The sequence below is a fragment of the Micromys minutus genome (genome assembly GCF_963924665.1).
Source record: "Micromys minutus genome assembly, chromosome: 24".
NCBI lineage: Eukaryota > Metazoa > Chordata > Mammalia > Rodentia > Muridae > Micromys > Micromys minutus.
The window spans coordinates 21,238,007-21,310,095 of NC_137959.1; the positions used below are offsets into that span (position 1 = coordinate 21,238,007).

Genomic DNA, 72,089 nt, shown 5'->3' on the forward strand with positions numbered 1-72,089 from the left:
ATACCCTTTCTTGTCTGGTTCACAGAGCACAAGAGCAGCTTTCTTCATGGACAGGGTTGAAAGTCTTGGTGAAGCATCACACAGAGATGGCACAGTTGAACACCAGAAATCACAGGCTTGTCAAAACAAGATAAAAATACAGGGAATCAAGAACAAGAGGTAAACAGAGGCCTGGGAGTGGCCTAACTATGGGAAGGAAACAGAACATATATAACATTCTTACCATCTAGGAATCTTGATCTGTTATGATTTATTACAAGAGGAGGAAGAGGAGGAGGAGGAAGAGATGACAGCCATCTTGGAAATTCACAATCTTTATTACTTAGTCATGGGCTTTCTCCATATCTGTCTTTCTAGCAAGGGGGCTGTCTAATTTCTAGTTGCATGACATGGCAGTGACAAGATCCTGAAGCATTTGAATTTAATAATCATACATCATTGTTTGACAAATAGATGGCACTGAGGCTGAACATAGCCTTCAGCCTACAGGCAAAGCAAGCTAGCCTATTCTGAGGTAAATATGAGTAGGCTCCACCTAGACACCCAAATTCAGTTAGTACCAAATGACAGGTTACAACTATGAAAGGTTAACAACTCAGTTTAAGAGCTACCATAGTCCCAGAACAAAAGACATCAATCGCTGGGTTAGCAAAATATGTTGTGATAATATTAGCTTGGTTATAGTGAAGCACATGGGTGTGGGTCTGTAGAAGGATTACTCTGTTAGACATTGTAGATATTAATTACACTCTTTTTATTTGGGGGTGGAGAGTCAGTACTTTGATAAATTGACACATGTAACCTGGTAATGAAAAGAATGTTAACTCAGAAATAGAAATTGACAACCAGTGACTGCTATGAGGACTAAAGAGAGCCAAAGATTTGGACCTGGACCTGTGTCATTCCAACTCTTTGCAAGCATGAAGTGTTAATCAGCTGACCAGTAGGGGTTTGTTAGTTTGAGTGCACAATAGGTGTTTCTTTTCCTTGTCTTCATGTTTACATTAAGATTAAACAGATTCTATCTTAATATTCAGAACCGTTCATTTTTATCCTTTACAGAATAATGCAAGCAACCTGCTCCATTTCAAATCTGGGTTATTCTGAGGGATTTTTTTTTAATATAAAATTATTTTTCATTTCTACCATCTAGCTTTTGATGTTAAAATATGTATGCTTGTGGAGCCTCAAGTAAGAATTAACTTTAAAGGCATGATAAGCAATTAATTCATTTGAGTTACCAGCCTTCAGTAACACTTCTAACTGTAAGATTTTATTCCTAAAAGGGGCACATTTACAGTAAATGCTACTTCCTTTGGCAAAAACAAATGTGAGGCTTCAGATAACTTGTTTTATCTAGTTACATTTAAAAAGCTAAGCATGTTAAGATCTTCTTTACACATTTTACTCACGTAGCAGTTTGTGGTTTTAATTCTTAGGTCCATAGAACAATAATATAATCTACTGCCCTAGTATAAGCTTGTAAAACAGCCCCAATTCCATGTTCAGTGTAGTAATCTGCATAGTAAACATGGCATAGCATAAAATATCTGTAAAACCTGAGGGTGATAATTAATCATCAGAAATGACAGCCTAATCCATGGTATCATAAGAGAAGTTGGCTTTGTGCATATTAGAATGATTTTAATAGAGTTTGTATCCTTGTTGTATGGAGACCTTTAAAAAGAATATGTTAAAAAAAAAAACAAAACAAGAATCACGAGCTTTTTTGGTACATTCATATTCTTCCTTTAGAAAGGTGAACTATAGATCTTTGACAACAATAAAAAAATGTTTATGGGGCTGAATATAGTAAATATGGTGGTATAAATGAGACTGGCCATCATGTGTCCCTTCTACACCTACCCTCCACCACCAAAATTGGTGGAACTGTTTGAAAAATATAAGGAGATGTGGCCTTGTGGCAAGTGTGTCACTGGCAGTAGGCTTTGAGGCTTCAAACATCCATGGGATTCTTAGTCAAATCTCCCTGCCTTTTGCTTGTAAACCAAGCTCTCAGTTACTGTTTCAGCACCATGCCTGCCTGCCTGTTGCCATGAATTCCATCCATCATGAACTCTAACCTTCTGGAGAATGAGTCCCAAATGAAACACTTTTTTGATGTCTTGATCATGGTATCTTATTGCTTTGATAGAAAAAAAAAAAAAAAAAAAAAAACACCTCAGATGGTGTGCATGCCTAAAATCCCTGGCATTCTCTGGGATTTAGTGACCTGGAAACAAGAGACAGGAGAATTGTGAATTTGAAGTCAGTCTACAATAGATAGCAAGATTCTATTTCACGCAGTAACAATGAAAGTTGTCCATAATCATTTTCTTTATCAGGATTTTTGTTATTGTTTTCTTGTTATAATGGATAATCTCTACTGGAGAGGGAAAAAAATATCAAATCCCTCTCTTTACAGCTGTCAGTGTAGAAAAAAATCTATTTTGGCTTGCTGACTTATCATTTTGAGTAGAATTAAATTAGTTTTTACCATCGAAATTACTGTGCTAAGGATGAGGGCAGAAGTCTGCAGTTAGTAATGACTTTATACCAACTTTGAAGGTATTCTTTTTTAGAGGTTATTATAACTTGTCCCTCTGATATTAGAAATTTGGGTTTGTTTTGTTTTGTTTGTTTGGCAGTTGTACGCCAGAGAGCCACCTGCTGGCTTCTGCTAAGAAACACATCTCCAACATTGGAGATTATGAGGCAAAAGAACATGAAAAGAAACAATAACACCATTGAAATGAACCATTTGAAAAATAAGTTGATTGTTTGAGGCAGATAACATGGCTCAGCTGATAAAGTTTGAGACCTGAGTTCAATTTCACAGAAGTCACATAAAGATGTGAAAAGAACCAACTCTTACTAAGTTTTCTTCTAGCCACAAATATGGCATGGCACACACATACATGAACATATACCACACATGAACACACACACACACACACACACACACACACAAACACATACACACACAATCATATTCTTAATTAAAAGTGACTGCTGTAATAAATAATTGCTCTCAGTTCACTGCTGATGTTTAAAATGGGTTCTATTAAAAAGTGATCTTGGTACATTAAGCATAAGAAAAGACATGACTACGGTATTGAAAAGTCATTTTATATTCTCTATACCTTAAAATTATTATTTCTATCTTGTAGTTGGTGAACTAGCTGGAAACAGGCTGGCTAAGTTTCAGGTGAACAGGAACATAATCCTGACACATACAACAACACATACATCAAGCTTATAGCACTGAACCAAAAAGGAGCTACTCTTCTCTTTTCAGCTGGGTGTAGTACATTTGATTTTTTTAAAACAATACTTCAAACTGCATCTTACCATGCATTTGCAGAGCACACATACTTTCAATGTTTGTGACTTATTTTGTTGGTCACTTTAGGTTTGCTTGCTGAGTCCAGAAACATGAAATAAAGCTTCTGATATGTGATTCAGTGTTATCTGAAGAGTGCCTCCACAGTCCACACCCACTTCTTCCTAGCCTGTTGAAGAACATTAAATTTCCAATCGAGATTGAATTACTAGTTTTAGAACACACTTAGTTTAATTTTAGGTTCTCAAAGCGAGGACCCCTACGCTCTGTTCTAGGAAAGGCAACACCACAAATCACTCATGGGAAGTGGTCTTGATGCAAACTGCAAGAGGATTTTTATTCCAAGCGTGCTGGGGCCCACAGACGTGCACTACACAGGGTTAGAGGACTGTGGACCCTGAGTGCAGCTTTTATAGGGTTCACAAGGCCCTCGAATCACAAACCAATCATGGCAAAGCCCACAAATCACAAACCAATCATTTAAAATTATCTAAGCCCATGCACTTCATGGACCAATCACTTCCCTAGTCTCAGAGGTCTGTATTTGTGCAGTCTCCTGGGTTGAGGTGACAATGGCACTCAGAAGTCACTAGTGTGGGGGGTTTCTATGGTGCAAGCAGTTACCAAAAGCCAGATAAGTGGTTAAGTCAGCTTATCTCCTGTTAACTTACTAGGCCTGGCTCCAGTATCCAAGGACCTGTTCTACATCCTTTTACCCAGTTTCATACAAAAAGCAGGCTCCGAAACAGCAAGGTGTGGCCTTATATCTACTTACTGGCAGAGAGCAGGTTCTGGAATTTTAGTTATTTAGGAGTTCTTAGGTTTGGGGATTAAGGCTCCTTTAGCTTAGGGTTCCTTGGAGGGGTTAGGCTATATTTTTTTTTTTATCCTTTCAAGTTTTACTTTTGATTGTTGAACATATGATTGGGCTTAACTCACCTTAGTCCCCTGAAAGTTTTGTCTTCTGTTTTTAGGCCCAACAAAATATTAAATATTTCACTTTTGTGGTTTCCTTATCTTCCATAATAACCAGTATCTTCTTGCTTAATTATGTAATTAGGCATGTTCTTTCTACATTGCTTTCTACTTACAATATCACAAAAAGGATGTTTGCAAACTAGTCTGAGATTTTTGAAGCAGAGATCTGACTCTTTGATTGACAAACCAGAAGTCCCTAGAGAACTTCAATATCCCACTGAGCCTTATTGTCTTTCTCGATAGGCATCAGGTTAGTGACAATCAACACATTTACAGACTGGACATATGCTTGGCCCCTAGGGAAGGGCGCTAGTAGTAGATGTGGCCTTGTTGGTGGAGGTATGACCTTGTTGGAGGAAGTGTGTTACTGTTTGGGCAGACTGTGAGGTCTCATATGCTCAAACCAGTTTACTTCCTATTGCTTGTATATCAAGATGTAGGATTCTCAGCTCCTTCTTCTCCATGCATGTTTCCATAATTTCTGCCACAATGATAATGGACCAAATCTCTGGAACTGCAATCCAGCCCCAATTAAATGTCCTTGATAAGAGTTGCATCAGTGGGAGGAGAGGCCTTTGGTCCATAGAAGACAGGCTTGTTTTCCCAGTGTAGAAGAACAGGAATGCCAAGGTGCTGAGGTGGGAGAAGGAACACCTTCATAGAGGCAATGGGAGAGGGAGGGGGATGGGATTAAAGAGGAAAGGATAACATATGAAATGTAAATACAGAGAATATCCAATAAAAAAGTTAAAAATAACATAGATACCTGATACAGTATAGAAAAGTAATAATAAAAGTTGTCATTGTCTTGGTGTCCAGTTTCAGCAGTAAAAGCCCAACTAAGACAGAGGGTGTTTAGAAACATTCTACCTCACATAATTTTTTTTAAAGAGTGCACATGTAAAAAACATTTGTCTTTTAATAATATTTATTATCTCCAACTCTCTATTAAGCACTTTCTCTGGGGAATTATGGCATTTAATCTTTTTTTTTTTTTCAATTTTTGTAATAGATATTGCCAATTCATACATCTACAATATTTGGAGTTCTATTCAAATTGTGCCAATTCAAGTAATATGTCAGTTAACAATAAACTGCCATACTTGACATAGCCAATACAATTCTGCTGTACTGTATTGTTCAAGGACTAAGAACTTAGGTAGTTGATGACTTCCTGTATTGTCTAGCTAGCTTGCATTTTGATGTTAATTTCACTTCTCTAAGTAGCTCTGCCTAGTCAAATACCTTCCCATTTTAATTAGCAAAATAAAGGCAAGAGCCAGTGATTGGGCAGGGTAGGTGAGGTGGAGAGAGAGTCAGAGGTCAGAGGACCTGGGAGAACCAAGAGAGAAGCTTTAAGATGGAGATTAAGAAGGATGAATTGGATCGAGTTGGGCTTTATTGGCGTTAAGTAGCTATGAACGTTTAAGAATTTTATAGGTCTAATATCTCATATAGAAGGGTAGTTTGTATCTTTGTTTATTTGATGAAATTTTGTTGTGTAGAGGGTTTGCAGCTTGAGAATTAAATATACAAACCTGCATGAAAAGCTATCAGGCTTTAAAGTTGTGTTTATGTTGGGATTTGGGGTAAAGAAACACCCCAGGAGGGAGGTAGTAGGGTAGGCGAAGTAAAATGCCAGGGAAGAGTCCTGTGGATGGAGTGAGATTGTGGGGTCGGCTTGGACTGAACAACAGAGTCTTCTGTACTACCCGAGGTGTGAGACCTCGGGGCCAATATAAAGATAAACCAATTATTTTTTAATATTTACTGTAACAACTTCCAAGTAAGACATCTGAAGAGCTAGTGTTATGGAAACTGCTTTGAGAACTGTTACCTCCTAGTCTCATCATTAGTACAAACCTTTCCTTGATGACAATTTGCCATTATATTTACAATAAAAACAAGTTCTGTCTCTGGCATCTTAGGTCCTTAATGATTTGCCTTGGTTCTCTCATAATTTTCTGTCTCGTATGTTTTCTTCAGCTTTTTCTTTCTTAGAATGGGCTCCTTGAAGCTCCTCCCCAGGGAGATCATGCCATTCTAATTGAGTATTCCCTACACACCCTTTTACTGGTTGGTATAATCTTCCTTGAAAACCTCTTCATTTACTTTGTTGAGTTATGCAGTTTGAAATTTGCTTCTCAATGCCTACATCTGAAATGTTTATTTTCTTTCAAGTTCCAATGAACAAGTACTCTTCCTCCCCAGCCCACCTCCTCCTTCCCTTTCTCATTTCCTCCCTCTTTCTCTCTCTCCCTCCCATTCCCCCACGTGTATGTGTGTGTGTACATGTATTTGTAGGCCAACCTCTTAGCACCTGTTCCCTCTTTGCTTCTTAGTAGGTATTTATCCATGGAATGAATTAGCTTTATAATGAAACACATTTCTTCATTTTACAGAAAAAGAACTGGTACAAATTAAGGGGCACATATTAAAGACCTAGACACTAGCCTAACCCTACATGAACTTAAGCCCTTCAGAGAACAGGCCTATTGCTCTTTCACATGTACCTTTCACATATGTGCTTCCATATACATCTACAGATTTTCTTGAAGAAACTTTCATGGAGAAAAGCTAAAACTTAGAGTTGGATGAAGGGGTGCAAGCTCATAATCTCAGGAACTCAGGAGATCAAAGCAGAAGGATTGGAAACCGAAGGCCAGAATGGGCTACACATTGAGCTGAAGATTGGCTAAGTCAAGCAACACAAGCAATCCCTGCCGCACCATTTAAAAAGGTAACAGCAACAGCTACAAAAATGGGAGTTAGATTTTCTGGTGACTGGTAGCTCAGTGGTAGAGAGCTGGCCTAGCATTAACTAAAACTAAGCCTCAGGGGCAATGCACAGCCCAAGGAGACTATAAACAAAGACATGTGTAACTAAACAAATAAGCCAATAAGAATTGAAACACTGAATTCTGGACTGGATACAACAGAAAGTAAATAGAAGGCAGAAGGTGAGTTTGAAAAGGAAAAGTTTACTGCTTGGTGGAAAACCTTCTGGCCCACTAGTTCTCGGAAAGTCAGCCTGGAGGCAGGAGTCCCTAAATAGGATGGACTATTCTGCCTCTCTCCTTTGGGGAATGGGGAGGGTGGTAATTAGCACTTGAAAGCTGAGGTTGGTGCCTAAACTTGATAGCTCCACAGCAGGGAGCCTTTAATATAAAGTGCTGCCTTCATTAGCGATTCAGAGACTTAGCTTCCCTGATCTTTCTGGAGATTGAAAAGGGAAAGTATGCTTTGGAAATCTACCTTTTTCTTTGTGACAGGGAGAAAGAAATCCCTGGACATCTGTCAGTTTAATCGTACTTCATGGACCTGGCCTGCATACAGAAAGCATTTACTTATAAAATGATCTTTATTAAAAAAAAAAAAAAAAAAAGAAAGAAAGAAAAGCACAGATCCCCGGTTTATATGGCAGATCTATTAAAGCTGACTGGCTGAGGTAGGCCTGGCTGCCTGCATTTCAGTACCTAGAATCACTTGTTAGTCTCTTAAGCCCTAACCCCCTCCATTGTATAGGCAGAGTGCATTCAGGAGCCAGTTTCAACATCAACAAATAATGCCTACATCAACACATAATACCTACTAACCTGTTTGTTTCTCAGATAACTAAAATGAGTCTGAATCACCACACTCAGTAAAAGATGGAGAAACAATCCCCTCTGTCTGGCTCTCTTCCCATGGAAGATTCCATTTCCAGACTTTTAAAGCTTTCCCCAGCACCCAAGTAAGCTTTATCAAGTGTCAGTCAGGCAAGGGTTCATGTGCATAATTTGAAGCCCCCACACAATATTCCATCTTCATTGTGATAGGCTACTTCACATCACCATGACAAAATACTGCAGGAAGACAACTTTAAGGAGCAAAGATTGACTCTGGATTTTGATTTCAGACCTGTTGATTTTTATTTCATTGCAGTGGGCCTGTGGCAAAGGGCAGACTGCTCTGAAAGGGAAGGCATGGCAGAGCTGGCTACATCACAGTAACAGGGAGATAAAGAGAATGAAACAGGAAGCGACAGGCATCCCAATATACCCTTTAAGGTCACCAAGTCTAATAACTTACTTTTTTCAACTAAATGTCCCCTCCTAAAGGTCCTGTCATTCTCAATAGGACCATCAGCTGTCTCCAAGCCTCGAACTTCGCCTTTCCAGTATCCCAGATTCTAACTGATGCATTTTATAAAGCCTAGGCTATGTTTTATAGGGCTTGGGATGGTGTGGTGGAATGTGATACCTCAGTGGACCCCTGCTGAGGCATCCTTCGCCCAGTCCACCACATACACACCAGGAGCTAGCCATACAATGGGTCAAGTGTAGAACAGAGTTTATTTGGGGACTCAGAGAAATGAGGGTTCCGAAGGGAGTAAAGGTAGAGAAAAAGGAGAGAGAGCAAGGAAGGGAAGAGAAGGGAGAGCAAAGGGGGCTAGAAAGTCAGAGAGATTTAGAAAGACAGGGAGAAGCCAAACAGTCCCATTTATAGCAACCCAGGTCTATCTGGCTGTTGCTAGGTAACTGTTGGGCAGAGTGTGGAAGAAATGGCTACCCTAACCATAGATACCCTAACAATTGCCATAGATGACTAAGTGAGATCTTTATCTTCTTTAACCTTCCACAAATATGTTGCCCAATCTAAATGTTTGATGAATGGCCATGTACTTAAGGTATATGAATATATCTCAATATTTGAGTGCATTTCTTCCATGTTGCCAAATTCTCTGGAATTAGTATTGAACAAGTGAGCAATGTTCATGTAAATGATATAAGAAACTATAAAACATAGATTAGAGTTATAACAAATGAAATATGCAAGAAAGTGAAAGTGACAGGCAAGAAAAAAAAGCCAGACAACATTAACTTATTTTTCCATAAAGCTGTAAATGATTTCCCTCATAAATAGCCTGATCAAAAAGACAGGGAGACTTAAGGAGTACAGGCTAAGATCAGTCAGAAAGAATCAGGTTAAAGTCTTTTTCTTGACTATTGGTTTCAAATTTTTCAGAACAAGCATTTGTTGTGAATGTTGCCTGCATAGAGTCAAAAATTTTAGCATGGAAAGATTTCAAATAAGAATCTTTCAACAGTGATGGACCATATTTAAGGTCTAAACACATACAGCATCTCTCCTCTGCCTGCTAGAAAATGATTTTAGGAATCACACACACACACACACACACACACACACACACACACACACATACACACACACACACACACATACACACACACACACAAATAGAATCAACAAAAACAAAAATTTCTTTTTAAACTGTAAAACTCATGATTTTATTACCTAGTGCAGGCCTTATAACCTCTGATGTTTCTTTCTGATCAGATTGTAATCTTGCCCAAGGTACATCCAGAGTCCCTCTGTTATGTTGTTTATCAGAAAAGAGAAAAAAAATAGTTTCTTAACTATCATTTGAGGTGTAACTTAGGACCAACAAAATCATATATATGGCACTTAAGTATTACTCCATTCAGAAGTCCACACTCACACAAGTATGTCTCATTCCTTCCATTAATATCTTCTTTTAATTCCTATGATTAAACCTGTTCAAATCTGTTCGTAGTGATCTCCTCTTTAAGCTGGTTTCTGCAGTGAATAATTCAGTCTCACTTTACTCGAGGTCTCTGAGACCCCAGCTTAGATCGTTGCAGGCATCAGCACTATGCTGTATCTCTGGTTCCTGTTCTGCTGCCCATGAGAGTGAAACCCACCCTCTTGTGTATTTGTGAACACCTGGTGAAGAGGAAGTTCTTTTAAAAAATCAGTATAAGAATTAATGAATAAGTGGAGAAAGCCATGAAGGAGAATTGATTAATATTTCAGTCAGTGACTAAAGGTAAAAAAATCAACCCGAGAGGATATACCCAGTTAAACACCAATATCTACAGAGGTTTCCTATACAGGATTCTGAATGAAGTCTTGTGTTTGGAAGGCAGGGAGTATGGTTCTTTAGACATACATGTTTTGCTTGTTCAATCATTCTTATAGCTATGATGCTACCCTGTCATCACTGTTCTAAAACTTCATCTGTGAATAAGATCCTGTTCCACACGAAGATCCTCCTTCATGCTTTACAACTGAAGCAATCATCTTTCCCAGATAGAAGTGGCCAGTTACATCTATAACCATTACTCACTAAGACACATCAAGTGGTTTAAGATTGCACATCCATAAATGTGAGATGGATCTGACAAGTGTAAATTGCACTGTCTCTGGTTTGGGTCTGCATGTGCAGTTTACATGCTGTGTTGTCTTAAAAAAGACACTCAAACATTATTAGTCTCAGTTGCTTAATTTGCAAAGAAAAGTAGAAGATTATTATTGATGAAGTGATTGCATTCAGATTGTTTCCTTCTCTTGTCAGTGTGGATGGTTAGCTAATACTGATATGTCATCTTCAGTTCCTTTGAATATCCTGTCAGAATTTTACTCTCTTAGTCCCTGGATGCCACTAATCACCACATTGACTTCAAGTGCTTCAAGTTTTCCTACAGATAAACTCCTCTGCCCTCATCCAAATCCCTTTACTTTATTGTTGGTTTGGGGAAACAAATGAACCCAGAGCCTCTCATAGTAAGTATTGGCTCTAATCTCAATTCCATTCCCAGTCTGTCATAAGTCTTGAGTTTTAACAGCTAAGGGCTGGAAAACTGTATGCTAGTCTATATTTTTTATGAATTCTACATGACATTATAGAAGTCTCCAAAGGAGTTGGTGGTGGTAATGGGAAATCAAATATGATAGAGATGCATTACATGCCTGTATAAAATTCTACAAGAATAGATAAAGTATTATAGATTATTTATTGTTTTTTTATGTTGTATACTTGTTATTGAGCAGGGACTTGCAGCTAAGTTCTCATAATAGGAAGGCTCTGAGTCTTTTCTTTTACAGACACCAAACAGCATGTGACTGGACCAAGAAGTCCTCATCTGCCTCCCAGTTGGAGAAAGTTGGATGGGTAACGGAAAAAGTCACTCAGGAGTAAAGATAAAGTATGTTGTTATCAGAACATGATTGATTAGAAATGCTGGCTTTTTCTTCTCAAGTATATTCTCTTTATATTTTAGACACACATTATTTTGTATCTTAAATATATTTTTAAATTAAAATATAATCATATGACTTCCTTTTCCCTAACCGTCTGACCTCTCCTCCCATGACTCCTTCTTCCAACACATCCTTTGTACCCTCCCCTTTATTCTTTTCAATTTGGTTGCCTTGTTCATATGATGTGTGTGTGTGTGTGTGTGTGTGTGTGTGTGTGTGTGTGTACATACATATATGCAACATACTGAATCTGAGAACTGTTTGAAAATCATAACAGAACCACTTTAGATAAGCAATTTCTGTCTGGACATATCCAGGCCTTAGTCAATTACAAAAATCAATAATTGTATTTCCGATTAAAAAATAGGAAGTTTGGCTCAGGAATAGGATACATTCTCAGCAGTGATGTTTTGTTCATTTGTTTGATTTATTGAGATTAACTGGAAATAACAACACATCCCTCATTCTTTCTTAGAAAGAGAGAGAATGATTAGCATGTGTGTTTTCAGTAGGAATCCTCCTCCTGTCAATTTTTATTGGCCCCAGTGACATTCAGATTTATTATACTACAATAAGTTGATCTGAGCTGAGACAGAGACCACTTTATTTTACAAGTAATTCGCTATTGCATGTTTGTATATACTACTTCTCCTTATAATCCATTACCCACATTTCTGTCCAAATGCATGGAAAGTATCAAAGTCACCATAAAGAAAAAAGGAAATCCAAAGGAAGAGGCAGGGTTCCTACAAACTGCCCACATTGATGAAACTATCAGGAAGAAAAAATAAATCAAAGATAGGTTTCATTTCAAACCACAAATCATGCATTAAAGCCCTTTATAGCAGCCACAACCAGGTTGCCAATATTTGACTTGGCCCCAAAATTCCCAAGAACCAATGAAAAGGAACAAGTCTAGTTAAAAAATTTAAATCCTTCACCACATGAAGATAAACGAGTCACTGAGCAAATCTACCAATGGAATCATTAGGAGACTCTAATTCCAGTACATCCAGCCTCTTTCAGGAAAGAATAAGTAAAGCTTTCTATTTTTCAGCTTCGCACTGATAAATAAAGTTCATCTCAAACAGAAGGGACGATCTTGGTCTTCTGGGTTTTTTTTTTTTTTTGGTCATAAGATTGAATAAACCAGATTTTCCCACACTTTCTAAGTGTGATACAGTCTAGAAATATTGATTGTGTTTGTTCTCTCTATGTTATAGAATTAAAAGGTAAAAGAGGTAGCAGTAGGGAAATCTCCAGCATCTCAGACCACAGCAGACAATCAGCAGTTGAAGAATGGCATGTATTGGAGTTGAAGAAGCACCCACAAGCAGTGGACACCTACAAGAAAGAAGGAACCCCTGTAGAAGCAGAGGGGGACTCCAGAGGCCAAGAATTCCAGGCTTATCTCAAGGCTTGCGTTTTGTAAAGTTTGAAGAGTTTCCTTTCAGAAATGTATGCCCAACAATTGTTATATACCTTATTATTGATCAAGGCTTGTACTTGGTGAGTTTGTGGTCCATCAGTCTGGCAGGAGCAAAAAGTACAAAGTCTTTATTTTAAACTGCCATATGTAGAGCTAAAGATATGACTCATGGTTAAGAGCAAAGGACCAGAGTTTATTTCCCACCATTCACATAGCAGCTCACAACTGTCTGCAATTCCAGTTCTAGGTGACCAAATAGTGTTACAGACACACTTGCAGGAAAAGCTATAAAAATAAGTGAGCTGGTGAGGTGGATCAGCCATTGGGAGCCAAGATGGCTGGTCCAGAGGACCAGGGTCTTATAACATCTACATGATAGCTGAAAATGTTCAAGGGATTCAACACCCTCACATAGATGTATATGCAAGCAAAACACCAATGTACATAAAATAAAAATGATAATTCATTTATAAAGCATGAGTTAGTTTTAAAACAAAGTTTTTCTTTTAAACAAAGCTAATTTTTAAAACTGAGTTTTTGCTTTTTTAATTTTTAAATTTATTTTCAGAACAAAGCTGCCAGGCTTTGTCTCAGGTCAGGAAGGTGAGGAAGGCTCTATCTTGGATTTCACCACTTGCTTTAACCAGTCGTGGTCCCTCTCTCTACAAATATACTTACCACAGAATATATCTAACACATAGTCTCTCAGGCCTATCATGGATTATGCCTTAACAATAGTCAAAGTTAATTTACAGAGAGAACATTTGGACATATTTCCTTAAGCTCATTACAGAAAGGACTAACTTTTGCTAAGACAGACTTTTCTGACATTTAATGAAAGCTCAGGAATTAGCAAAGCCCCATACAGTCAAGGTGATTCTATCAGAGAGTTTTGTGATTGTCTACCCAGATTGAGAGAGAAAATTTACCATATCTGGAGAAATGGATGGCTTGCTTATCCTTTAGGCAAGTTAAATCTCTTCTAGTTGATAAAGCCTTGAGTAATCAGGAAATGAAAGAGACTAATAGATTCACCCTTGATGAAAATTGACACCCACATGCATGTCTGGAAGTGAATTTCCAACACAAAACCTGCTTGGGTAATGTAAATCAGGCCTAGAAGGCGCCATTTGTATGCAAACAGACTTAAGGACTTAGTGTGATTGCTTTCTGTCATCTGGATCACAAACAAGATGAACAGATTTAAAGTGGAAAAGGCTTATCTATAAACCTGGTAGAAAATAGACCCAGATAGCAGCACATAAAGGGGAGAAGGACTTAAAGGGTGACACGGGCAGCCCCTTTCATATAGCACAGCTCTGGGAGAAGCAATCCTTGGTTTTTCCTCAGTGGGTTTGCTCACCTACTTCCTATCATGTTGAGTGAATAATAATCTGATATTAACCCCATGTCTACAAACAAGTAATAAATACACAAACACACACACACACACACACACACACACACACACACATTCACATTCACAATATATTCACGCTTTGTAGGACATTGTAGGGTTTTTTTGTTGTTCTCTTTGTTCTGTTTTTTGTTTTGTGTGTGTGTGTGTGTGTGTGTGTATGTGTGTGTTAGAGAGTTGTTAACTTAGATTTAAGTAACAATATGCATAATGGTACATTTAATGGATAAACATTTTTCTTCACTAGTGCAGTTTACCTGTAAGGTTCCCTCACATATATTACCATACCCAGAACTAAGAGAAAGAAGATAACCTACCACTAGATTTTTCCCACAGGATATCTTTAATTTCATACATGTATGCAATTTGTCTTGATTACATCCATCACATTTCCTGTCCACTGCTTTCCACCTTTTTTTTTTAAATTGGATTTTATATATTTACATTTTAAATGTTATTCCATTTCCAAGTTCCCCCCTGATTCTATGAGGATGTTCCCTTCCCATCCACCCACCCACCCACTCTCACCTCATCACCATGGCATTCCCCTATACTCAGGAAACCTTCTACTTCTATCGATGCCAGATAATGCCATCCTCTGCTACATATGAGGCTAGAGTCATCCAAGCAAGTGAAAGATCTGACAAGAACTTCAAGTCTCTGAAGAAAGGAACAGAGGATCTCAGAAGATGGAAAGATCTCCCATGGTCATGAATTGGCAGGATTAATATAGTAAAAATGGCCATCTTGTGGAAAGCAATCTACAGATTCAATGCAATCCCCATCAAAATTCTAACTCAATTCTTCATATAGTTGGAAAGAGTAATTTGCAAATTCATGTGGAATAACAAAAAAACATATGATAGAGAAAACTATCCTCAACAATAAAAGAACTTCTTGGGGAATCACCATCTCTACGCTCAACCTGAATTACAGAGCAGTAGTGATGAAAACTGCATGATATTGATACAGAGAGAGTTACAGAACAATGGAATAGAATTGAAGACCCAGAAATGAACCCACATACCAATGGTCACTTGATCAGTGACAAAACAGCTAAAAAACCATCCAGTGAAACAAAAGACATAAATTTTCCACCACTTTTTAATGCAACATTAGCCACCAATTGAAATCTATGTTGTTGAATAATGGCACACTGGAAATGTTAGCAGAAATTTTGGAATGTTCTGTTGGAATTACTGTATATTACAGGGGAAATGGGGATCCTTTCTTGGGAATTTCAGTCTTATCAATAGAAAAACTTAAGAATAGATTCAAAAGAAAGCTCTAGGGCAGCTATATTAGCATTTGAAAGAAAAACTCAAGGTAGGCAAACTGGAAATATCTGCCTCTCCCTAGAGGAGAAAGTCAAAGAAAATGCCATACCCTTTAACCCAGTTAAACCCCACAGATGGCAGCCACATGGTGGGTAAACAGATATAGTGTTGGTGGGAAACCTTTAGAAAAGAGTAAAAAAAGCTTAAAGTCCCACAGGGAACATACTTAATGCTCTGGCTAGCATCTATACTCTGGGTCCTAGAAGAAAGAGCTAGAAGAGAAGAAAAGAGATAATGTATGACTTTCTGAGTCAGAACTCATGGAAATGTGCCCACCTAAGTTGATCCTCTGGGTATGGTGATTCTAGAAAGGATGGGGACAATCTCACTGAAGGGATGATTACCCTTCCTGTCTATAAGTGAGGGAGTTGAGCTTATTCTACAGGATAAACTCTTAAGGGAAGAGACAATTACACGGCTCTACTTAGAGGGATATTTTACACTTTACTATAACAACAATTAGTTCATTGAGCTGGAATATTTTGATGAGAATTCTAAAAACAAACAAACCAAGCCTGTAGTTTCTGTGATCAAAAAAAGACAATGAAGAAAAGGACCAATACTAGGAAATGTATTTTTTTTCTCATATGTAAATGAGGAGATTTTGTTTCTCCATCTATCTGCTTGGTTTTTGGCAAGTGAGATAAAATTCAGTTCAACACTGATTAAACTACACAGAGATCTGATGGCTGTATAACTGATATGGCCAAGAATTAGTGCGATTCCAGCACGCCGGGTCTGGGAAGGTAATGGACAGCAAACACTGTTAATATGCTTCCTCCCCACCTATTTTCTTCAATAAAATTTTGCCTTTGCTCATTTAAAATCCAGATATCACATTAGACAAACATAATAAACATACCTATAGCCCTCTCACTTTCTGAGCTTTGTGTCCAGAGGGAAAGACAAGAATCTCAAGCAAAATTCCAAGTATATCTTTGAGGTATTTTTTTGTTTTGTTTTGTTTTGTGATCTGTATTTATGTTCAAACCAATAATTACAGCAAAAGTACTTAATGAACTTGATGGGAATTCTTCACTCATAAAATGTCTTTCTAGATGACAAACAAAACAACAAAAACAACAACAATGAAACATTCTGAACCACCAGGATAGGGGGTAAGAGGAACATCATGAGCTGAGAATGGGAGAAACATGAACCAACGAGTTGGAATGCATCCAAGATCCAATCTACAGTGAGCTAGGATAACAACTAGGATTGGCCAAAATGTACTACATGATATGACTATAATCAGTGCCTTATAGGTATAAAGCCCATTTAGACTTGTTAGGATGGAGTGGCAGAAGTACCTTGGTGGGTCAGAGCCTGAGAGACCACATCACACAACAGATCTTCCACAAGAGGTTTATTGGAGCAGGTTAGGGGAGGAAACAAAAGGCTGTCTCAGAGTAGAGACATGGAGGACAGACAGATAGATAGACAGATATACAGACAGATGAGATGGGGTCATTGAGATCTTTCGGTACCCAAGAAATCTGGGAAGTTGGACAAGTCTTGGAAGAACATGCTGATTCACTTGATGTCTAGACGCTGTAAGATCTCGGGAATTAGAAAAGTACAGGCCTAGTTGAAGCAGCCTTTAGGGCTAGACCTACTGGGGCTAGCTGCTTTGGAGCTGCCTGCAATGCAGATTTTGGGGGAACATCACATGGACCAGTCAGGTAGCTGTGAGAGATGGGGACAGAAGATAAATTCAAAAAGTTCAGGGGGAAATCTTTCCCAACGTATACATTTGAAACATTTAGGCCCATCATCCTGGTCCTGATAGTTGGTACAGGGGAGTCCCCAAACCTTTGCATTAGATAAGAGAAATTTATTTGGGAGGAGGGAGTTGGTTCATCCTTTGTTCTTGGAGTTCTAGCTTGTGTGTATATGTAAGTGTATGGAATGGTTGCTATTGGAAACTTATGTTTTAGTGTTCTGTAATATGAAAATGAATTTTGTTTAACTACTCACAGTAAGTTACAGTATAAGACCAAAAGATTTTCATATATCAAGACACCCTTCTGAAGTAGCTGGTATATAGAGAAAGTAACTTGTCTCATAGCACTTACTGGTGTGCCTAATGAAGCATGCTGGGGATGCATGCTGGGATTGTGTTAACTGTTATTCACAAGAGAACACTGTATTTTTTTATAATATTTATTTCAAAGACATGATTTGTGCACTGTAGTAGGGACAAAATAAATCACTTTCATGGTGTAGTGGTTATCAATAGTATATAACAATGCCATAACAAATGGTTATCAATGCCATAACACATGGTATGGTTTGTGTTTTAAAATTTAGCATGTGTGTGTATTTGGGGTATATGCACATGTGTGCATATATGTGTGGGCATACCATCACATATTTGTAGATGTCAGAATTCAATTCAAGTGTCCTTTAGAGCTGTTCACCTTATTTTTGAGACAGTCTCTATATAAACCTAGAACTTACTATTTGTGCTAGACAATTTATCTGTCTAGACCCTGAAGAGTTTACCTGTGCCACTTTCCCTGCCCCATAAATGATTTCTTTTAAGGTTATTATTTCCTCTATAATTGTGCATCTTACTTATTATTGAATCAGTTGTTTCCCCTCTTCAATTCTTTTACAAATTTCTTATCGGGTCTGGAAGCACACACCTGCAGTCCTATTGGTTTTTCAGGAAAAGGCTATCCTGACTTTGAGAGGCCCAAAGAATGCTGCTAAAATCATTCCACACAGCATTCTTTATGTGAGACATTTATTGGAGAGGAGGGGAGCTCAAAATGCCACAAAAAAGAGTTGGGGAGGGAACAAGGTTGTGATGATTGGATTGTAGGGGTTATGAAGCGTGAACATAGTGGAACTCTACAATCATGATAAGAATGAAAATATGTAGAATTAACTTCTAGTAATGAGTCACTGAAGTTGGGGAGGAGTGTGGGGGAGTACTTGGTTCTGGACTGTAGATGGTTCTTTGTTGATCAACATTAGTACTAGGGTAGTTATGGCCTGAAGATGGAGACTCCAAGGCCAGCTTACACTGAATAGCATGCTCAGTAATAACCTAGCAGACATAGTGAGTCTATCTTAAAAGAAAAACAAAGCAAAATCTTAGTGACTTCTGTAAAAATCTTTATACACAGCTGGATCTGTGTAAGTATAAGTATGCCTTGAAATACTTAAACAGAAAGCTTTTATAAGTAAATAAAAATAAATGTGGGGGTCGTGTTAATGGTTTATGTACATTTAGCAGGTAAGATTCAATTTCACATAATAAACTTAATTGAGAATATCTATAATTCTGTTTTGTTTATGCCTCTTTACATAACACTGTAACAAGTATACCAAAGATGGAGTGGTTAAAGCAGCAAACCTCTATTTCTCATAGTCTTGGAGGGTCTGAAGAAGTTCCTATTTCTGAATTGGCTTTTTTCTCTGTCTCTCTGTCTCTGTCTCTCTGTTTCCTGTCTCCCTATCTCTCTTTCTTTGTCTCTCTTATATATTGCCCATTAGCAAGCAGAGAGACAGAGGGAATAAGCTTTATAATATTCTTATAGAGACAGTAATTTACCATGAAGAGTTAACCATTATCTCCTAATTGCTTCCTAAAGGTTTCATTTCCAATGCAATTACATTGGAAAATTTAAGGGGTCATAAACTTTTGGTAGGCAGGAATATATTCTAAATGTGGCTTTTATAGAACTGCTCAATTGAAATAACATCCAGTATTTGCTCAGGTGTGGTTACTTCTAAGATATGCACACACTCTCATTTAGTACTTTTGCTAACATTCGTTTGCTCAATTTTGACATTTAATTTGTGAGTGATACTTCTTGCTTGATTTGATATTATACATGTTTGTGGATGAAACAGTCACAACTTGTTATAAACCAATTTTTTTCTGTATGCTATGTATTGTACTGGATTTATGTGGTTGCAGCCTATTCTATTGGCTAATTTCCATTCCATAAGAACCAAACAGCTTCATTCTTGACCTTATTCACTTTTCCAGACAGATCTGTAATTGTGATTGAGGTTGGTTTTGTCAGTACATTAATCAAATTAATTTTATTAGGAGACCTCAGGGTTCACAAGTTTCTGGCTTACATGTAGACAATTCTATAATGACTGTTATGTATGTTATTGTATGATGTATATTGATCTTATTCCTTTTGTCCCAATGGAACTAATGTGCTAAAGGGACCTGTGTACTTGCTTTTTTTGAAAGTTATTCCTGAACCTGTATGTGTTTTTACAGTAGTGACACACTCTAGAGAATGAAATTGTAATGAAAACCAGGATTACTTCTTTAGCTCTAATTCACACTGTCATTCCCAACCAATTGTTTCCAAGTCAAGTGTAAGTTAACCCAAATTGTATTTATATAAAGCTATTATTACCAAATAGCCTTCTCATAATTCTCCACCCAATGAATATCTTCCAGCTTGACAGTCAGATCTCACTTACTAGATGAATGAATTTTATCTACAATCTTCTAATATGGGAGAAGACTGAACTCTTGGCAGACATATAAAATTGTTTTCAAAGTTACTTTGAATTTAATATTAAAAGTTTTTAGAAAAGAAGAAAAGCTGTCAGCAAATTGCTGACTCAATTTATAGAGAAGATGTACGTTTCCTTCATTATCCCACATTTCCTTAATTGACGATGTATTCCCTAAACAGTTATTAAATTTGTACCTTAAAGAAGCAATTTTTGACTCTTAGTCTCTTAGACAAAAATGCTTGCTATTTTCTCTCAAGCAATGTGTATTTTATTAATTCACATAAATTTTCACTCTTGAAATTGGTTTGTGAAATTAAAGCATAGAAATACCTTCATATTTAGTTGAATTTAGAAGAGAGAGTGTATTAAATGGAATTACTTGAATTATTTAATAACACTCTGCTGAATGGATTCAGTCACAAAATAGTAACCTCATCTAAAAATATATTCCCTGGTTTTCAACCTGCACCCCTCTATTTGACACTCACAATGACAAATGAATATTGCCATTGCTTGAGTCACTCCCTACCCCTGTGCTCTAGTTTACCTATTATACATCAGGAAATGAAGAGTCCAGTTCAATTACTATTCTTGTTTTGCAAACTCTCATCCTGAACTTCAGGGTACAAAGAACACATCTCCAGGTGCCACCACATCAAGCAAACGTCAGTTGTCACTTGTTGGGGCCATTAACTAGACAGGTCCAAAATAAAACTCCAAACAGAGAGGACATGTCATGCATTCTATAAATTGTGTGTTCTGAGAACCTATTAAAGTTGACAGAGAAGGGGGGCCATGGTTGGAGAGTCCCTGATTGCACCGTGTACTTTATTCCCTGTTGACTTTGGTTATGCCACACCTTTCCATTTCCCGGAGAAATAAATTAAAAGTCAGAAGTAATTTGCCTGACGGAGGGTGCAGGAGGAATTTCGCTCAGAAGAGAGTTTGCACACTGTGAAATCCAATTTAACCCCTTGATGGGGGGATAGCGTATTTTCTTTGGCTGACAGCTTTGTGGCAGCTAAAATAGGAACCTGATTAAATAGAGACACTGAGAGATTGAGGTCTTGTTCTAACAGCAGTGGGATCAAGGCCTCTAATCTTATCTCCCACATACTGAGATGAACTGAGAACTGAGGCTGCAGAGAGTCTGGCTGCTCTGTGCAACAGGAGGAGAAAGGCCAACAACACACAAAGTATGCACAACCCACAACCATTACAGAAAGATACAAATGAAACATGTGGAAATAGGAAAGCTGGAATTGTATGCTAAAAGAGAGAAGGCAAAAAAAGAGCTCCCCTAAATTAAATGAAAAAATAGAATTTGGGAAAAAGTTTCTACTGAAAATGTTTTTGTTTTAAAGATTAAATATTTTGTGATATGAAAACAGTGAATTTGACATGAAGTGAGGGTATTATAATTTGATCATTATAATTTTATGATTGAATATATCCAGTAAAATTAGTTCTTCACAAATTTAGTACAATTAACGAAAGCTAGCCAAACCATATCTGTCTTATTAAATAAAAAAATACTATTTTGTATGATCACTATGTCTCAGAGACTGTACCAGGATAGTATTGAAATTAATTTTTCATCTCTTTATTCTTCAATCATAGAAAGAATGGAGAAGCTAAAATTTGGACCTCCTAATAGCATGTGTTTTACAGTGCCACTGGTTTGGAGTGTAAGTGCCTGAAATGAGGTGTTGAGTATAAAGCAGATAACCAGAATATTGCTGTTCTCTTACAAAACACTGAGTATTTTTTTTAATCAGATAACCCAATGCCTGATTTCTGGATTTTTCCAACGCTGAGATGTTTGCGTCTACATATACTGTACGGTCCTTTCCCTATAAGACCCTTCTACCTATACAGTCATTTATGAATTTAGGTGTGGAATTTGGAACTAAAAGTTTACACTTTTATTCAGAGGGTCTCCCCAATGGGTGTCGAAGATGAGAAAATAATTATGTAGTCAAAGTATAGATTCAGATTAATGATATGTACTTCTATGTATGTCTACAAAATTTGTTAAATATATACGAGCATTTCTATTTTATTACATTTTTTATTTAACTATTTATTTATTTACTTACTTAGTGAGTTAGTCAGTTGAAATGTTACTTGGTTTAGTACTGGTACAGAATCAGGATTCTGAAAAACACTGGGCAACTTCTCTCCCACTGAGCCACTTTCCAGACCCGCATTCTACATGTTCATTTTCAAGGGCTTATGAAGTCCAACAGGGACACAATGGGCAGTTCTCTAAGAAACAAGGTGGATTAAAGTTGTATTTCCTCAGTTTCTTTTACAACAGAGTCTTCTTTCAGCACTCTTTGGAATTATTATAGTAGCACATTAACATTCTTCAACATATACAACATCATTTTCCCTCTTGATGATGTTTGATCTAAAGTGGCCTTGTCTAAGCAGACCTTAGGATTGTCTAACCACCCTGAAAAATCAACTACGTGTGTGTGACTGTTGCTTGGGTAATAGGTATTTCCTAACACATTTTACATCTTAGGCTTTGATATTCTTTCTACTTCCCAAATCCCTTGGGCAAATCTCTTTTTCTCACAGGAGCTTTCAAGTTACTGCACTTCAGCTTTCCTCAATCCCAGCTTTGCTTTTCGACTGTTCATATTTCTGGAACAAGCAAAATGATTTCATGGGAAATTTACCTTTCTGAATATTCTTATGGGAGCTCAAGTGTACATTTCTTTATTCCTTTATTTTGTTTAGTGATTTTTTTTCAAAAGAGCACAATATTTCAACATTTATACCACATGCTATAGAACTATGCAGCCTAGTAAAATAAACCCCAGAGTGAAACACAGGGTTTCCAGCTACACTAAATCTCATAGAAGAGAAAGTGGGACGTAGCCTTAAATACACTGGTACAGAAAACAATTTCCTGAACAAGACACTAATGGTTCAGGCTCTAAGATTATGAACTGACTAATGGGATCTCATAAAACTGAAAACCTTCTTTAAGACAAAGGATACTGTCAATAGGTAAAAACAGCAACCTACTGATTCGGAAAGGATCTTCACCAACCCTATATCTCACAGATGTGTTATATCCAAAATTTATAAAGAACTCAAGAAAGTAGACACTAACAACTCGAATAACCCAATTCAAAATGGGGCACAGAGTTAGACAGAGAATTCTCAACAGAGGAATCTCAGCTGGCTAGGAAGCACTTAAACTGCTGTTCAAAGTCCTTACTCAGTGGCGAAATGCAAATCACACCAATTCTGAAGTTTCATCTTACATCAGTCAGATTGACTAAGATAAACTCAAGAGATAGCACATCCTGGTGAGGATGTGAAGAGAGGGGTATGAGTGAGTTAGCTACACCACTTACCAATTTGTGCTCCCAGGCGGTCGCACACTTCTAGCCACGAGCCCAGGTGCTCTTTGGATCCAAGAGTGAAAGACAAACACACATGAGCTTATTTTTTAAAAAACTGGATTAGCAAAAGGGTTGAGCAGTTCTAATCCGCCACCTGCTACCCCAGGATCAATCAGGGAAGTGTCCAGTGATCACTTACCCGAATTCATACATGGCTCATTGGCTTTTCTCTCTCCTGGAGCATAATGGCGATCCTCCTTCTCCTCCTCCCCTCTATCCTAGTCAGAGCAAATCTACAGGTACAGTCCCGTCTCCCTTTGTCCAGCTATTGGTCTTTGGCTCTTTACTGGTTGATCAACAACCAATCTGGGACAAGGAGTTCAGCATCTAGACACACAGATTTCCAATCAAATCAAAGCATTAAAATCAATCCCCAACAGGGAGAGGAGCACTCCTCCATTGATGGTAGAGTGCTTGTACAACAGCTTTGGAATTAGGTATAGCAGAAACCTGAGAATAGTTCTACCTGAAGACACAGCTATACTACTACTGAACCATATTATTTCAATACCCAAGAAAAACCAAAGACATCACACTTGTTCAACTATATTCGACTTCATTCTTAGCAGCCAGAACCTGGAAACAACTTAGATGTTCCCCAGTTAAAGAATATATAAAGAAAAATTGTACATCTACACAATGAAATACTATTCAGATATTAAAAACAAAGGCATTGTGAATTTTCCAGACAAATGGACTGAACTTGAGAGTATCACCCTGAGTGAGGTAACCGAGTTCCAAAATAACATGCATGGTATATACTTATAAGTGGATATTAGACATAAAGTACCCAGGCTATACTCCACAGACCCAAAGATGCTAAACAAGAAGAAAGGCCTAAGAGAGGACACTTTGATTTCATTTAGAAGGGGAAATAAAAGTCATAAGAGGCAGACACAGAGGAAATTTGGTGGAAGAGGGGATCTGGGGGGAAAATAAAGTTGTTCAGGGTCAGATGTGGGGAGGGAAAGGAGAGATGGCCAGATGGTCATGTGAATGGGTAGAAATATGAAACTGAGTAAGGAGTAAGGGTCACCTCCAGGACAGACAGAGACTTAGAATAAGGGAGGTACCCAAGAACCAAAGGGAGATAATTTAGCTGTCACTCACAGCACTGAGGATCTGTAACCTGAAAAGCTACCTCCTGTAGTCAGGCAGAAACCCCAGTAGAGTGATAGGGACACCAACTCACCTCCAAAACTTCCCACCCAAAATGTATCTTGTCTACAGGAAATTTAGGGATGAGGAATGTGAAGCAGTGACTGAGAGAACGACCAAACAATAACGTGCTCAACTTGAGACACATCACATTGGCAAACGCCAATCTCTGACACTTTTAGTGATACTCTATATGCTTGCAGGCTGGAGTCCAACATGGATGTCCTCCGAGAGACTCCACTCAACAGCTGACTTAGACAGATGCAGATACTCATAGCCAAACAGAGGGTAGAACTTGGGGATTAATGCCAGAACAGGAAGAGGTATTCCTGGCGCTGAAGGGGATAGAAACGCCACAGAAAGACCAACAGACTGAACTAACCAGGATGCATGGGGCTCTGACAGTGAAATACCAAAGAACATATATTTGCTGGATCTAGGTCTCCCTGAACATATGTAGCAGATATGTAGCTTGGTTTTCATGTTAGTCCCAAAAAACTGGAGATTTTGGGCTATGGCAAAGCTGTTGCCTGTTTGTGGGATATGTACATCTAGCTGGCTATGTTTTCTGGCCTCAGTGGGGGAGGATGCATCTAGCCTTGCATAGTTCATGTGCCAGGGTGGTGGGGGTGGATAACAAGGGTGGCCTGCCTCCACTCAGACAAGAAGGCAGTGCATGGGAGGGGGAAGGATGGGAGGAACTAGTGACCGGGTTGTAAAATGCATAAGAAAAAAGAAAATAATTAAAAACAAAACACAACAAAACAAAATTACCCATTTAAAAAAAATACTTTCTTTAACACGGGTGAGAGAAGGTCCTAGAACATAAGGCCCTAGAAAAGAATAAGCAGTAATTTGAAAAGTCGGCATCATTTTGAATTGTTGACATGACATTTTTCTAAACCTCAGTTGCTCCACACACCCATGAGGATAATGATACCATTTCACATGCTGGTTCCAAGAATTAAGTGAGATGATGCATGGGTAGCTGCATTTTACAGTGAAAGGAGAGGAAGGAGCAAGGTCCTTGAGTGTGACAGGGGCTTTCTAGCCTCAGGTAAGCTAGCTCAGGGGCTGTGTTGCCAGAGAGCCCTAGCTACACAGAAATCCCACCTAGTCAGTGGCTCTGGGTTCTTGTGTTAGCAATAAGAAAAATTAGTTTCATGTCCTGTAATGTGTGAGTTTTTAGAAGTGTTTATCATAAGTTTGTGATTGGAAGCTTAATAGAAAGCAAGCCAAACCGCTGGAAAGCAGGGTCCCATAGCTGGTGGTCTATGAAGCTGATAGTCTAAGGTTTTTTTTTTTTTTCTTTTAGAACTTGTGGCTGAATATAGATTGAGGTACAAGGATGAGCTTTTCTTACCAGTAGCTAATGAACTGGTTGTATGTATAGGGGCTGTAGACACTTGGAACAAAAAAATAAAAATAAAAAATTTCATAATCTGGTTGAAATGATGGAAGACAGCTAGAGAGTTCACCATAATCTCAAAATAGTAAGAAGTTTAAACTTAAGAATTATTCATTAAAATTTACATTTAATATTTTCATATGGTTTTTGACCAAATTAAATCAGAGATGTGAAACCATGAACAGAAGGTATCTTAAGTACTAAGTATTCAGCCAACTTCTGCTTCCAGCAGCATGTAGGTTTCTAAAATACAAGCTCTGGGTCTTGAACCTTTACCCAACTAGCATAAGAATGCAGTGAAATGTGGGCTCCTGTTTAAGAAAAAGCAATGGTGGAGGGTGCCCAGAAAAATGCTTTTAGTGAACGCAACTAATTGGAATTAGTGCAAGAGAAGCAGCATCAAACTGTTTGTAAATAAAACAAATAGCATAGAGGCTGAATTATGAAGCTTGATTGGGATCACATCAGCAATAGCAGACTACCTTCTTATACCTTGTGACTTACTCATTGAGATAAAATAGAATAAGAATTAGTTTCCCCACCTATACATGGCTTGCTGTATGCTTCAGTAAAATGTGTACCCTCTCTATGTTCCGCTTATAAAAGTTGAAGCCAGGTTGTAGCTCAGAGATGATAATCCACCCAAATATAAGGAGGTCTAGAAGTTTAATCTAGACAGTGAGGAGAGAGAAGTGAGTATATTCTTACATAATTTTTACTGTCGGATCTTTGCTCTCTTGGGTGAGGGGAATAGCATAGAAGTGTATGTTAACCGTCTTTAATGATCCTGTGCCACCAACCCTTTTTATGGAAACTTGTTTCTGTCTAAGCTGGAATTTTTTACCTCTTACATTTAGAGCAATCTAGTGCTCAGACTGGTCAGTCAACAAGTAGTTAATAGATTCATCTTTAGAATGAGAGATTCTTTAGAAAAGTGCCTGAAAAAACAAACCAAAAACAAGGCAATTTTTCTTTGACTATCCAGCACCCTGAAGACACACATGTGCTGAAACTCTGCACAGCACTTGTGTTGGGTGAGTGGATGATATTTCAAAACACAGAACAGGAGTCCTATCTTTCCAAAATGCTATTTCCTGATCTTGTCATTGTTCCTCTTTTCCTTTCATTTTCTTTCTTAATGTAGAAGAGTGAGGATGGTCTGATGGACAAGACTGTGGAGAGCGGGTGTGGCCGCAGTCCAAAGATGGTGCTTGGGACTCCGGCCCTGTCTTGTGACTAGCACCTGACTTCCTCTGACATCCCCTCCCCCCAGATTAGCCATTTTCACCGTGCAAGCTGTGCAGGTGTACCCATGATGATGTGAGATCAGGCCAAATGACGTGGACCTATGAACTGCAGCCACGCAACATGGACTGAGGAGATAAAGTTGAGAGAGGATAAAAGGTACTGCACTTGGGGGCGGAGAGGGAGAGAAAAGAGAGAGAAGGGGAGAAAAAGATTTTCACTTGTGTGCTATAAGGTTCCTGAATAAACTGCTTTGAGAAGAATGCTGTGTCATAGCTCCTTTTCTGCTGGTTGGAGACAGTAGCGACAAGTGGTGGCCTGTACGGGAAACTCCCCTTTGGTGTTCAGTACTCATCTTGGTCAGGGTGACTAGTTGGTAAGCTCCCAGGTAAGTGGGACAATCAAGGTTCTCAGTTTGAGACTATAAAGCTCCCTGGTAAAGGTGACAAGGAAGGCTCTCGGTTTGAGACAACAAAGTTCCCGGTACAGGAACAAGTTGCATCCAGCACTATGGGAAACACAACATCAGTTCAGACAGATCACCAAGCTCTGAAGGATTTGCTCAAAGCGAAAAGAATCAGGCAAAGAAAGGAGACTGTAGAGAATTTTTCAAAAGCAGTGGACCAGGTAGCTCCCTGGTTCCAGGTATCTGGACATCTCACAATGTCTAGTTGGAAAAAATTAGGAAGGGATTTGTGGTTTGCTGAAGAGCCAAGGGTACTAGCTAAAGGAGTGCTGCCAGTATGGAAATTGGTGAAAAACTGTATAGGAGATGAGGAACAGTGTAGTGCAGAGCTGGAGAAGGGAAATGAGGCTCTGAATCAGGTTAGGGAAGAGCGCTCCCAGAATTCAGAGGTGGGAGAAGTGTCTAGTGAGGGAGAAATGTCGGAAGACGAACTAGAGAGCATAGCTGACAGTTTGGAGAAAATGAAAGTACGGGTTGAGCGGTCAGCTCTGGGGCCACCAACTTTGCCTCGTTATGCCCCAGGCGGAGCAGAAGGGTGTAGTCTGCATCATGAAACTTAGAGAGAGCTACGAGCTCAGTGCTTTCCTGTATTTCAGGATGTTCAGGGTAATCACTATCATGAGCGACTAGACTGGAAAATAGTTCAGAGGCTAGCCGAGGCAGTGTACACCTATGCAGTTAGTGCAGTGTATGTTGTGGTGCAATTAGAATACCTACACCGGTATTGCATGACCCCTAGTGACTGGCAAAATTTGGATCCTGCTTGCCTGACCTCTGATCAATATTTAGATTGGAAGGCATACTATATTGAATTTTCTGTGGAGCAGGCCATTTTTAAAGCTCGCAATGATCAGCCTGCCTGGGATCAGGACATGCTGACGGGACAAGGAAGGTTTGCCACAGCTCAGACTAATTATCCACCTCAGGTATACGATCAGATCAATATCCTAGGCAGTAGAGCTTGGAAATCCCTCCGAAATAGAGGAGAAGTAAGTGGAAATCTGACTAAGATTCTCCAAGGAACCACAGAGCCATTTGTAGACTTTGTGGCAAGGATGATAGAAGTGGGGAGGGGCGCGATTTTGGAGATCCCAGTACTGCCATGCCTCTACTGAAACAGCTCATATTTAAACACTAAGGAGTGTAGGCACGCAATCACCTTGTATAAGAGCAAAGGGTTGGAAGCCTGGATTCAATGCGTTTGACCCTATTTATCTCTGACCAACAGACAGCTGCTATCACTCTATGATATTCTGCCAGGTGATTCTGCTCCTGATTCTCCCAGACAACTCACGGATGCTGCCCGAGCTGCATTAAAAGTGGTAGAGCAGGGCATGCAGACTGCGGCCTTAAAATGCCGGTATGAATCACAACCCATTTTGCTGTGTATTCTGCCCACAGAGGCACAGCCTACAGGAGTTCTATGGCAAGGAGCTCCTTTGCTTTGGATACATCCCAAGATTTCCCAGGCCAAGACACTTGTGCATTATCCCACTTCAGTGGCACAATTGGCTTTGCTAGGCATTCAACAATGGATACAGTATTTTGGCATCCCACCTAAGGATTTAATAGTTCCCTATAATGTAAAATAGTTGGAAATTTTATCAGCTCAATAGATGATTGGGCAATTTTGAGGTATAGTTTTCAGGGTAACTTTGATAATCAATTCCCTAAGGATCCTATCCTATAGTTGATTACCACTCATCATGTAGTTTTCCCTCACATCCCTTCAAAGGATGTTTTGCCAGATGCCCCACTTATCTTTACAGATGGTTCCAAGACAGGACAAGGAGCATATGTGGTGGCAGGGTCCTCTCTGGTTACCATACAATTTCTCCCTGCATCACCCCAAGTTACTGAGTTACAGATCATTCTTAAAGTATTTGAATTGTTTCCAGACCCTTTTAACTTGATTTCTGAGAGCCAGTATGTTGTTAACATGTTGCTCTGCTTGGAAGTAGTGGGTAAAATCAATTCAAAATCTACTATTGGACATCTTGTTGTCACCTTTTGTGACTTGATTTTGAAAAGAACGTCACCCTTTTTTGTACAGCATATCGGTGCCCATACTAACTTACCTGGTCGCCCAGTGGAGGGAAATGATACTGCAGATAAAGCCACTAGAGCTTGCTTGATTTTTTTCCATACATCACCTATTTCATTGGCTCAAGAATTTCATTCACAGTTCCATGTTAATTCCAAGACCCTGCCCTCATGAGGCACGGGATAATGTAAAAGGGTATGAGAAGTGTGCCCCTATGCTACCCCAGATTGGGTTTGGGGTTAACCTATTGGGTTGCGCCCTCTACACCTCTGACAAATGGATATCACTCATTTTTCTGAATTTGGAAAATTAAAGTATCTCCATGTTTCTATTGATACAGACTCTGGAATTGTTTTTGCATCTCTACATACAGGGGAAAAGTCATGTCATGTAATTACACATTGCTTTGAAGCTTGGGGTGGCTGGGGACAGCCTAAAAAATTGAAAACAAATAATGGGCCTGCCTATACTTCTGCTTCTTTTGTGTCCTTCTGCAAAATGATGGGCAATCGAGTAATTCACGGATTGCCCTATAATCCTCAAGGATAAGGAATCTTTGAGCATGCTCAATGCACCCTCAAAGAGTGTCTAGTTAAACAAAAGGGGAGAATTGCCTCTGCAGTTTCTTCCCTTAGGGAGAGACTGGCTATTGCTCTTTTTACCTTAAAATTTTTAAATGAAGACAAGCATGGGCAGGTTGCTGCTGAGCATCACGCCAATCCTGATGTTTCTCCCAAAGGCCTGGTTATGTGGAAAGATGTCCTGACTGGCAAATGGCAGAGTCCCAATCTGGTGTTGGTTTGGGCGAGAGGGTCTGTTTGTGTGTTCCCCCAGGGACATTGACAACCACTGTGGGTCCTGGAGAGGTTGACCAGAATAGTCCAGAATAAGCAGTCTGAAGATACTGTGGGAGGCACTGATGCTCCCAGTGGTAAAGACTGAAGATCTGTGATGGGGCTCCTATCAGTGTTTCCTAAGCCTTTACCTCTCACGCACTCAGCACAAGTTTTCCCTCAATTCTTTGCATCTTATATCTTCTTGCAATTGCCTTTCTTACCCTGGGATGAGAATATTACACCCCTTGGGGATGCAATATTCTCCCTTAAAGGATTGTTATGTTTTCAGATGATTACCAATATTTCTCAGAATAGTGATTGCATTCAATTGTATAATCAGTCTGCAGCCTGGTTTGATTTACCCACTAATGATTCTACCAAAGCCAATGCCACCTGGATTCAAGGGGTGTGGCCTGCCTTAATTCCTAAAGACAATGACAGTATACTTTCTCAGCCTAGATGGGCTCTCTTTTGCAAGGGCTCCTATGATTCCCTTCTACCTTGGACAGGGTGCCAGGCCAGGAAGGCAGCCTGGGCTGTGAAGAAGTATTTTACATTTTCTTCCTATATTAGTACCAGTCATAATAGATCATTTTCAGGATATAATTGGACATATCAAAATTCTGCTCAGGCCGCTGCCAGCAATCCTTTTAATGTATGGTTGCTGTGCAGAGTGAATGGTAGCTGTACAGATCTTTCTGCTTTGAGTATGTTGATGGGTGGGGGTTGAAGTAATGCAAGCTTTCATTGGAATGGGTCTGTGGGATTTGAGACCTTTGTTTCTCAGTGTGCTGGAGGACAGGATTGTTACCTTTAAGACTATGCCTGTTTGTATGTGGTCTCCTTTAGTGTTTATCATTTATAATGATAGTTATGAGGATAGGATTTTGAATTGTAGTAATGATAATTGTTTTTATAGCATGTGCTGTAATGTATCCATGCATCATTTGGCTGTGGAGACTAGAATGCTGTGCTTTGTTCACTGGCCTGTACAAGCCCCCTCAGCTATGACTTTATTCGGGCCTAAAAGGGATTTTGGATCACCACCGCCACCTCAAGGCTGAAAGAATGGGCTGAACTAGCAGGATTAGCCCTTCGTTTGGTCCTCATAAGCTTCCGCGTTCTGGTGAATGTGCCCTATAGTGCACATTCTATAGTGCAGAACTCAAGCCTTAATGATACAGGCTTTTGCAAGAGGAGAAACTGAGCAGTCTCCTCAAGTGTGGCTTGGCATGCTAGGGAAGTAGTCAGTGACAGGTAAGACTCCCTGGGCAGGTCACCAACCTAAGACAGGAATTGAACCAATGCTGTTCATCTCCTAATGACTGACGAGTAAGGGGCACTGCCACAGGGGGCAACCTATGACAGACATTCTCTTGGCCAAAATTATTAAGAAGGGAGAGATGTAGAAAGCAGGTGTGGCAGCAGTCCAAAGATGGCGCTTTGGACTCTGGCCTAGTCTTGTGACTAGCACCTGACTTCCTCCTGCCCCTGAGATTAGCCTCTCTTACCATGCAAGCTGTGTAGGCACACCCATGATGTGAGATCAGGCCAGATGACTCAGACCTATGAACTGCAGTGATGCAACATGGACTGAGGAGGTAGAGTTGAGAGAGGATAAAAGGGACTATGCTTGGGGACGGAGAGGACAGAAAGAGAAACAGAAAAAGAGACAGAAAGAAGAGAGAATGGTTTTCACTTGCATGCTGTATGGTTCCTGAATAAACGGCTTTGAGAAGAATGCTGTGTAGTCGCTCCTTTTCTGCTGGTTGGAGACAGTAGTGACACAAGACAGCCTTCTTCCACGTGTCATTGTGATTTCCTGTGGAAGTAGCAGGTGCGGTCATCAAAATGACAAATAATGACAACTTTAATGTTTCTACTGTGAAGACATTGTGGCCACAAAAAGCAAATAGTTCTGAAAAGAATAAACACGAGGGTATTGGCTCATTTTGTGTGTCAACCTGAGACAGCTGGAATTATCTCAGAGAAAGAAGCCTTAGTTGAGGAAATGCCTCAATGAAATCCAGATGTAAGGCATTTCTCAATTAGTGATCAAGGGTGAGGGCTCAGCCCATTATGGGTGGTACCATCCCTGGGCTGGTGGTCCTGGGGTCTATAAGAAAGCAAGCTGTTCAAGCCAGGGAAAGCGAGCCAGTAAATAGCATACTTGCTTGGGCTCTGCATCAGTTCCTGCCCTGTGTGAATTCCTGTCCTGACTTCCTTTGTTGATGAGCAGCAATGTGGAAGTATAAGCTGAATAAACCCTCTCCTCCCCAACTTTCTACTGGTTCATGATGTTTGGTACAAACTCTGGCTAAGACAATAAGTAAGTCTACTTTGATTTTGAAACTGTGGCAAAGTGGAAAGCTTACTACTCATAAAAGACTGCTTTGTTCTGAGTCAACTTTGCAATATGAAATCTAAGTTTTTCTTTGAGTTCATCACTATTATATTTTTTTATAATTAGCAACTACTATAAAGGTTTGATATTCCATTATAAAAGTGTGCTGCTAGCTGGGTATTTGGTACCTGTCTTGAATCCCAGAGATGAAGAGACTTTGACTAGAGGATGATTCATTTTGAAATTAGTGTAGGATGCTCAATGAAAGAGACAGGGTTGGGAGTTGGGGAAGAGCATGTTTGAGAGAATATATCTCAGACAACTTGAGTTAAAGCATTTTCGGTAGACTGTTTAACAGCATGGCATCATTGCATAAAAACAGTCTCAGGTTTGGGAATCAGAAAACTGTGTTTCAGTCTTTGCTGATGATCAGAAGTTAAAGCAATCCAGATCAATTCTGTTTCAACAAATCTTTATATTTTGTATAAACATATTATTAAGTGTAAAGTGGAAAGGGTTGTAAAGGATTTTCAAAGCATTGGGTACTTAGGTTAGATCCATATGCTTTTCTAGGATTTTCCAAAGCAATTCATAGGTGGGTTCTGAAGAAGTTTCTAAATAATAGTAAATTCAAATTTTACTCCCTTATTGAGAAATGGAAAAATAACTTATTTCCAATGATCCTACTTACTAGGATTTGTAAATGTCTTTGAATAAGATAGTCCTTAATATACGGTTAAACTGAGTCCCTTGAGATTAAAAACAAACAAACAAAAAAAAAAAGTCATTTTTACATTCAATTCAGGATTTTTATGTCAGAATTGTGCATGGCTCTTTTCAAAAGTGTTTTCACATTCTACCTTAGAAGAGTATTTGAATAACCATCACCAGGTGATTTATGGTATTCTTATTACTTCCTGTGTCATTGAAAGAACAGTAGAGAGAATATATTCTATTAAAGAGATTTATCACATGGTGGGGGGGGGCAGCTTTAAAATTGCTAAGCAGTGTGAAGATAAGAATTCCTAGATGAGTTTCCAGTAATGGCTCCCAAAGCCACAATGAGAACTATTCTGCAAAAGGAATTGTTGCCCCTGAAAAGCCAGGCAGCTGCAGAATCAGGAAGTGATTTGCTGAATTGCTGACACAATTACTGCCTTCCCAAACACACCATTGCCTGGATCATAATATGTAAAAGGGGAGAATGGATAGCTCATATCCTCCTTTGTATCTTGTGTTCCAAAGTCAAATTTAACTTGGGAATTCTGGATTAGCAGAACTTTTTTCAACAAATAGTTAACCTCCATCTGCTAGTATGACAAACTGCTGTCTAAGTAAGTTTTGTTTGTTTGTATTCCAGTGGTCACTTCAGTCTGAACAAAGACACACAAAATATGTTTGGTTAGCTAGCTTCCTTTTTAATCTCAACCAGGAGGGTGCTGTACAAATGCTAAGTACATTAGAGGTTGAATTTTCATCATAGACATCATTTAATATCAAGGGCAATAGCTTTAATCTACACTGGCATGTAACAAAATAGGATAAAAGGGTGAGTGAGCACTGAAACTCTGAGAAGAGTTGCTGGGAGATAGACAGTATCAGGCAGACAGGTATAAGGACTTCAAAAACGAAGAAGTTCTGACTCCTGTCTGTGGCCAAGAATGCTATCAGTGTTCTAGCCAGAGTCATTTCCTTTCTGGTTTCAGTTTTGCCCTGTAGTGGGACATATTTATAGGGAAAATTACATAGGTAGTTGGCAACAGGCACATGGCAATTCTATTGGTTTATTGAAATTGGCACACTCTGTTTATTTTGGACATGATTCAACTCTAGGCCACTCTATTTTGGGCACACTGACCTTCATACTTGTTTTTCACAGGACTGCAGAGCCAGACCTTATCAAGACCAGGTGGTCTGCTTTTTTTTTTTTTTGTTTTTTTTTTGTTTTTGTTTTTTGTTTGTTTGTTTGTTTTGTTTTGTTTTGCTTTGCTTTTGTTTTTGTTTTTGTTTTGTTTTGTTTTGTTTTGTTTGTTTGTTTGTTTTTTTTTTTTGTTCTCAGCCTTGAGGCGTACTTGTCCTCAAGGCAGGGTTAGTGGGGCCAACTTAAAATTTTAACTTTTTCATTCCCCACTTCTTCTAGTGGTTAGTTTTAATCTTAGAACTCACTGTCTTTAGTCTACTCAGAGTTCTTTGATGCATGATATTGCTGGAGAAGCATTAAAATCTGCATTGCACTAACTTTAACTAAAGCTGCTAACTTATTAAGGATACATGGTCTAAATGTAAGAAACAAAAGCAAATGTAAAAGATACCCCACTAATGAAGAGATTAAAATAGTCAGCCATGGGGATCTGTTAACTAATTTCTAAAACCATCTTTTTTGTTTTTTTTTTTTTTTTTGGTTTTGTTTTTGTTTTTTGTTTATTGTTTTTGTTTGTTTTTTTGTTTCTCTCTCTCTCTTTTTTCTTCTAGTCTTTCTTTAGCTTACCCATAGAGTCTTTAATCACCCCTAAGTGATCTACATAAAAGCAACATTCTTCTCTTAAGGCAGCACATAGCCCTCTATCTTAAGGAACAGTAAGTCTAGTCCCCTCCTGTTTTGCAAGACCACCTCCAAGAGGGGGATTCAGTGACTCTTCAAGCTTAGATATGGATTGTTCTAGGGCTTGTAAATCCTCATCTATTGTGGATCTCAATGTATGGAAATATTGAGGAGTCTGTACTAGTGCTGCTGTGTCCGTTCCTTCACCTGCAGCCAACCCCCAATGTAACTTCTAGGAGCTAGATATGGCCCCTTCCAGTGAGGTTTTAGTTTCCCACTCAATGGCATCAGACCAGGATGGTGTCTCCAACCTGTAACTGGTGGAGTACATCTGGACTCTCAGTCTCATGGGCCTCTTTCAGTTGTTCCCAGGCTTGACATCTTATTACCTCAAGGGCCTTTAGGCAGGCAAACAAAGGTTTAGAGAGAACAGCATCAGGATTATACACTCCATCCGACTCAGTGAGCAGTGGTGGTCCCCCACACAGGATCTCATTAGGTGTTAGACCAAAGGGGCCAGGGGTAAAAGGAACAGGGCAAGGAGGAAGGGGGAAGGAGTCCAGTCTCCCCCACTGGTCTCTGAGGCCAATTTTGGTCTTTTTTAGAGTTTTATTTTTCTTCTCTACCTGTTCTGGACTCTGGGATCTTTATACACAATGTAATTTCCAATTGGTGTGTGTGTGTGTGTGTGTGTGTGTGTGTGTGTGTATGTGTGTGTGTAGGTCAGAGCACAAGTCAATTCACTTGTCTCACCATGAGGTTCCCAGGGATGGAACTGTAGTGCAGACAGGAATGTTAGCAATCTCCAAAACACAGACAGAATCCAATCTGATGCAATTCAAAGCAGGGTCCTTATTACATTCAAGCTAGCTTCTCCCCTGCCCCCAATGCACCAATGTCAGGCAGGATGGTTTCTCTTAAGGGGTGGGGCGCAAATATCTATCTGGGCAAGGCTTTATATTAAAAAGCAGGCAGGGGGTAAGTGGGAAAGTATCTAATTGGAATGCTACTGTGACCCTTAACATAATTGTCTGGTACTGGGAGTCATATACATAACTTTCACACCCTATGAACTAGTGGTCATTAGGCAAAGGGTGGACTTGTAACCCAGGGGTGCAGGTTTGTTGTGGGAATAAACTGCAGATGCTGGTCTTGTCAGGGATTAGCCTAGAAACTGGAGGTAGTCTCCAGTTTTGTTGGGAGGCAACTTGGAAATTAATGCTAGGTACCAATCTAGTTGTTTACCTGAGTCCAAACATCAGTCCGGTTCTCTAAAATAGAGTCCGAACTTAGAAGATTAGGCCTCTCAGAACTCAAATCATCAAGCTTGGCAACAAGCAGCTGTACCTGCTGAGCTAACTCGCCAGCTCCTGATGTATGTTTTTCAGTCCACCTAGTATAGCCCCCTTTATTCTTTATTTAAGATTTTCTTACAGTGTAATATTTTCATGTTCTCCTTGAGTTCCTTAACTTGTACATGTGATTCAAGCACGTGTGTATGAAGGGCAGTGGTTGACATTTGATATCATTTTCTATCACCTTAGTGTTTTTAGACACTTTTCTCACTGAACTTGGTGCTCATCAGTCTGCTAGGCTGACCAATGAGGCCATGGGATCCATGTTTTGCCCCAGCATCTTCAATTCTAGAGTGACAGCTGTAGGCCAGTAGGCATTTCTTTTTCTTTCTTTCTTTCTTTCTTTCTTTCTTTCTTTCTTTCTTTCTTTCTTTCATTCTTTCTTTCTGTGAGTGTTGCTGGGAATCTGAATGAGGTCCTCATACTAGCAAGTAGTTTAACTAATGAGCCATATCCCAGCCTCTTGTGCTTATGGTCTTTTCTACATGTTTTCTAGTTAGGATTTTATGTCATTATTATGGGGATTATAATTGTCCTAATTTTATAATTATCTATTTTGAATTAAATGAGCTTAGCTTCTGTAGCATGTGAAATCTCTGCTCCTATATGACTGAATTCTCTTTTAATATCATTGTTGTTTTAGAATACATTTCTATATATGGTATCTTTATTTATATACTTATCATAAAGAGTTACAAGCTAAAATGGTACTTTTTATTTATTTTCCCATTTAATCAGTTATTTCTTTTTGCTTTACTTTGTATAATAATGTCTTTTTTGAAAGCTGTACACACACACACACACACACACACACACACACACACACACACACACGACATATGTATATATCATACTCACCATACCCTGATAGTTTTAGTAGCACAAATACTGCAAATCTCATCTTCCTCAGGTGACTTTCTCCCAAATTCCTTCCTACTAGGCTTTCCAGTATATCTGTTTGCCTATGTTCCACTCCTATTCTCTCTCCTTATTTCATACACATGTGAGTATGGTATCTGCAAATGTCTCAGTATACAACACCCTAGGAAAATGCCTCAGCCAAAGAGATGAAGGTATAGTCTAGTTTCTCTGTCTTAAAGTAGTCTTCAAATATATCAAAAATGCTTAGTATAACATCTTGATAACAAGGTCTATAATGCCTCTCTGGTACCAGCAAATTGCATCCCAAACTTTCCAGATAATGTCACTGCACCGCTTTCTATGATTTTGCAGCTTCTCTCTTCTTTAACACCTCACTTCTTATTAATTTGCACATAGATTCTAGAATTCTGAAGAATTTGATTTTACCTGTGTTACCTAAGTTCAATGGTGGTTCAAAGAAATAGCTGATCCTGAGGCATTACATTCTATTCCCTTTCTATGACTGAGTCCTCCTCACCTCCACCTTTACTTGCTACATTTTTTGTAATAGTCCTTGGAAGTGTCAGTAGTAAAATGTTATTAGATGTCTTGGGTTCTTATTTTATTTCTGAAAGAGCTGGTTATTTTGTGTTTGTTGACTAAAGAATAAAAAATATTGCCATTACCAGAGTCGTACTCTACAAAGATTCAGTGTAAATTAAGGTTATGCTTTAGTAGAAGAAATCAAACATCCTTAGATGGCACATAATTCACCCTGATTTGAATGGTACTGAAATACAAAATAAATGTGCATTTTAATGTGATAAAGCTCAGTAGACACATGTCTGTCAGTTAAGTTTGTTTATACTTTCCTTCCTGGTTTTCAACATTAAGACTCATTGTTTCAAAACTCAGAGGAAAGTTTATTTGCCTGTTTTTTTGTTTTCTTTTGTTTTTTCTTTTTATTTTTCTTGAAAAATCAGTACTCTCTAAGAAATTCTGACTTCTTCCATTTTGTTTTTGTACAGGAATTTAGTGCATTTTTCAAGTTCTATATGCAGCTAAGCATTTTGTGTTGGAAATCTAAACAATCACACTGAGCTGCTAGGTATGAAACATTTACACTTTGTATGGATATTGTATTGGGTTTTGTAAGTATAATGAACTTAGTCTTTGAAGAGATGCTTCTTACACTCAACTGCTGTTAAGTCTGAGATTGCTTTGGGTTCATTATGATGTGATGCTTACACCCAGAATTGCCAACAACAGAATTAACATTGATTAAAGTCAGAGGTCACCTGGCTTTAATCAATGAGTTCTTTATAACATGGCCAGTTCTGGCTGATATATGAAATTACTCAAAACTAAGATATCTCTTCTGTAAAAATTATTAAAACCATAGGTTCTGTATTTTTTTTTACCCCTGTAGAATATTGGTTTCTCTTCAAGGATATTGTGGATTTTGTCTAAATGTGTGGGCTTCATGAAGACAAGAACGATGTCTGGGCAATACAAGATAAATGGGGGTATCACCAGTAATGGACATTTAATAAATAAGGATTTTTGAATAATGAATAAATAGTACATTTCTGTTCCTTGGAGCCTGGAGTTCAGAATATAAACATAATCTGTGAGCTTATGTAGCGGTATGTGCTTTGCAATCAAGTCTTAGACCCCTCTCAGCCCCATTTCCCAAGTACCTCATTAGGTTTCCTGAAAAGAAAGGCGGAACGATACCCAGCTAGTGGAGATTTGGGAGTCTAGTACTCCGGTATTAAAAGCAGTGTATCTTCTCTAGCGGTGGCGGCACAGTTTATAATCCTAGTCCTTGGGAGACAAAGGCAGGATGATCTCTGTGAATTCAAGGCAGGCCTGTTGTACAGAGTGAGTTTCAGAACAGCAAGGGCTAGAAAGAGAAACCCAGTCTCAAAATAAAAAACACAACAATGTGAACAGCCCCCTCTGCTACATATGCCGCTAGAGCCATGGGTCTGTCCATTTTTACTCTTTGGATAGTGGTTTAGTCTCTAGGAGTTCTGGTTGCTTGGTATTGTTCATCTTATGGGGTTGCAAATTCCTTCAGCTCCTTTAATCCTTTCTCTAACTCCTCCATTGGGGACCCCATTCTCAGTTCAATGGTTAGCTGTGAGCACCTGCTTCTGTAGGTGTCATGATCTGGAAGAGCCTCTCAGGAGACAGCTATATCTGGCTCTTGTCTGCAAGTACTTCTTGGCATCAGCAATATTGTCTCTGTGTGGAGGCTGTATATGGGCTGGATCTCCAGGTGGGGCAGTCTCTGGATAGAAGCTCTTGGTCCTGTCTCAATGTTGAGGAATATCAGGGCAGTGGGGTGGGAGGAGTTGGGTGGATAGGAGGGCACCCCCTTAGTATCTTAGGGAAGTGGATGGGATTAGGGATTTATGGAGGTGAAACTGGAAAAGTGAATAACATTTGAAATGTAAATAAATATATCCAATATATAAAAAAAGAAATATTTAAAAATTAAAAAAACAGCCCCTTCAAACAAATAAACAAACCAAAAAACCTAGAGTGTATCATCAAAATAAAGTGGACAAGTTAAGGACATTTATTTTTGTAATCTTTTACAAATTCATGTTCATAAAATCATTTATTTATCCATATGTTAGCACCCACTAACCCCCAACCCCACCAATTAATAGAAACTGTCCTTCAAGCTTAAGGCTATTTATTAAGTGCTAAGAAGTCAGTAATTGTCTGGGTAGTGGTAACACCTGTTTTATTCCTAACAATGAGGAAGGAGAGGCAAACAGATTTCTGAGTTGAAGGTCAGTCTGATTTACACAGCTTGTCCCTGGACACCCCTACTACACAAAGAAAACCTGTTTTGAAAACCAACCAACAAACCACCCATCAGCCAAACAACCAAACAACCAAACAACCAAACAAACAAACAAAACCAAAAGGAAGCAAGCAAGCATGTAAGCAAGCAAACAAACAAAACTCAAGAAACAGGAGTAGTTGTTATTGTTTCTTGCCTCATCTTCTGTTCTAGACTTACCTACATTCTTTAGAGTGCAGTTTCCGATCTTACTGACATGATGCAAATCTGTTTGTTACAGACAAACCAATTGCCAAGTTGTTCTATATTTACAGATTCTGAATTTAGGTTGATTCTGGATTGAATGTATCATCTATAAAATCCCTGAATATTCATGAAAGTGAAATTGTAAGTTTATGCTATCTCCTAGATAGGAAAACTAAGCTAAGCCTATAAATATTACATTAGACTGTGTAATTGTTAGTAGACACTGACTTAATTTCCAGTCTTCAATGTAGGGTCCTTGGCCTGCATCCAGTCTGATACCTAGCTCTATGAAAGTACCGAGATATTGCTTCTGGGATGAGAAAGCACTGTCTAAGATGTGGGAAAAACGGAGCTGGTTTGGGAGGTCTTTGGAGTTCTCAAGCTCTTGGACATTGAAGCACAGCTAGGAATCGCAGTCAGGGGGCCACTGGCTGGGAACAGTGTCCAGCCTAGGCTGAGGCAGGGGTGAGAAAATGGGAGCTTCAGCTAGTCCCAGCAGCGATAGTCCTTGATTTGATGGCAGTTGACTTGGTAGTAGTTGTGGCTAGAGTGCAGCAATGCATTCTATGGGAGAATAGGCTGTGGCTCTGAATGGGAAGGTATTCTCCATGGCTCTCTAAGGTGGATCTGAAGTGAAAAGAGACAGTCTATGGTTCTAAACAGTTTATTTTCATTGTTATGGTTTGTACATGCTTGGGCTAGGGAGTGGAACTATTAGGAGGTGTAGCCTTGTTGGAGTAGGTGTGTCACTGTGGGTGTGAGCTTATGACTCTCACCCTAGCTGCCTGTCAGTCTTCCACTTGCAGCTGTCAGGCAAAGATGTAGAACTCTCAGCTCTGCTTGTGCGGTGACTGCCTAGATGCTGCCCTGTTCTACCTTGATGATGGACTAAATCTCTGAACCTGTAAGCCAGCCCCAATAAAATGTTCTTTATAAAAGTTGTCTTGGTCATCGTGTCTTTTCATAACAGTAAAACCCTAAGATAGTCATGGTGAAAAGTGGATGTGTAAAACCATACCCCACTTTTCAGGGTGGGCCCAAGATTAATACCTTTTACAGGGCGTAATGTCTGGGAAGAAATGCTTATAGACTAAGCCCTTCGGGCCTCTAGTTACCACATTAGCATGAAAAACTCTGCTTTGAACATACATGACCATAGGTCACATTTCTTTTATGTGAGAAGCATGGCAAATGTTCCAAGTCTGGAGTCTGGAAGGGAAATAGGAGTCACCTAAGCCTCATGTGTGTGCCAAGTATGTCTCCGGGTCTTGACCTACTTTACTTTACCAAACTTAGTGGCATGGGTTTTTATCCCACACTCTGATATTACTTTTAAATGACTATCAAAATAATCATAACAAAGAGATACCAAATCATGTGCTAGAAATTTACTGCAGGTCTGGGTGGATTTATATATGTTTATTAGGAATATTGTAGAAAAAGTTTATCTCTGAATACAGAGAAAAGAAATAGGATAAATAGGTATCAAGATACCTCTATGAAAAATATAAACTATTGATGTCTCAAAATAATTATTAATTTTATATGTTTAATTTTCATATACATATATGGAAATATTTTTATGTAGTTGTTATGCAGGCGAGGGCAGGCACAAGATAAGGCAAGGCCTGTGATTGGGCAGTGAACAAGATAGGCACAGGCAGAGTTTTGGAAAGGCAGAGAGATAGGAGAAGAGGGAAGAAGCAGAGATGGAGGAGGAAGATGATCCACCTATAGGTGGCTTCAAATAGCCACAGTGAGCTGTGATTCTAATAAAGGATGGATTATTATAGACAGTCTGTCTTATCTAGGTTTCTTATCTAGGTACAAGTTTATACCAGTATCAACTGAATCGGAATTTATTGTGTGGTGTTTTTCTTCTCGATGAGACTCAACTGAGTTTAAGAGACAGGTAAGGATGAATCATTCTGGCCATGGAATTGGCATGTGTGGGGTTTCTGTGGCAGTGACTCACCATGGGAATTTAGTGAGTTGGGTGGAGAGGTTTCTAGAGCTCCAGGCCAGAGAGTCTGCTGAGTCTAGCTACCTGAGATAAAAATGTCCCACAGATGTCATATGGCTCTATGATGCTGGCAATAGCAAGGGTTGGTAGATCTTTTTCTAATATTTACAATTTTATGTTCATATTGAAATTAGTAAGGGCTAAGTGTGTGTCTCTCTCTCTGTGTGTGTGTGTGTGTGTGTGTGTGTGTGTGTCTGTGCATGTGATTACAGCATATAGTATCTATCTATCTATCTATCTATCTATCTATCTATCTATCTATCATCATCATCATCATCTCTCATTTTCTATCATTTGTCCATCCTTCACCTATCTGAAAACTTAATTTATAGATTTCAATTTCTCTGTATATGATTTTAAGCAATATAATTATCATGTTAGGGAAAAATACTTTTTTGCTTATGGGCATATTGCCACAATGAACATTTTCATTTAATAAAATAGCTTGAGATAATCTGTGCAATGCATTTGAATTACCAAGGCAGTGAGGATTCTCATGCCATTTATCTAAGGACATTTTGAAGAAAGAGGCATAACAAAGAACTAAACATGTCTCTAAAAGAATATGAGTCTTGTCAAAAGAGAAAGCTGTATTTTCAGAGCTTCCTAAGAGGCTGACCATTTATTTCAATTTTGTATGCAAGAAAAATTCTCTGACACTTGCAATATCAGAATCTCAGGGAAGAGTGTCCACACACAGAAATGAAAATTCAAAGGTAGGCCCTTCTCAATTATCATGCATTTCTGTCTACATGTGAAGCTGATATGTACCTTAATTCTAACACCTTGACTGGTCCTGCTTTATTTCTAAACTATCAGATGTGGGAATGAAGGCATACTTCTGTTCTAGCAACAGTGTACCATTGTTACTTTGCCTCAAGATGTCTCTACTGCTTGGTCCTGACTAATCTATGGCCTTCCAGTACCCAGTGACATCTCTGTGAATTAGCAGAAAGTGTCTTTCTGCTCCAGTGGTGGTCAACCCCTTGGTTCCTGTTTCCTGACAAGGGAGGGATCACTGTGTCAGAGTAGGAGGAAGCAGCTGTTCTCCGTGTAGAGCTGAGATAGGCACTTCAGAGTGTGGCAGAGCAATGCCATCTGCCCTTTTGCAAGTCTCTAGTTTGGCTGCTCCTGTGGAGGGAGCAAAAGCAATTTAAAGTGTTTGTGTGGTTTATTCCTCCTAGGCCAATGTACCAGTTCTCATTAGTCTGAGATCCTCTAGGCTCATTTCATTAGTTGTTTCTTTCAAAACACAACTGTGTGAGATATAGTGGAGCTATTTAGGAACTAGAGACCTTGATCTGTCTGTTATCATTAGAGATTTCCCTAAATTACTGAATTGGGTGAAAGGCACACCTTTTCAGCCATTAAACAAATATGGCATCTATCCTGTTGTGCAGGTGGGAGAAGACAGCAGAAAACAAAGGAGACATTCAGTGCCACCTTATGTGGAGAGTACTGTGTAAGAAGGAAAGAAAACTAAATCAAATAGTTCTAGTATAAATGATTGTTAGGGAGAGGTATGCAATTATCTTTTACCACCTGCATACTACGAATGGAAATAGTAAAATCTTAGACTAGGCAAAAGAGTTTATAGGAACTATAGGGAAAGCTATGGTGAAAAATGAGGATTTTTACTGAGATCTTAATCTCCAGAAAAATCTGTTAATAAAAGTAACTCAGCTCTTTTTCGTGACGCCCCCTAGGCGGTCGGCTGTGTCAAGAAGCTCAACATCTCCTTCCCTGCCACTGGCTGTCAGAAGCTCATTGAAGTGGATGAAGAGCGCAAGCTTCCTTCATACGATCTATGAGAAGCGCATGGCCACAGAAGTAGCTGCTGACGCTCTTGGTGAAGAGTGGAAGGGCTATGTGGTCCGGATCAGCGGTGGGAATGACAAACAAGGTTTTCCCATGAAGCAAGGCGTATTGACCCATGGCAGAGTGCGCTTGCTGTTGAGTGAGGGGCATTCCTGTTATAGACCCAGGAGAACTGGAGAAAAGAAACGCAAGTCCGTTTGTGGATGCATTGTGGATGCCAAACTGAGTGTTCTCGACTTGGTTATTGTAAAAAAAAGAGAAGTATATTCCAGGACTGACAGATACTACTGTGCCTCGTCGGCTGGGACCTAAAAGAGCTAGTAGAATCCGAAAGCTATTTAATCTCTCCAAAGAAGATGATGTCCGTCAATATGTTGTCAGGAAGCCCTTAAACAAAGAAGGCAAGAAGCCCAGGACCAAAGCACCCAAGATTCAGTGTCTTGTTACTCCACGTGTCTTGCAACACAAACGCAGACACATCGCTCTGAAGAAGCAATGCACTAAGAAATACTAGGAGGAGGCTGCAGAATACGGTAAACTTTTGGCCAAAGAAAAGCACCAGGAACAGATCGCCAAGAGACGTAGGCTGTCCTCGCTGAGAGCTTCTACTTCTAAATCTGAGTCCAGCCAAAAATTAGTCTTTAACAGGAACAAAAAAATAGACCTTGAATCTCAAAAAAAAAAAAAAAAAAACAAAAAAAAAACAAAAACAAAAACAAACAAAGAAACAAACAAACTAAAAAAACAAAAAGTAACCCATGAGAGAAAAGTGCCCCTGTGAGTGCCAGACAAGCTTAGGGAGAATGAGAAGAAAAACCTATAGCCAGACAGATTGGAAGAATCGTGGTGCCTGATGAGGGGCCTGGGATCAGACTGGGGTCTTGCAAGTCAGATCTACTGACCTGTGGGCCATAGTAAGTCTATTAGTTCTTTCTTCACTTTGGTACTGTGGGAAGAGGACTGTTTCAATTTAATACTATGTTTGATATTTAATAAAAAGGTGTAAAGATGAGTTGACTGTATCAGATTCTATATTGCAGATTCTATCACAAATTTGGAAGGCTTACAAATTTTGTGAGTACATGCATCTCTGCATCTCCAAATCTTATTCTCTAAGGTTTTAAAATTCTTTTGGAACTCAAATGAATAAATTAAACTATGCATTTGACATATTTAATAGATGAGGCAAGTCAAACTTTTGACAGGCTTAATAACATTAAGCATAAGTAGGATAAATATACATTAGGAAAGAGAACTTGATATACATTAGAAAACACAAAGAAGGTAAAAATGTTATTTTTTGTCAGAGACCAAAAAGGAATTTAAAGACATAACCATAAAAAAAATTGGTAGTTAAGAATTCAACTTTTAGCATGCATGTATAATTTTAATATATTATCTGAATTATTTTTTTTAGTTCACATATGACACTGTGTATGTGATGGAACACAACATGACAGCTTAGGACACATATGCAACATGTGATGATCTTGTCAGTGTGTTTAGCATATCTTTGCCTTCAAATAATATTGTTTCTTTGTGCTCAGGACTTTCAGTCTTTTATGCTAATTATTTTGAAATTGGTATTAATTTTTAAAACTGATCTGTGATAATTGTCCACTGAATGGAAACAGTTTTCATAATAACTCTAATAAAAATTCTGATGGGACCACAAGAAACAATGAACAGCCAAAGCAATTTTGAGTTCAAAGAACAAAGCTAGTTCTAACTTCAAAACATGCAACATTGCCATAGGAGCAAAACATCATGGCACCATTTTATAGTCAGACATTTGGCTAAATGTAACACAGAAGAAAACATAGAAACACATCTATCTATTTTGAATCAAATAGTTTTTGTAGGTCCACAAATGTGGAAAGATAGTCTATTTCTTTTGTTTTTGTTTTTTTATTTGATAAATGCATACCTAAAGAATGAAATTAAGCTAATTTCTCATCACAGGGAAAAAACTCAAAATGGGTCACAGAATTAATACATAGAATTGAATTTTCAAAAGTACTGGAAGAAAAGAAGAACTTTCACTACGTTACCATGAAATCTAGTTTAATCTTTTGACCAATTACAAATAAGTGCAGCTATTTTTATTTTATTGACTCTGTGACTGAGGTTTGCACATTTAAAACCTGCTTCTGCTGGTTTCATTTGAGACAGTATTCTGTTATGCAGCTGATACAGTTTATTTCTCATGATTCCCAGTATTATCTCACATACACACTTGAATACCTTGACTTTGCACAACCAGGTTTTGAATAACAAAGCTTGTTTGCTTATAAAAATTTATGTTTAAATCACAAAAATATTTCATTTGTTGTAAAAAACCAAAGTTTAGGAATAATAGGGGATGAAGAGAAACCCAGCTCGTGGGCAATGGTATAAAATTGTCTTGAACTGACCCTAACCTTCCCTTATACATCACCGCATTCCTCAGTTTAGCTAAACTATTACATTTGTGGTGTATTTTTCCATCTGTAAAGTGATGCTGTAAGGATGTTGTATTCTATGAGTAAAAATTCTTTGCAAATTGAGTAAAATTTCATGTGGTAGAGATCTCAAGCTTGTTTCTAGGAATCCAAGCAAAAGGCACAAAAAATTATCTCTATATGCATTTGAGGGAAAAAAAATTGTGGCTAAACTTGTGAGATTCCTTTGAAAGGTGACTTCTCTACTTCATGCTTGAGATTGAATATCTAGTAAATATATCTTTTTTGTTAATGGATATATAGTCAACAATATGGGTTCACCAATCAACACATTAACAAGAAAGTTAATAACATGGAGTGGGAATTTCTATTCAGAACAGTAACTAGGTAAAGTTAACTATCAAACTTAAAAGTCATGAATAACTTGGTCTCTGGAATATGTTAAGCTAAATTCATTACAATATAATAAGTAATCAATTTATATTATTGTGTTAAGCCACCAGCTTCTCAAAAGTTTATTTTGATCTTTTAAAGGAAAACAAACTGGCTGGAGAAGTGGCTTTATTGTGAAGAGTGCTGGCTGCTCTACTAAAGGAACCAGGTTGTATTCCCAGTGCCCATACGGTGGCTCATAATTATTTGTAACGTCAGTTCCAAGGGATCTGACACTCTCTTCTGACCTCAGTGAATACCTAGAATGCATATGCCTGGACACACACTCAAGCAAAATGCTCATACATGTAAAATATAGTTAAAGAAAGCACTAAACATAGAATCCAGGAGCGATAGCACAGGCACTTTTAATGTTCACACTTGGGAGGTGAAGGCTAAAGAATCAGCAGTTCAAGGCCCATCTGTTCTAGACAACAAAATAATGTAAATTAATTCTGGGTTGTCTAAGACATTGTCAAAAGAAAGGGAAGAAGAAAACCAACACATAAGCAGGAAACATAATAAGACAGAATGCAAATACATGTCTAAAGAAATTCAGTTTGTGTAGAGCAAGATGATGCTTTCTTTAATGAGCTTGTGAGGCTAGACTCCTCTCTGTGGCACCTCCATTGGCCATGGCTTTGACATACTTTTCATTTAGCCAGTGATTAGGTAAAGGCTCATGCAGAAGATCACATTATTTCTTAAACATACTCACCTGGCAGGATTCACAGCATTTCTGCTCATAGTCTCCTGGCTAACTGGTAATTACCCTGTCACTCCTAACATCGGAGAGAATGGGAAATGCAGTTTAGCACTGAGTGAAGGAAGAACATGGATTCTGATGAACATTCTGTCCTATACTCTGTCACCCTGCTTTTGTGGAATTGAGTAAGACATCGCTTGGCTTTCCTACTCACTTTTATTATCTGTATCATAAAAAGGAGTCTATTTTTTTTCTCCTAAGAATGTATCAGGCAGACCACACTGCTTGGATACTGTTAGTGTTTAATAGAATTTTGCTATTGTTTCAATAAAATATTATGCTTTTGATAGGAGTTAGAGTATATTTATTGGAGAAGCTTGTGAAAATTTGAGTTCTCATAGGACTGATAAAGCTTTCATTAAATAAACCAAATAAAAAAAATACACAATAAACAAAATCCAGTTGAACCCTAATTCTTAATTTGATCCAATGTTGACTCCCCCCCCAAACTTAAATATGATCAATTTTATACTTTCTAGGATGAGAAAAAAATATAGACTCCAATTGTTAATAGACTGAATTGCTTCAGGCCCAACTAAATGCAAGCTGTATCAATCTGTTTCGGGGTTTATGATATCTCTCCCATGGGTAGCAAAAACTTTGTTGTCATGAGTAATTCAATTTTTCAAAATGTAGTTTGGTAAATTGGAAGCCCTTCATCCTTAGCAATTTCCAGCAGAAGCTAAACTTGCATGGCACTCCTGGGCACAGTGGATGTATTCATGCACTTGGTAGTTTGTTGTTTGGATACTTCCCTCCATCTTTCTCTTTCCTTTGACATGCTGGCTTCCTGGACAGTTGGGTACTAAGCACTTCATTCAGTAGCTAGGATCTTTGATAAATCATGTAAGTAGCAGCCAGAATTATACGTCACTTTACAACTACTAGGAAAACAGGTAGGTAATGATTTTAACTTACATTTAAAGTTAGAGTGAAAACTTATGTTTTACTCTCACATTTCATAAAGGAGATATTTGGTTGGTTGATCGACTTCCTGGGGAATCTAAACTTAACTGCTAAAGTGACCTAGTCAGAATTAGATGTCAAATTGACACAGAGAAGAATTGTATAAACAATGTAATTTTAATTAAGTAATTGTGTTTATGAGATTTGTCTCTGAGCATGACTGTGAGAGACTGTCTTCTTTACTGATTGATGCAGGAGGACCCAGCCCATTGTTTGTGGAACTATGCCTTTGTTCTGGGATGTTTTAGAAAGCTAGTTTATCATAAACCTGTGAATGAGACACCCAACAAGCAGCATTTTTCATGGTTTTTACTTGCCTTGATCTTCCCTCAATGATAGATTGCGATAAGAAAGTGTGAGCCAAATAGATCCTTTTTTTTTTTTTTCCAAATTTCCTTTGATCAGAGTATTTTTTAAATTTTTTTCAGAGTCTCCCTATGTATCCTTGGATGACTTAGAATTCAGTATTCAAGCCAGGCTGGCCTTGAATTCAAAGCTATCTAGAGAAGTATCTACATTTATTCACAGAGTGCAAGGAGTAAAGTCATGAGTTACCACATGCACTGGTCACAGTGTTTTACTACATCAACAGAAGCACATAATAAGTTTCTAGACATATCAACATATTTACCAGGCAATAGAAATATCTATTATTTATTTACATTTTAAATGTTGTCTCCCTAGCTTGTTCTTCTTTATCCATCTTCCTCCTTTTTTTTGCCTCTAAGAGGATGTTCCTTGACCCACTCACCCACTTCCACACCACCCTTCTAGCATCCCTCTTCTGCAGAGCATCAAACCTCCATGGGATCAAATGCCTCCCCTCCCACTGATGCCAGATAAGACAGTCCTCTGCTACATACGTATTGTGGGCTATGAACAGTCCATATATTGTCTTTGGTTGGTGGCTTAGACTTGGGAGCTCTGTAAGGTCCAGTTAGTTGATACTGTTGTTTTCCCTATGGGGTTGTGATCTCCTTCAGTCCTTCCCCTACCTTTTGCATTGGGGGTCCATGGGCTCAGCTAAATGGTTGTGTATAAATATCTGTATCTGTCTTAGGTTAGCACAGAGCTTCTCATAGGACAGCAATGCCAGGCTCCTATGTGCAAGCATTTCTTGGTATCAGCAATAGTGTCAGAGTTTGTTGTCTGCGTATTTTGATCTCAATGTGGGGCAGTCTCTGAATAGACTCCTTTTTTTTTTTTTGCTTTTGTTTCTCCATTTCTTTTAGACAGGAATAATTCTTCGTTAAAAATGTTTAGATGAGGGGGTGATCCTATCCCTCAATTGAGAGACAAGCTTATCTACTGGAGGTGGTCTCTTAAGTTTCTGTCTCCCTGCTGTTGGGCATTTCAATTAATGTCATATCCATTGAGTCCTAGGAGCCTCCCACATCCCTGACATCTAGAAATTTCTGTTTGTTTCCCTGTTCCCAACCCCACAGTGCTGCATATTTTTATTCATTCTCCTGGATCTTGGGATCTCTCACCCATTTCTTGCCATATCTGATACTGCCCTCCCTTTTTTGGTACCCATCCACTCTGCCTTTCCCACCAGGTCTTTTCCTTCATCCACTTTCAGTGATTATTAATTCCCTGTCTGAGTAGGACTGACAAAGCCTCACTTGGGTCTTTCTTCTTGTTAAGCTTCATATGGACTGAGAGTTGTATCATTGTGTATTCTGAGCTTTTGTCTTAATATCAACTAATCAGTGAGCACATAAAATGTATGTCATTATGGGTCTGGGTTGGCTTTCTTAGGATGGTTATTTTTAATTCCATCCATTAGCCTGCAAAATTTGTGATGTCCTCATTTTTAATAGCTGTTTTGTATTCCGTTGTGTAAATTTATCATATTTTCTGTATCCATTGTTTGGTTGAGGGACCTATGGTTTGTTTCTAGCTTCTGACTATTATAAATAAGGTTGAGATCCCTGAGAGCTCAAAAGAGCTGCAAGAGCACTTTATATCCTAACTGAAAGGGTGATTCAACTTCTGCCCACTATCTACCTTGGGAGAGGCCGCCCAAAACTCTCGAAGTACAAGCACATTTACTGTCTTGTATTATACACATCCAGCCCAAGGCCAGACCCTGCCCAATTTCATCAGGACCTGTGGCCCACCTGCTCTCAGGTCACAGGGAGATCAAAATGGCTGCAGAGCTCTTTCAATCATTTGTGCAAGGGTGAGTCAACTGCTTCTGCCCAAGTTCTACCTTGGGAAAGGACCCCCACAACTTTCCTGGCTCGGGAAGAGGTACGGCCTGGGAGTGCATACTTCAGGCCCAAAGCCAGACCCGGCCCAGGTACATAAGGACTGGGCTCTGCCATCAGAATTCTTAACCTACCCTGAGAGAGGAACACCCAGAAACATTTTTTCTCTGGAAACAATGGACCCACAGATCCATAAGAGACAAAGGCTCCAATAAGAGACAAAAAGATCACCTAGCATCACTTATAACAAGATGGCAAGAGGCAAGCACAAGACTCTAAGAAATGGAAACCAAGACATCCTGGCAATATCAGAACCCAGTACTCCGACCACTGAAAATAATGGATATCCCACCTCACCAGAAGAACTAGATTTAGACTTAAAATCATACTTCATGATGATGATAGAAATATTTGAGAAGTACGTAAAAAACACACTTAAAGAAGTACAGGAAAGCCAGGAGAACACAGAGAAACAAGTTGAAGCCTTAAAAGAGGACATACAAAAATCACTTAAAGAGCTAGAGAAAAGCTCAAACAACCAGGTGAAGGAACTGGAAACAGAAATAGAAACCAGGAAGAAAAAACTAAACGAAACAACCGTGTAGTTGGAAAACCTAGAGAAGACATATGGATTCATTACCAACAGAATAAAAGAGATGGAGGAGAGCATGTCAAGAGCAGAAGATAACATAGAAATCATTGACTCACAGTCAGGGAAAATGCAAAAATCAAAAAGATTTTAAGCCAAAACATCCAGGAAATACAGGACATAATGAGAAGACCAAAGCTAAGGATAATAGGTGTAGAAAAGGGTAAAGAATATCAACTAAAAGGCACAGTAAATATCTGCAAGAAAATTATAGAAGAAAACTTCCCTAACCTAAAAAAAGAGATGACCATGAACATACAAGAAGCCTACAGAATCCCAAATAGTGTGGACCAGAAAAGCAATTTTTCCTAACACATAAAAGTCAAAACAACAAATGCTCAAAACAAAGAAAGAATAATAAAAGTAGTAAGAGATAAAGGATGGGTAACATACAAAGGCAGACAGATCAGAATTACTCCAGACTTTTCAACTGAGACTAAGAAAGCTAGAAGATCCTGGACTGACATCATACAGACCATAAGGGAAAATAAGTTCCAGCCCAGGTTACTATATCCAGCAAAACTCTCAGCCACCATGGGTGAATAAACCAAAATGTTACAGGACAAAAACAAATTTACACAGTATCTTTTCACAAATCCAGCCCTAAAAAAGGTACTAGATAAAAAACACCTCCCCAAAGAGAGAAAATTCACCTTAGGAAAACTGAGAAACTAATCCTCTTGCAACAAAAACCAAAGAAGAAAAGCACACAAACATAACTCTACCTGTAAAAACAAAAATAGCAGAAAACAACAATCACTATTATTAATACCCCTTAACATCAATCGACTTAGTTCTCAAATAAAAAGACATAGACTCTCAGGTTGGATAAGCAAACAGGATCCAGCCTTTGCTGCATACAGGAAACTCATCTGAGCAACAAAGAAAGACACTACCTCAGAGTGAAAGATTTGAAAATAAAACTTTCCAAGCAAATGATTGCAAGAAACAATCTGGACTACCCATCCTAATATTGAATAAAAGTGATTTTCAATGAGAAGTCATCAAAAAGACAAGGGAAGACACATTTTACTCATCAAAGGAAAACTCTATCAAGAAATACTCTCAATCCTGAACATACATGCTCCAAATACAAAAGCACCCACATTCATAAGATAAACTTCTAAAGTTCAGAGCATATATTACACCACACACAATAATAGTGGAAAACTTTAACACCCCACTGAACAGAAACACAGTGAAACTAACAGAACTTATGAACCAAATGGATTTAACAAACATTTATAAAATATTTTATCATAAAAAATAAGAATACACCTTCTTATCAGCACCTCATGGCACCTTCTTCAAAACTGACCATATTGTTGGTCACAAAACAGGTCTGAACAGATACAAGAAGATCAAAATAATTCCATGAATTCTAACATATCACTATGGACTAAGTAAGGCTGGTCTTCAATAACAACAATAACATAATGAAAAGACCACATATACATGGAAGCTAAACAATGCTCTACTCAATGACAGCTTGGTCAAGGAAGAAATAAAGAAATCAAATACTTCTTAGAATTTAATGAAAATGAAGGGACAATATACCCAAACTTATGGGATACAATGAAAGCAGTGCTAAGAAGAAAACTCATAGCACTAGGGACCCCCAAAAAGAAACTGGAGAGAGGATACACTAATAACTTTACAGCACAACTGAAAACTCTAGGCCAAAAGAAAGCAGATACATCATAGAGGAGTAGATAGCAGGAAATAATCAAAGTCAGAGCTGAAATCAACCAAATAGAGACAAAGGAACTATACAAAGAATCAACAAAACCAAGAGCTGGTTCTTTGAGAAAATCAACAAGATAAATAAATCCTTGGCGAGAATAAACAGAGGGCATAGAGAGAGTATCCAAACTAAGAAAATCAGAAATAAAAGAGAAGACATAACAAGAGAAAATGAGGAAATTCAAGAAATCATCAGATCATATTACTAAAGCTTCTACTCAACAAAACTAGAAAATATAGAGAAAATGGACAATTTTCTAGACTGATACCAAGTATAAAATTTAAATCAGGATCAGATAAACCATTTAAATATCCCCATAACCCCTAAGAAAACAGAAGCAGCAATCAAAAACTTCCAGTCAAAAAAGCCCATGATCCAATGGGTTTAGTGCAGAATTCTATCAGACCTTCATAGAAGACCTAATACCAACACTCTCTAAATTATACCACAAAATAGAAACAGAGGAAATACTACCCGACCCATTATTCAAAGCCACAGTTACACTTATTCCTAAACCACATAAAGATTCTACAAAGAAAGAGAACTTTCCCTCATGAATAGTGATGCAAAATATTCAATAAAATACCTGCAAACCAAATTCAAGAACACATCAAAACAATCATTCACTATGATGAGGTGGGCCTAATCTCTGGAATGCAAAAATATTTCAATATATGGAAATCCATCAATGTCATCCACTATATAAAGGAAGTCAAAGAAAAAAAATTACATGATTATCTCTCTAGATGCTGAGAAAGCATTTGACAAAATTCAACACTCCTTCAAGTCTTGGAAAGGTCAGGTATTCAAGGCACATAGTTAAAGATGGTAAAGTAATATACAGCAAACCAGTAGCCAGCATCAAAGTAAATGTTGCGAAACTTGAAGTAATTCCACTAAAATCAGGGACTAGACAAGGCTGTCCACTCTCTCCCTACCTATTCAATATAGTACTTGAAGTACTAGCCAGAGCAATAAGACAACAAAAAAGAGGTCTTAGGGATAAAAATTGGAAAGGAAAAAGTTAAAATATCACTATTTGCAAATGATAATATACTTAAGTAACCTTAAATATTCCACCATGGAACATTTACAGCTGATAAACACCTTCAGCAAAATTGCTGGATATAAAATTAATTCAAGTAAATCAATAGCTTTCCTCTACTCAAAGAACAAACAAGCTGAGAAAGAAATTAGAGAATAAACACCCTTCACAATAGCCACAATGAATATAAAATACAGTGGTGTGACCCTGACTAAGCAAGTGAATGATCTATTTGACAAGAACTTTAAATCTCTGAAGAAAGATATTGAAGAAGAACTCAGAAGATGGAAAGATCTCCCATGCTCATGAATTGGAAGGATCAACATTGTAAAAATGGACATCTTGCCTAAGGCAATCTACAAATTCAATGCCATCCCCATCAAAATTCTAACACAATTCTTTACAGAGTTAGAAAGAAATATTTGAATATTCATTTGGAAAAATAAAAACCCAGGATACCAAAAACCATTCTCAACAATAAAAAAACTGTTGGGGGAATCACCATCCCTGACCTCAATCTGTATTACAGATCAATTGTGATTAAAAACTGCCTAGTATTGGTACAGAGACAGGCAGGCAGACCAATGGAATTGAATCAAAGACCCAGAAATGAATACATAAACCTATGGTCACTTGATCTTTGACAAAGAAGCTAAAAATATTCAATGGAAAAAGAACAGCCTCTTCAACAAATGGTGCTGGTTCAACTGGCAGTCAACATGCAGAAGAATGAAAATTGATCGCTTCTTATCTCCTTGAACAAAGCTCAAGTCCACGTCGATCAAAGACTTCCACATAAAACCAGATACACTGAAACTAATAGAACAGAAGTGGGGAAGCACTTAGAACACATAGGCACAGAGAAAAAAATTTTCTGAACAGAACATCAATGGCTTATGCTTTAAGATCAAGAATCAACAAATGGGACCTCATGAAATTGCAAAGTTTTTGTAAGGCCAAGGACACTGTCAAAAGGACAAAATGGCAACCAACAGATTGGGAAAAAAACTTTTACGAATCCTACATCTGATAGAGGGCTAGTATCCAGTATATACAAAGAACTCAAGAAGATATACCATAGAGAACCAAAGAATCCTATCAAAAATTGGGCACAGAGCTACACATAGACTTCTCAATGGAGGAATATCGAATGCTGAGAAGCACCTAAAGAAATGCTCTACATCCCTAGTCATCTGGGAAATGCAAATCAAAATAACCCTAAGATTCTACCTCACTCCAGTCAGAATGTCTAAGATCAAAAACTCAGATGACTGCTGCCAATGCTGGTAAGAATGTGGAGAAAGAGGAACACTCCTCTATTGTTGGTGGGATTGTAAACTGGTGCAACTGTTCTGGCAATCAGTCCTTTGGTTCTTCAGAAAATCGGATGTAGTGCTACCTGAGGACACAGCTATACAACTCCTGGGCATATTCCCAAAAGTAGCTCCAATATCTCACTAGGACACATGCTCAACAATGTTCACAGCAGCCATATTTATAATAGCCAGAAGCTGGAAAGAACCCAGATGTCTTTCAACAGAGGAATAAATTCAGAAATTGTCATACATATACACAGGGGAGTACTACTCAGCTTTTAAAAACAAATATTTCATGAAATTCCTAGGCAAATGGATGGAATTTGAAGCTTTCATCCTGAGTGAATAACCCAGTCACAAAAGATCACTCCTGGTATGTATTCACTTATAAGCAGACACTAGCATCCCACCCCACCCCGACCCCCAAAGAGCTTGGAATACACAAGAAACTATCCTAAGAACTTATAAACCTCAAAAAGAATGAAGACTAGAATGTGTATTCCTCAGTCCTTCTTAGAAGGGAGAACAAAACGGGAGGAAATACAAGGTCAAATAGAAAAGCAAGGATTGAAGAAAAGATCTACTGAGACTGCTTCACATGGATAACCACAGCATATGCAGCTCTCAAACCCAAGCATTATTGCTGATGACAAAAAGTGTTTACTGGCAGGAACCAGACATGGAGGTCTCCTCAGAGGCTCTCCTTGTAGATACAGATACAGATGAGGATGCTTGCAGCCAAACATCAGACTGCACATGGTGACCTCAGGGAAGGAACTATCGAAAGACTGAAATAGCTGAAAGGTTTGCAGCCTCATGGGAAGAACAATATCAATAGCCAAGGCACCAAGGTGGAGAGGGTGATTGGGAGAGGAAGCACCTTCATGGAATCAAGTTGAAGGGAAGGAGGGAGTGAAGTGTGAGGGAGGGAATAACATTTGAAATGTATGTGCAGGGAATATCCAATAAAATTGAAAAAAAAAAGAGCTGCTATTAAAAATTACTATGGAACTCTTCTGACTATTTTGTATTTCCAGATACATTATGTTAATAAGTATATATTTCTATAATATAAATGTATGTATTATTATATATAATGTTAAATAAAGTATAGTACTGAATTAAAAAAATAAGACTATTATAAATTAAGATGCATTTATACTGAAGCACATTTCTTTGTGATATGGTTGAGCATTTTTTGGTTATATGCCCAGAAATGAGTCTTCAGGTAAAACTATTTTGAATTTTCTGAGGAATCACTTCGAAATTCCAAAGTGGTTGTACCAGCTTGGAGTCCCACCAGCAATGGAGGAGTGTTTCTCTTTCTCTACATCATTGCCAGCAGGTGCTGTTGCCTGTTCTATTGATCTTAAACATTCTAATTGTTTTAAGGTGGATTTTAGGGTTGCTTTGATTCACATTTACCTGATGAATAAGGAAGTTAAGTTGCTTTTTGGCCATTAGAAATTTATTTCTCAGTTAAGCATACTCTGTTTAGCTCTGTAGCTCACCTTTTAATGGGAGGTCTTGAGTTTTCTGATTTTCTAGAGTCTAACTTTTTGAATTCTTTATATATTTTGGATATTAGTCCTCCATTGTATGTAGGGTTAGTAAAATCTTTTCCCAATCTGTAGGTTTCTGATTTTACCTGTTGACAGTGTTCTTTGCCTTACAAAAGATTTTAAGCTTCATGAAATCTCAGTTGTCAATTGTTGATCTTAGAGCCTGAGTCATTGGTGTTCTGTTGAGGAAAATTTCCCCTGTGCCAAAGTGTTAGAAAATATTTACAACTCTCCCTTCCATTAGATTCAGTGTATCTGGTTTCATATGCAGATATGAAATAAATATATCCTGTAGATATACTTCTACAGGAACATTGTACAAGGAGATAAAAATGGATCATTTTGCACTCTTATACATGAAGACTGCCAGTTAGACCAGCACCATTTTCCTTTTTTCTACTGGACAGCATCTTTTTGAAAGACCAAATGTCCATAGGTTTTTGTGTGGGTTTATTTCTGAATGTACAATTCTATTATATATGTATATATTAATAATATATATGTAAATATATTAATATATTAAGAAAGAATAGAGAGATAAGAAAATATGGAAAATTATAAACAGTACATAATTTTGATAAGCTATAATGTGTAATGTTATAAGTCCTCTGAGGTTTTCTTCAGGATACCATGTAAACTAAACTATGGATGCAAATTGATGCAGAACACTCTTGAGTATTTTATTTAATATCAGAAAAGTTCCATGATTGGATGTGGCATGAAAGAAGTGAGAATTAAATCTATATTCTCAGGGCATTGAATGGCCTTTAGAATTATGTTCTATAGAAAAGAGACCATAATGATAACTAAGAACTTGGATTGCAGATGAAAGGGTAATTACCCTCTAAGAAATTCAGCACACATCAGAAGGGAAAGACGTCTTCAGCATTTTGCTCAACATCCTCTTTCTTGATGGTAAGTAGCTGATATTGTGAATGGAGAGCATGTGATACAAAGGTAAAGCCTACTCCTTCCCCATCATGGCTTTATTAGAGGCTCACTGACTTGAGAACAAGTTATTCAGTCTCTAGAGCCTCAGCTTTTTCATCTGAGAGGCAGGTTGGAAATCCCTGCCACCCATCATCATTTTAAGAATCAAATCATATAATTAGCTAAAGTGCTTCGTAAGCAATAAAACACAGCACCAATTAGGCTATCATTAGTGCTTTGATTAGCTAATCTATGTTTCTAATTATGATGCATCAAGTGAACTTTGCTATAAAGGTTTAACTACTTACCACCTACATGATTCAATAATTCTGAATAATAGATCAAAATTGTGGCATCTTTTGTGAGTTAAGAAGGCAGGGGTACTATAAAGGAAACCAAAATATTTTCAAGGCTTCTGGTCAGGAGTTTCTCTTTAACTTATTGGTTCCCCTCCCCCCTCTCTCCCTTCCTCCCTCCCTTCCCCCTTCTCTCTCTCCCTCCCTCCTTCCCTCCCTCCATCCCTTCCTCTCTCTCCCTTCCTCCTTCCCTTCCTCCATTCTTTCCTCTCTCTCTCCCTCCCTTTTTCCCTCCCTCCATCCATTCCTCTCTCTCTCCCTCCCTCCTTCCCTCCCTCTATCCCTTCCTCTCTCTCTCTCTCTTTCTCTCTCTCTCTCTCTCTCTCTCTCTCTCTCTCTCCCCTTCCCTCCCTTTCTCCCTCCTCCCCCCTCCAACCCTCCCTCTTCAGCAATTAGTTGTGTGTCTCTTGGGTTTTGAATGAGTAATATTCCTCAAATTCATGTCTTATATGAGAGCTGATGGAATCCTTAGGAGGTATGGCTTTGTGAAGGACCACTATGTAACATCGGTCCCTTTCTTACTTTCTGTTTCTTGGCTCTTAAATAATGCCTTCATCATATACCCATTTCATGATGGGTTATCATCGCCTGAGGCCCAGAAGTTTTGGACACTTAACTGTAGACTGCAACCTCTATAACCATGGTCCAAAATACACATGTTTGTACATTTAATCTCCCAATTAATTTATTTATGATAATGAGAATGTGACTAAAATGGTGTCTTTGAAGAAGTTTGTGAATCTCTCATATTGACTTATGGACAAACATTTCTACCTGTAAGTAATCTGTTGCTTAAAAAAGCTAAGTCCCAGCAGATCCCATACTGTATAAAATTTCAGAAATAGTCTCTCCAATTTTTTATTCAACCTCATTTTATTCTAAATGTGATAGAATATTCATAAAACATTTTTGAGAGGTTCTCATATTTCCCAGTGAATGTACTATCAAGCTTATGAAATGTCCTGGAACTTAATGAGAAAAAACATAGTCCATTGACTAAAAGAACATACATTTTCAACTTGGATCTGGCCATGTTACATATTCATATACTAATCTTATGTGTTATACATTCAATAAAACGTTTCTCTTATTGTATAATAGATGGTATATTTCATTATATAGTATGATATATTGATACTATACCTAATCATAACTCTTCTTTACCAATCGAGAGGTGGTTGAACCTGGAAGAATGGAGCTAACGAATGATGTGGACTGAAGCCTTATGCAATAGGCAACCTTATTTAGAGCTTCAGAAAATGTATACTCTAAGGGTTTAGAGGAGTCACATGAATAAAGGATACAATCACTATAACAAATCTCATCTGGCTGGCAAGCTGCACATGACAGTAAAGCATATATGTTCATGGATGTATATAAAAAACAATATCCAGTTGTTATGAATAATCTGATGTAAACTCACTCCTATCTGCTACACTGAGAAGTGACCAGAACTTCAAGAATGATCTCATATTTTTGTAGAAACTGAGGTCACAAGACTTTTTTTTTTTCCTTAGTTTCTTTGAGTTTTCTCACAAGCACTAAAATATCTCACAAAACATCTTTGGACTGTGTTCTGACAAAATATTTTTATATTTGTTATCTGTAATATGTATATATATATGTATATATATATACATATATATACATATATATATATGATAAAGTCTAAGTAGTATGATAGAAACTTTATTTTATATTTAAACATTTTTAGGAGTTTCATCCCCCTTGCTAAGATCCTACCCATCTGGATACTTCTTGTCTTTCATTATGTGAACATGGCTATATTCTTTGACTGGCCCTACTCTCCAGTAGCATTTTTTAAAATCAAGATTGGCCAGATTAATAGCAGGACATCAAGAATTATTTAGATATAATATTAATGTTAATTATAGAAATCATGATGAAATAATGTAAGCATATCAAACTTTTATGGTCTTTATATCTAAAAAATATCTATTTTTCAGAAGATATTTTTAGAATGTTATAAAATGTACTGTACTATTTGAAATAATAAACATCACTGAATAAATAAATATTAATTTTTACTTAATAGTTATTCATTTAAGTGAGTTTTTGAAGAAATTGTAGAATGGGAGATTTTTGCCAAAGTCTTATGAGTTTGCAAGTAGATTTCAAAAAATTTAGACTGTAAGTAGACTTCAAAATAATAACGGTCAGTCAGTGAGTGAGTCTTGCCTTGAAATCTTCGCTATACATTTTTTGTTCAAATCTTTAAGATCCAAATTTTTTATTGATCAGAAAGTATCCAAAGATAGTATAATTGTACATCTACTAAATAATGTGCCGAAAACAATACCAACAAAATCTTTCTTATTATTTCTCCATCTTTTGTGACTTAGCCTCAATGCCCTTGGAGGTTAAATGACTGTTCTTCATAGTTATTCTATTATTATTACAATCAAATGCTTTAAATCAAATAATATCAAAGTCTATCTTAGGCCTTCTGTGATATAGCCTTGAGAGACAAAACTGGAATGTCACATACTGTACTTCAAATGGGCTTTTTCATCACTGGTTCAATCTTGGAGTACCACATGGCATTTTTCAAGCTAGCCATAATCTACAACATTAGATCTCTGATCAAAATATTCTGTCCAACCAGATGAGTATTGTACTTTGCAAGAAGTAGCTATAGCAATAACAAGCAAACAATTGCCTTGTACTATTTAAACTTTCTTAAACTCAGATAATGTGAGGATTTGGTAGTGTGCAATAGTTACATGTGGAGAAACACAAGGAGCCTGGATGGGAGCCTGGAGAAAAATGAGTTTGGAAAGGGAGCAAAAACCATCTAGTAAAGGTCAGATGTTATCAACCTCCATGGGAGGATCTATTTAAAGACATTGACAGCTCAGGAGCATGACTAGATGCCCATTTTTTAAAGTATAATTTAATAATATTTTCAGCTTAGAGAGAACATTCACAAGTCTGTTTGTGCACATCAAAACAACACACACACACACACACACACACGTATTATATAGTTGTGATTTGAGTTTCTGAACAATATTTGTCTTACCCAAACTTCCAAAGATACCATGAAGAACTAAACATATCCTGTCAGTCTCCCATATTTTGAACGTCACACCTGATGGATAAAATAACCTGGGCTGGAATCAGTGTTTTCTTTGCGTCTGTATGATGTCTGTCCAGGGTCCTCTAGCTTTCATAGCCACTGTTGGGAAGTCAGGGGTAATTCTTATTGATCTGCATTTATATGTTACTTGTCCTTTTTTTTTTTTTTACTGCTTTTAGTATTCTTTGTTTTGAACATTTGGTATTATGACTACTACGTGTATACCCCTTTTTTAATAGGGTTGTTTAATTCTCTGGTGTCTAGCTTTTTGAGTTCTTTGTATACCTTGGATATTAGGCCTCTATCTGATGTGGGGTTTGTAAAGATCTTTTCCCATTCTGTTGGCTGCAGTTTTGTTTTCTTGATAGTGTCCTTATCCTTACAGAAACTTTGCAATCTCATTAAGTCCAATTTGTCCATATTTGACATTAGAGCACCAGCCATTGGTGTTCTGTTCAGGAAATTTTCACCTGTGCTTATGTGTTCTAAGGTTTTCCGTACTTTTTCATCTAATAGTTTCAGTGTACCTGGTTTAATGTAGAGATCTTTGATCCACTTACATTTGAGTTATGTACAAGGAGATAAGAACGGGTCTATTTTCATTCTTTTGCATGTTGAATGCCAGTTGGACCAGCACCATTTGTTGAATAGGCTGTCCTTTTTCCATTGAATATTTACAGCTCCTTTGTCAAAAATCAGGTGACCATATACGTGAGGGCTCATTTCTGGATCTTCTATTCTATTCCATTGATCCACATGCCTATTTCTGTACCAGTACCATGCATTTTTCGGCACAATTGCCTTGTAATATAGTTTGAGGTCAGGGATGGTGATTCCCGCAGATGTTTTCTTGTTGTTGAGGATGGATTTCGCTATTCTAGGTCTTTTGTTATTCCAGATGAAATTGTACATTGATCTTTCCAACTCAATGAAGAAATGGGTTGGAATTTTGATGGGGATTGCATTGAATCTGTAGATTGCTATTGGTAGGATGGCCATTATAAAAAATGTTGATCCTTCCAATCCATGAGCATGGGAGATCTTTCCATTTTCTGAGATCTTTCTCGATTTTCTTCTTTAGAGGTTTGAAGTTCTTGTCATACAGGTCCTTCACTTGCTTAGTTAGAGTCACACCAAGGTATTTCATAGTTTTTGTGATGATTGTGAAGGGTATCTTTTCCATAATTTCTTTCTCCACATGTTTGTTATTTGAATATAGAAAGGCTACTGATTTGTTTGAGTTAATTTTATATCCAGCCACTTTGCTGAACTTGTTTATCAGCTGTAGGAGTTCTCTGGTGGAATTTGGTACCACATTTTCTGTAGCCATTCCTCTGTTGAAGGCCATCTGGGTTCTTTCCAGCTTCTGGTTATTATAAATGAGGCTGTATGATCATTGTTGAGCATGTATCTTTGTTAGATATTGGAGCTACTGTTGGTTATATTCTCAGGTATGGATTAGCTGGGTCTTCAAGCAGTACTTTGTCCAATTTTCTGAGGAACCACCAGACTGATTTCCAGAGTGGTTTTACACCAGCTTACAACCCACCAACAGTGGAGGAGTGTTCCTCTTTCTCCACATCCTTGCCAGCATCAGTTGTCACCTGAGTTTTTGATCTTAGCCATTCTGACTTGTGTGAGGTGGAATCTCAGAGTTGTTTTATTTGCATTTCCCTGATGACTAGGGATGTTGAACATTTCTTTTGCTGCTTGCTATTTTGAGGATTTGTGTGTATGTGTGTGTGTGTGTGTGTGTGTGTGTGTGTGTGTGTGTGTGTGTGCGTGTGTGTGTGTGTGTTTGAGATTCCATATGAAGCTGAGAATCATATTTTCACAATCTGTGAAAAATTGTGCAGGAAATTTGATGGGGACATCATGGTAAATTTCATAGATTTTATATACATATTGGGAAGATCAAAAATATTTTATGTTTTGAGGCATATAATTAATGGTCAACATCTACAGTTGACCTACTGTACCACAAATATTATTTATCTAACATGTAGTTACCTTTTTTCAGAATATTTGATCACACTTTGAACTCTAAGATTGTGTTATTTACTGGAAAAAAACTGTTTATAGTTCTGATATGTCTCAGTGCTCAGAGTACACCTTTGATTCCTCTGGCTGGAAAACAGATATAACCTTAGTACATGTTTTGAATTCAAATCAAGGAAGATAACATTATTTTGTAGAAAAAAGAACACCATGTTTGAAAGTGATGTCTAGTTGAGTGGCAGACGAAGTGATAAATCAAAGAAAAATTTGGTGGAATTGGATATGCCCAATTTTTAAAAGAAGAGAAGAAAGAAAATTACTTAAGAGTTCAGAAAGAGTGAGGAAAAAGGAAGGGGAAGGGGAGATTGAGAGGCAGAGGGAGAAGGAGATAGAAGGGGGTTTTTCCAGAGAGTTTCACCGAGACAGGCTTGAAAGAGAACAAGCTAGATACAGGTAAAGATAAAACAAGCCTAAAAATGAGAAGAAGCCAGAAGATTAAAACAGAATTCTAGTGTTAGTTTGAGGTCACACTGAACAATGAAGGAGAAGCTGAGTGAAGACAGATTGAATCAATCATTTTAGAGATGAGTTTGAGCCAGAACAGTGGAGTGGATCCAGCCTGCTATAGTTCAGAAAGAGCTAGAAAGAGTGAGCGTATTCAGTAAGTCTCAGAGGATGAAAACATTCCATGCCCAGATTAGATTGTATGGAGGCTAGCAGTTTTCAGGACTAGGCCTAGGTTAGCAGATAGAGGCCAGGAAGCCTTCAGAAATGTCAAGTACATCAGGTAAGTAAAAGAGACACTACATTAACTACCTTCTCTCAACACTTTTCTTTCTATGCTCTGCAAAGTTTCCAAGGCTAGTAACATGCGAACAGTTGATACTCTGGGCTTGCACAACAACTGATATTTTCTTGTGTTTTATGTAGTAACTAAACCCATCTTTGTGGATGTCTTCTGCATAGGATTATTGGCAAACAAAAGAATTTTTATGAGTATAAAAATTATGTGAAGCAATACAGTTTCAAGATATTTTGTGTTTTGTTATAAGGAAAATTTAAATTTTTATTGTGCATCAATAAAAATTTAATTTTTTTTCTTTTTTGGCGACAGGTTTGGAGAAGAGTGCAAGCATTAAATAGCTATTTATCATCCCATCCAATGTTGAGGTAATAAACACTTAGCCTAGAAGTTTGGAAAGTAAAATAAAATGAATAAAATTCATGTGCCATATAATTTTATTACAGTTTTAGTACAAGACTACCCAGTAATTCTCCACAAATATTAGTAACTACTTTTTCTTTTATAACCTTTCTTACTTTTCAGTAGCTGTATCATATCAATATGTAATGTATATATTTATCTTTCTCAATCAAGCTTTCTCTTCCTATTCATTGTTTAATTTCTGAAACATAAATGGTCTCCACTTAATATCACTGAATTCTTTTATGTGAAAACCTATCATTCTTCCTCCCCAGCTTCATGACCTTCAGCTCAGTAAATTATCTAAGGCTGCCCTTTAAACACCATTCTCCCATGGACAAAGCATGGAAAGAGGTTTAAAAAAAAAAAAAAACAAAACACTGTGTCTTATTTAGCACAATGCAAAACTCTGAATGATTATGGAAATGAGAACTTATATTTAATGCATCGCACAGTCAGATGTCTGTATACATTATAATGACATCAAAATAGAGGTCTTAAATGAGCTTAGGAACCCTAGTCAGGATTCATGACTTCCTGGGAAGTGAAATAAGGAGAAAATGATATTGCTAAACCACTGATCTTTGAAGCATAATAGGGAGTTGGGGAGGGAGAGGGAGAATGAAGACAGAAAGTGTTACCCTGGTTTTATAAAAGATGAGAAAGTTATTTTCCTCAGATAAAGCACTGTGGGGATGGCATTGGCATCTAGCAAGCTGGCACTTAGAAATATGGTAAATATGACATTTATATATATGTAATATAGGAAATTAAGTATTGCATATACACAATATATATTATATATATAAATAATATAGAAACAATATATATACATATATGCATATTTAATTTTCATTCCTCATTCCCAAAATGCTTCTGGGTTATCTGTAAGTTATCTCTTTCCTGGACTCTAGGGCATGTGTTAGTAGTCATAGTGGGATGAACTCTTCCTTTGCTCCTATTAATAGTGCTCAGTGACTAAAAATACCCCACTCTCACTTACTGTAATTTGATGATATGTGACACATTTGAGGAATAGGTTAGAACTCAGAATCACTGATGGAGATCAATATGTCTCTCTTCACTGAGACGGTGGAATCTGAAGTAAAGAAGTGTTAGAGACTTTCTGGGTTCTGTAAAAGATATTATGTTTCTGTAGTTCATTGAATCCCATCCTGAAGGCTTTTACAGAGGTTCTTCCTCTGACCAGGACTGAGGACTGATGAATTTCTAAATATTGGGATATGCAATCAGAAACTGATTAATAAGCCTCTGTTCCTTCTGGTTGATTTATAATCATTGTGCTTTATAGTATAGGCTTCTTCATGTACTTTCTTTAAACATTTAAAAATAACCCTTAAGTTCACATGGGTATGTACATGCACATATGCATGTGTGTACTATACTTATCTTTGACACTATATGTATGATTGAGAGAGGTTGGGTTCCAGGAGTTGAATTCAGATTGTCTGGCTTAGTGGAAAGTGCCTTACTTACTAAGCTATCTACTGGTCCCCTCTTTTCATTTCTAAGAATTGAAACAGGCAAACACACACACACACACACACACACAGACATACACACATAATGAATTCTTCCTGGATCATCATTGAGACAGGCAAACACACACACACACACACACACACACACACACACACACACACACACACAGCATGAATTCTTCCTGGATCATCATTAACCATCATGGTTCAGTGATAACCTCTATGCTACTTACTCTCAAACTCTTAGCCTAATCTGAAAGACTAAGATCAGCCTCAAAAACCACCTGACACCTTCTTGTGAAGACCTGAGAATATTTTTCCCCCTTCAATGCTGAGTCTGTCTCTTATAATCTTCATTTTAAGTGATAGAATCACTATCTACCCATTTCTCTAAGTACTGCTTGCAAGAACATTTATGTAACACAATCTCAGTTTCCTATCACCCTTCACAGGAAACCAGTTAATTTCCAACTCACTATGCATTGGACCTACCTACTTATCCGCTTCCTTTACAGTCAGGAATCAAATTCATATTTTATTTTATTGAATTCAAGTACAGTAATATGTATTTTAATCTAGTTGCTTTAAAAATATATGATATGAATATATTATATTGGAATATGTATATTTGTACTTTTTAGTATAAGCTTATTTCTTTATTTACTTCCTTTAAACGTTTAAAAATAAACCTTAAATTCACATGAGAGTGTGCACTTACTCGCCAAGATGCCTGGTTGCACTTATTTGACAGCTCATCTGTTGGAGCCTACTACTGAAGGTGGTGTTATCAAGATAAGAAAATTGCTGGCAACAAAAAAGATCACAATATATTTGTATTCCAAACAATTAGGAAAATATTTAAGTTAATGTTTGGTACATAACAAGTGATTAAGACACTGAAGAGCATGAACTAACATTCAATCAAATATCTTCCAATGTCATTAATTTGAGGTCCTCTATTCTGAAATGTATCACTAATTAATTTCTTGATAATTAACATGTATACTAAATTGTAGAGGCTTTCTAAGTGAGTTCTTTATCACTCTATTATTAGATATTATCCTTTATTGTTTTTAAGAGAAAAAATAAAGCAACATGAGAATTAAGAAACCAGAAACTGTCACTCCAGTTCACTTTCAAAATTGTATTCTTCACCAGGAGAATGGGCATTATGAAATACAACAACTTCTCATATTCTCATAGAAACTTTCTTTGCAAAATACAAATTTGTACACATCATTTCTGTTATGTATTTATTTGTGGGCTCCTCGTTTCCTATTTCATAGCAATATTAGAATGCTTATCTCATCTATCAACAGATTTATTTTTGCATGATACTTCTGTTAAGTGTTATACTATTTTTTACCTTTATTATTCTTTTTTTAATGAGATTTATTTTCTCAACAAGTTGGAGACTATCTCTTTCAGACAGCTCAAGTAGTCTAAGAATTTTCGACACTGTAGTTGAACTTGGCATTTTCCAGCTGCTTTGGCTGATCTCCTCTGGGCATCTCAGATGGTCTAAGACTAGTGTCTCTTTTTAGTCTTTACAGCATATATGTGCTCAGAGGTAGAGAAGACTAGCGAATATTATCAGTTACAGGGACTTTATAAAACCTGTTTTTTCTTTTACTTCTTGAGCTTAACAAAGTTTTCTGAAGATTGCATGTCTTAACAAGTTCCAATATGGAAAATGTTAATCTCAGAGACCTGGTGATGGTAAGTGGAACACTAGAAAGTGTGTGTATCATGGGTGCACCAAACATATCTGGTTAGATGACAATTATCTCTGCTGCTTATTGTAGTATCTAAAAAGGACAATCTCCATATTTGGCTGTTATAAAGAAGCTTACATAAAGTGCTAAATCAAATTCTTCATTTCTACCTGCTACATCAGGAAACTCACAAGACACACGTGACTAGTGGCTATGGTTTCCCACAGATCATAGCATACAGCCTGACTTTCTTCTAACCAAATTAAGTAAGCAAAACCTCCTTTTCTTCATACTGAGACTGTATTTCTGCCTTCATTTTCATGTAGCTCCCTCTTTTTTTTCTTAAGTTCTTCCCATAATTTGTAAATATATGTTATTTATCAATAACCAAATCTTAGTTCCTATAAGCTCAGTTAGAGAAGGCATTACCACAGCAAGCATGTTAATTAGATATGTTTTTATGAATGAATGGGTGGAATATTAGGAGAGAAGCTTGGGAAAAATCATTGAAACATCAGAGGGGCATGTCAGTCATCTAAGATCTTAGATAAAGTTGAGACATTACAAAATTATTTATAAGTGAAACTCTTCATAAGCCCAAACAAATGCATGTCCATTGCCCCTGTGCCCACATTGAACCATGGTGGTCAATAATATCTTGCTTGGTTTCATTTTCATGAAAATAATTTTGGGTGTCGTCACTTTCTTTCTTCTCTGTATAGATTCTGTTTCCTTCAAAAGCACTTAAAATTATGTATAATCTTGTTAGCAATTCGTACTGAGATTAGAGAAGCTACTTCAAAAGAAATATGTGAAGATGCTTATCTAATATACCATAAAGATAATCTTGTAAAATCCCATTGAGGATTCAAACTGCATTTATCATTTTTCTTATTACAGCCACATTTCTTTTCTGCCCTATCTCAGAATATTTTTTATTGTAACCCTCAAATATGAAGTGATTACCTGACTCATGAAGTTATAAAGTGCTAATTCCTCAAAATGCCTTGTGTCACTTAGTTAAGAAGAAAAACCAGTGGGAGGAGTATCAGTTTTAAAAGGTGAAGGAAAGGGAGGAGACCCCATTTCTAGGCTGAATGTATTCTTTCTACTTGTTTAACAGCACTGATTTCTTGTTAATTTTTACTTGATGAAATGGGATTGATTGCAATATATTCACCAGGTAGTAGAAAAGGAGTAAGGCCAAAATCTTCATTTCTCCAAAGCTCAGTGTGACCATATTAGACTTTAAAGATGAGGAACAATGAAATCTTTCCATCTTTTTTATGAAAATGAATTAAATCTCCATCCTTTAGTAATAACTGTAAGCACTTATTTTGGATCTTTTACATGTCAGTGTTCCAGAGTCAAACACAAAAGCTGCTGTTTTAACCATCTTCTTTTGCTTTCTGTTTGTCTCTAGATTACTTTGTCCCTCAGTTTCCCTAGTGTCAAACAAACACTATAAAATATAAAGTTAATTGAGGCATATATCACTTTTGCAGATGATATGATAGTATATTTACGTGACCCCGAAAATTCCACAGAGAACTCCTACAGCTGATAAACAATTTCAGCAAAGTAGCTGTATAGAAAATTAACTCAAAAACCTTCCTCTACTCAAAGGATAAACAGGCTGGGAAAGAAATTAGAGAATCAGCATACTTCACAACAGTAAAAAATAATATAAAATAACACGGTGTGACCCTAACCAAGCAAGTGAAGGATCTGTTCCACAAGAACTTCAATTCTCTGAAGAAGGAAATTCAAGAAGACCTCAGAAGGTGGAAAGATATCCCATGCTCATGGATTGGAAAGATCAGTAAAGTAGAAATGCCATCTTGCCTAAAGCCATCTCCAGGTTCAATTCAATCCCCATAAAAAGTCTAACTCAGTTCGTCATAGAGTTACAAAGAGCAATGTGCAAATTTATTTGGGATAATAAAAAACTCAAGATATCAGGAACTATTCTCAACAATAAAAAAATACTTCTGTGGGAATCACCATCCCTGACCTCAAGCTGATCAATTTTGATAAATTTACAGATAAATTTTGATTAAAAACTGCCTAGTACTGGTACAGAGACAGGCAAGTAGACCAATGGAATAGAACTGAAGACCCAGATATGAACCTACACACCAATAGTCACTTGATCTTTGACAAAGGATCTAAAAACATTCAATGGAAAAGGACAGCCTCTCCAAAAAATGGTGTTGGTTCAACTGGCAGTCACCTTGCAGAAGAATGCAAATTGACCATTTTTTAATCTCTTTGTCCAAAGCTCAAGTCCAAGTAGATCAAAGACCTCCATACAAAACCAGGTACACTGAAATTGATAGAACAGAAAGTGGAAAAGAACTTAGAACACATAGACACAAGGGAAACATTCTTGAACAGAACACCAATGGCTTATGCTCTAAGATCAAGAATTTATAAATGGGACCTCATGGAATTACAAAGCTTCTGTAAGGCAAAGAGCTCTGTCAAAAGGACAAAATGGAAACCAACAGATTGAGAAAAGATCTTTATCAATCCTACATCTCATAGATGGCTAGTATCCAATACATACAAAGAAGTCAAGAAGTTGGAGTCTAGAGAATCAAGTAATTCTATTAAAAATGGGGTATAAAGCTAAACAAAGAATTCTCAACTGAGGAATATTGAATGGCTGAGAAGCACCTAAAATATGCTCAACATGTCAAGTCATCAGGGAAATGCAAATCAAAACAACCCTGAGATTCCACCTCACAACAGTCAGAATGGCTAAGATCCAAACCTTAGGTGACAGCAGATGCTGGGGAGGATGTGCAGAAAGAGGAACATGTCTCCACTGTTGGTGGGGTTGTAAGTGGGTACAACTATTCTGGATATCAGTTTGGTGGCTCATCAGAAAATTGGACATTGTACAACCTGAGGACCCAGTTATACCACTCCTGGGCATTTACCCAAAAGAAGCTCCATTATCTAACAAGAACTCATTTTTTAACTAGTTCATAGCAGCATTATTTTTCATATCCAGAATATGGAAATTACTCAGATGTCCTTCAAAAGAGGAATGGATACAGAAATTGTGGTACATTTACACAATGGATTACTACTCACCTATTAAAATCAATGACTTCATGAAATTCATAGGCAAATGGATGGGACTTCAAGCTGTCATCCTGAGTGAGAAAACCCAGTCACAAAAGAGGACTCATGGTATGTACACACTGATAAGCAGATACTAGCCCAAAAGACTCAAAATACCCAAAAAACAATTCACAGAAATTATGAAGCTCATAGAGAAGAAATGCCAGAATGTGGATGCCTCTCTTCTTTTTAGAAAGGTGTATTGGCTAGTTTTCTGTCAACTTGACACAAGGTGATGTTATCACACAGAAAGGAGCCTCAGTTGAGAAAATGTCTTCATGAGATTCAGCTGGAAAGCATTTCTCAAATAGTGATCAAGAAGGGAGAACCCAGTCCATTGCTCATGGTACCATCCCTGAGCTG

The 72,089-nt window shown here is 37.8% G+C and overlaps 1 pseudogene across 1 annotated transcript; it reads left to right on the top strand.

Moving 5' to 3' along the window:
- Positions 1-28,181: 28,181 nt before the first annotated feature.
- On the top strand, positions 28,182-46,120 carry LOC308435932 (small ribosomal subunit protein eS6-like; annotated as a pseudogene). Its single transcript has 4 exons — positions 28,182-28,232; positions 28,362-28,754; positions 44,544-45,292; positions 46,073-46,120. The product of its transcript is annotated as a small ribosomal subunit protein eS6-like (transcript).
- The last annotated feature ends 25,969 nt before the right edge of the window (positions 46,121-72,089 follow it).